The following is a 72,089-nucleotide window of genomic DNA, read 5'->3' on the forward strand; positions in this document are numbered from 1 at the left end:
TAATCATGCATTATTATTAATTAAAGTCTGTACTTTATTCAGTATTCCTTAGATTATACCCAATGTCCTTTCTCTGTTCCAGGGTCACACCTGGTATACTATATTAAATTTACTTGTCACATCTCCTTAGGCGTCTCTTGGCTGTGACCGTCTCTCAGACTTTCCCTATGTTTGATGACCTTGACAGTTTTGAGGAGTACTGGTCATGTATTTTATAGAATGTCCTCAATGGGGATTTGTCTAATATTTTCCTGATGATTAGCCTGGAGTTACCAGGTTTGAGGAGGAAGACCATTCAAGGTAGAGTATCATTTCCATTCCATCACATCAAAAGTCTGAACATGTACCTTATCACTGTTGATGTTTTACCTTGATCACCTGGCTAAGGTAGAATTTGTCAGGTTTCTCCACTATAAATTTACCCTGTTCCCCACTTTCACATACTCTAGTCTTTAGGAGGAATTCACTATGTGCAGCCCACACTTCAAGAGTGGGGACTTAGGCTTCACAAAGGCCAGTTTTTTTGTTGTTGTTGTTTGTTTTTTTGAATTTTATTAATTTATTTTTTTATACAGCAGGTTCTTATTAGTTATCTATTTTATACATATTCGTGTATATATGCCAATCCCAATCTCCCAATTCATCACACCACCACCACCCCACAAGGCCAGTTTTTACACGGGCAGATTATGGAAGAAGTTGATACTTATCTTCAAAGCTCGTTCTCCACAAGTGTGTGCTTGTACATTCTGTAGGTTAGTTATCCTATAACTACTCACATCCCCTGATTTGGTCCAGGTATTAGGTGGCCACGGGCAGAGACTATGTTGTACCCTTTCCTCCCAGGCACACAGCTAAGCTACATCTCCCAGGCATCCCTATTTCTGACCAACAGAACGTGAACAGAGGGGATGTGTACCCACAGAAGCCTCCCAATCAGCTCAGCTTCTCCCCCCACCGGGCTCTCCTCCAGGTAAACAATTCATGCTACTATTTTCTAATACTTCTAAGATGTATATTTTAAAAAATTCAACTTTGCTGACATCAGTGGCACCTTACATTTTTCGAGATGTAGTAGCCTAAGCCAAAGTGATGATTCTGTTTTTCCCATCAATGATTGTTTCCGGCCAATGGAGTGGAAGGGGAAGCTCTCTGTGGCCCCAATAGATGTTTTCTCCCTCTTAAAAAGGGGCTCAAGAAAGATATTTTCCCCCTTCTGGCTTAAGGACTTATGTGAATTGCTATCATTATATTGTGATAATAAGGAAATTACCCTGGGAACCAAAGTCAACATGCTGAACATGGCAGAGTGGAAATATGGGAAGAATCTGTGGTTTTAATGATGCTGTTGATCTCTGGACTCACCAACAGTGGAATCCACCTTTCTCTGGACTTCTTGATATGTGTACATTAAATCCCTTAATTTAAAAATCACTTGAGCTACTTGCAGCCAAAACCATCCTAATAGTTATAAAGATAACAGTGAAATAAACATACCTTCAGAAAGCTCATCAAGTGGTGTTAGGGAGAGGGCACTGGGACAGGAGTTAGGGGAGGTGGGTGTCAGCTTGCACAGCTGCCAGCAAGTGCTTGATATTGATCAAGTGACTAACTCTTTGGGCTATGGTTTTCTCATTTCTAAAATAAAGGATCTCCAAGGCCTCTACCCGTTCTAAAATACTTGTTTCTTTAGTGTATCTAGACCAAACTTTTCTGTTATATTTAAGTCAGAGGGGGAGTTCAGAGGTTTAAATACCTGGCCTAAGGTTTCTTCTCTAGTTAGTGAAGAAACCTTACCACTGACTTTGTGACGACCAGTCCAGTGTACTCTTTTATTTATGCCTTCCCAAGAAGGCGTTTATTAGAACATATATGATTCACACAAAGGTTCACAAACTCAACTCACAATAATTCAAGCCAATATATTGGTGTATATGACTGGTAGTCCTGGGATTAATTTGGCTTCATACATGGCTGGTTCTGAGAGTTCAAACAATGCTTCTCTCCCTCTCTCTTTCTCTCTCTCTCTTCCTTTCACTTTCTTTTTTCTTAAGCCCACTGCATTCTTAATTAAGATTCCTCCACATAGTGGGAGGGATGGACATGCAGTTGCAGGTGACACTGTCCTCACAGATCATGATCTTAGCGGAATCACCTTCCTTGTAGGGGACATATATTGATGGTTCGACAAACTTTCGGAAGAAGAATCACACTTCTTCTAATTCATATGATGGGAATGGGGGGCAACTCCCTCTCTCACCTAGGGAGGGTGAGATGCACTACCAAGCTGGCCAGTCAGGCTGTTACATTCCCCTGGTCATGAAGATTGTCTTCACAAGGAAGGTAGGGATTTGAAATGAAATGACTATCAATACTTTGAAAAGAGGCTGGTAGTAATAAAAATACCAATTCGCCTCCTTCTAGATAAACAATGTAAATCAATCCATTAGAAAGTACTTGTGAGATAGGCTTTGACATTTCTGCTTTGGTAATTTTGAAATTTCTCAGAATAATTTTCCATTCGATTGAGGTTTTTCTCTACTCCAGAACTCAAGTCACAGTTAATGACCCTAATGACTTTCAATAGTTCCAGAGGTGGTTTAAAAGCAGGGGCTCTCAAACTTAAGCCTGGGTCAGAATCACCAGGAGAGTTTGTTAAAACAGACTGCTAGGCCCCTCCTCCAGGGTTTCCAGGTCAGTAGGTCTGGGGTGTAGCCTGAGAATCTGCATTTCTAATAAGTTCTCAGGGACCTTGCTGCTGGTCCAGGGACCCCACTTTGAGAATCACTGCCCTAGAACATTCATGGAGGCTCTTACATGTACATTATTTAGACATACACATCATTATGACAGAAGAGGAATCTTATCAATACAAGGTATTATATTCATCATTACAAGGAAAGAATCTTATTTCTTCTTGTAGGCATAGCATAAAAGTTAAACTAGACGTAATTTTGGAACTGGGATTTTTGAGAGACTTTTCAGTTTGAACTTACCAAAGCACATACCTGCAAATCCTTCCAGGGACACAGAATCACCCGAGGATCTTTTTAAAACAGAGATTCTCAATCAGGGTCTCTGGGACGAGGCCTGAGAGTTTGTGTTTCTGGCAGGCTGCCTGTAGCAAAGCTAGCCCACGTAAACAAGGCTAGCCCGTATAAATTCTTGGGAAACAAAGGGTTTTCTGCGTCTCAGGTCCCAGCCCTGAAATGTATGCCTGTTGGTGAAAAGATGACTTTCTCAGAGTGAATTAATGGATGATTTGGAAGTGGCCCATCGCTTTCTTGCACTGTACTCTCCTTGAGGGCTGGCCTCAAGAAACACATTTCAGCCTCTTTTTTTTTTTTTTTTTTTGGCAGTTTAGTCCAGATTCCCCAACTTTTAGTTTAGGTAGAATCTTGCTGTGACACTTTTTTTTTTTGCGGCACGAGGGCCTCTCACTGTTGCGGCCTCTCCCGTTGCGGAGCACAGGCTCCGGACGCGCAGGCTCAGCGGCCATGGTTCACGGGCCCAGCTGCTCCGCGGCATGTGGGATCTTCCTGGACCGGGGCACGAACCCGTGTCCCCTGCATCGGCAGGCGGACTCTCAACCACTGCACCATCAGGGAAGCCCAACACTTTTATTATTTAGGTTGAAATTCTAACCTTCCAAACACTTTGTGATTAAAGGACCTAGATGCTGTGGATAATACATTCAAGTTCTCTGGTGACCGTTTGCCTTTTACACATGTCCAAATGGCCTTATTTTTCAATCAGCTCAGTTCAAGTTGTACACAAAGCCCTCTTTGCCCTCCAGTGGCCATGCCCACTACAGCTCTGGCAACTATTTCTTTCTCCCTCATTCCCAATCTGTTCTTTTAATTTCACTCTTGTATTTCAAGAACTTCTGTTTTTGGTTACTGTCTCCAATGGGTAAAGTAACCGGATTTCTTTAAGCAGTGTTTATACAATTTGTGAGAAGACCTGACTTTTCAATCAAATCCTTCCTTCCTCACTCAGTGACCCACTGTGACTTCCTAGGGCTGCCATATCAAATCTGTACTCCTCTGCCTGCATTTAAAAGCAGTAATTTCTGGTGACCTGACATCTAGCAGGCTATGGATTTTTACAAGCATCTTTTCTAATAGAGACCAGTACCTACAATATCAAACTAGTAATAATGTAGCCAGTGGCCAGCCTAGGTCAGTGTTCTTCTTGAGCTAAAAGCTGCATAGTTTAAAACAAGGGCTCAATGGGAGTTCTGTATCACAGAGCCATAGCTGGCCATCTTTTCTTGAAAATTTTTTGATTACATTATATTAATAAGAAACAGGCCAAATTCTTTAATCAGTCTCCTTGAGTGAGTGAAAATGTTCCACTTCAGTACGACAAGGCTGCATCTCTTAACTTATAATAAATGAGTGGGAGTTGCGCAAGGGCAAATGAAACTCTAGTACATCCGATCTTGTGATGGTTAACATCTATGGATATTCAGTTCAGTGCTGAATTCAATTTAATGTTGAATCACTTCAGGAAATCCAAAGGATTCTCATTACACATGGGTGAGTGTTTCCTCACAGAGGTACAGTACTTGGCATCTCCTAGATGAGTGTGAATCACCACTTCGTCTGGCTGCTATACAAGCACACATTGTTTTATTGAACAGAGGGTAAAAAGTCACATAAAACACTGCATACTACAAATGGCTGGGGAATAATTTGACTTGCCTTGGTGCAACTTAATTTACACATTGGACTTCTAGAAAAAAAAAAAGAACAACACTGCCATAAATATAGCTTAGTCTGGGCACATAAACCATGAATGGCTTTGATTATTATTTTTTTAGTTAAATTCCTCTTGCCCTTTTTTTGGATTGTAATATTTTTCAGATAAAAATACTTGAAGGTAGGGAGAAAATTAAATAGAATGAAAATAGGGTAAGAAAGCCTTGCTGTAGGCAAAATAGAAGAGGAAGACAAAGAACATAAAATTTTCTCAGATTTCTAAAACATAACCATTTATTCCCAACTCTATTGAATATAGCATATTTTCTTCTTTGCAGGGCTGAAATGTTTTTCCCCTGAACTTCTGATTTTTAGCCACATTTAAGGTTTGGCATATTGTCTCCAGAAAGAAACAATAATGAACTTGTATTTCAAGCTCAGACAACACCCAGGGGATATTTCTTTAAATAGGATGTTCTTGCTGACTTTGTAAATTATGCTTGTTCTATAGGATGTCACTATCTCTGGAATTTTGTATACATGAAGATATTTGGATAAATACTGTATGCAGAGATCCTGATTTGAGCATTTGTGTTAGTAAAGGGAAAAATTAGACTATAACTAGAATATTATCTTGACATTTCCAAACATCCCATGCATTTGTCCTGAAATATCCAGTTAAGTGATACTAGAATGTCTTCTGAGGGGAGATCTGAGTTACTTAGAACATTTACAAGTGAATAATGGGTATGGGTATACATGGATCCAGTCTGAATTAGTTTCCACACTGAATCAGAATTAAGGAAAAGGGAGAGATAAGCACAAAAATGTGTTCTAGAGCTGTTCTTGACTCCTTACCCCATGAGGCTATAGAAAGCCTTGCTGTCACCCAGCATTCCACTGTCGAGCAGAGTTGTAGGTAGGAATTTCAGTCCTTTCTTTTATTTCTCATACATTTTAAACTTTGTTTTCAGTATTGCAGTGCACATTTTTATTTCTACACATCAATTCATTAAAACCTCTAGCTCTCTTTCTGGAAGGTAATTTAATAGCAGACTGGGGTTTTGCTGTGGTTTCAGGTAGTGCTAATTTTTCTGAAATATCCTTTGGGTTGTTGATTATTCCAGCTCACATGGTCCCATCTGATGTGTCTGCCTGCGCCACACTGAGGGCAGAGCAATCTTTGGTGAACACCAGGCCTTGGATTCAGGCCTGTGTCACCTCATGGCCATTTTCCCCTCATCTCCTCCCATGATCTCCAGGTGGTGAGAACCCATCTTCCTCCCCCCGACTCTAAAATGCCTTCCTAGTCTAGCTGAAATCTCTCCCTCTTCAGACTCTCTCCTCTGGCATGGGCTGAGGCTTAGAAATGAAACCCAAGAAGTCCTGTTTCAGACTTCCTATAGGCAAAGAAGCCCAGCCCAGAGTCTTCTACCTGCTTGAATGCAGAAGAGAAAATGGAAAGTATCTCAAAATATTAAACTGCCACACATGTTTTCTTGTTTTTGGATCCTTCAGTTCCTGGATCTGGACCGTAATATCTGATTTTCACAACATGACTTGGATATGAAGGGCTTGTGGGAGGCCAGCTTGCCATAACTTTGGTTAAGAAAGAGGGATGTCATGTATGTGGACTTAGAGCCAAAGATTAGAGTTTGAATCCTCCCTCTTGCTACTACTCAACTGTCATGATGGATAACTTTCTTAACATTTCTCCTCCTCATTCTTTTTCCCCCATCGGACCTCCATTGTCTTTCACCTGGACCACTATAAAAATCTCCTAACTAGTCCCTTGTCTCCAATATTACCCTCTCCAGTCTATCATCTATCTTAATCATATACACACATATGGTCACCTCAGGTCCTTCATCCAAAACCCTCCAATGACTCCCTGTTGGCCAGAGGGCAAAGTTCAAAATTCATAGCAATTTGTGATGGGCTTTTTCATGCTACTCAGGGGCAGATACTCCCAGTTGTCTTCCAAATTCCATTCTCTCTTTTTTCTATACTAATATTATCACAAATTTTAAACTGAGCACATTGGTCACCATAGCAGAAGCTATTAGAAGTCTTTAGCAGTAGACATGGCCATGTGACTAGTTCTGATGAATGAATTATAAGCAGAAGTGTCCCATGGCAGCTTCTAAGAATCTCCCTTAAAAGAAAGCTGGTTTATGCCTTTGTTCCTTTTTTCTTTTCTTTTCCTTCTTTCTGCTGCTCAAAATGTGGTTGGGATGGCTGAATCAGGAGTAGCCATTTTGGACCACATGGAGGCCATGCGTGTTGAAAAGAGATCAAATGAATCTGATTTCCTGAAGACTTCTTTTCACCAGCCCACCATACCAACCCAGAAACTTCTTGTTTCTCACTGGAAACAAGTGAAAACACTTGCTCTCACTTGTTTAGCTCTAGTAAAGCTAGAAAACACTCTCCAATCTCATTTTCCTCCTTTCTGTACTCACAAGCATGCTGAACTGTTTGCTGTTCTTGAATTCATCATACAGTTCCTTGCTTCTGTGCCTTGCCACTTGCTGCTTCTCTGCTTTATGTTTTATCTTTTCTGGCAAATTTCTTGTTAAGACCCACTTCAAGAATCTCCTCCTTTGGAAAGACTATTCACTCACAGCCAGGAAAATATGGTAATTTTTTTTTCCATCGTTGTATCTTGTGCATCTGACTAACACAGACTCATCACATCCCATTATCAATGTTTTATTTACTTATTTGTTCTACATAATAGACAGTGAACTTCATCAGGTCATGACTAAGTTTTTTTCATCTTTGTATTTCCAGTGACTAGCACACATTTGGGTCGAAAATTAAAATTATTGTATGGATGAATGATTGAATGAAATTCTCTTAACTTCCATTCCATCATCTGTAAAATGACAGTAATATTATTTCCCATCCTATAGATTTTATTTTTTGAGAATTACATGAGATGAGAAATGAGAAGGTTCTTTGTAACTATAACGTGTTATCCAAAAAGTAAAGATATTGTGTGTTTATGCAGATTTCTACTATGTGGTCAGTCATCTTGCACAAATATAATGTGTATAGAATCCAGGGCTACTGACCTACATTAAACCTACAGGAAATGGAAACAAAGGATTAATCGGAAAGAGGGCATACTTCTGATACTAGCAATGTAAAAATTAGTAATATAACCAAGAGTTCTTATGGTCAATTTATTTATTTATTTATTTATTTTAAGATTTATTATTTATTTATTTGGCTGTGTTGGGTCTTAGCTGCGGCATGAGGGACCTTTGTTGAGGCATGCAGGATCTTTCATTGCAGCACGCAGGCTCTTTCATTGCAGCACGAGGACTCTTCATTGTGGTGATCAGACTTCTCTCTAGTTGTGGTCTGTGGGTTTTCTCTAGTTGTGGTGCACGGGCTCCAGGGCACGTGGGCTCTGTAGTTGTGGTGCACAGGTTGCAGAGTGCATGGGCTCTATAGTTTGTGGCATGTGGGCTCTTTCATTGAGGCACACAGGCTCAGTAGTTGTGGTGTGCAGGCTTAGTTGCCCCATGGCATGTGGGATCTTAGTTCCCTGACCAGGGATTGAACCCGCATCCCCTGCATTGTAAGGCAGATTCTCTACCACTGGACCACCGGGGAAGTCCCCTTATGGTCAATTTAATATCTATTGCTTGATAGTTAAGTATATTTGATCGCACCTATCCTACAAATGCTTAGCTTTAAGTAACCTCTTTAGTCATTGGGCAAACATAGCTCCATGCAAAATAATTCTGCTTAAAACAAAAATAAGATATGTCAAGCAGCTTCCACTTGCTGAGATCACCTCTAGAACATAGAATAGGCGTATGAGCCAAGAGCTCAGCTGCTCTAAGAGGACATGGGACAGTCAAAGCTGGAGCTGCAGCCCGAGATAGGATGCACTTTTGTTTCTGCCATATTAACCTAAGCAGCCAGGGAACGCCAGACATCCTTGGAAGAAAAGGGATCCTATGGGGCGATGGGTCTGCTCAACTCATGCTCACTTCTCTCTTGGGACTTGTATTCTAAGCTCAGCAGCCTCATGATGTCATTACCAGAGCCACTGTGTGATGTTGATTCCGCTATGGTTCTTCAACCATCTGCTGTCCCTGGATCCTTGCTTTGGTCCCTAAAACTTCCCAGCACCAAGATCTCATGTCTGAGATTCTAAAAGCCCCTTTTTATAGCAGTTAATTTGCTCTCACTACTTCCATGGCATCCAGTCTTGTTTTTGCCTGTAGGTTCCTGTCTGTGGGCGTGGGGGGCAGTGAGGGGGCATAGATTTAATGTCACCTCTTATATTATGAATCAATGACATAGGCTTTTAAAGCCAAAGTATTTGTAACATCTCCTTTTAAAAAATAGAAGATTTAACTACCTTCACTCTCCTATTTAAACTGATTTCAGAAGGAAACATAGGGTTCAAAGTGAAGTTCAGGCTCTTCTCTTCTGTATATTTGCAAATGCACAAAGCTGGGTCTGTTATGTCCTGTCTGAAAGGCTATCTATTTGTACAGCTTTATGCATCTCTTCAAAGAACACCCATGAAGTTACAGCTCATATTTCTACTTTAAATATTCGATCTTTTGGCTTTAAACACCCATAAGGGTTATTTGTCAAAACGGGTCTTAAACCTCGCCCCACAGCTCTGCAACAGATCTTTAAAGTAATGCTGTAGGGGTGGGAAGGAAAGGGTGGGGAGACGGGAAGAGTCAGCCATTCAGCAAGCATTTATTGAGTGCCAAGTACGTGCAGAGCATATGGTATCTAGTAATAGGTGCTGTGAGGGGGATAAAAAAGAAATGGAATACGCGTTCTTGCCCTCAAGATGAGGGGGACAGAAACATAAGCACTGTCAGTTCAATCCTAGATCGAGACATTTTAACCTTGTTTTCCAAAGATGTTTGAATGAAGAGCAGGGACCAGCAACCTGGGGCATGTCAGAACACTTTAGCAGCAGAAGTGTTCTTACAGAAGGGGAGGGGGGAGGGAGAGGAAGGAGAGGAGGGAGGGGGAGGGGGAGAGGAGAGGAGGGGGAGGGGGAGAGGCGAGAAGGGGGAGGGGGAGAGGAGGGAAGGGGAGAGGGAGAGGAGAGAAGGGGGAGGGGAGAGGAGGGAAGGGGAGAGGGAGAGGAGAGAAGGGGGAGGGGAGAGGAGAGAAGGGGGACGGGGAGAGGAGAGAAGGGGGAGAGGGAGAGGAGGGAAGGGGAGAGGGAGAGGAGAGAAGGGGGAGGGGAGAGGAGAGAAGGGGGAGAGGGAGAGGAGAGAAGGGGGAGGGGAGAGGAGAGAAGGGGGAGGGGGAGAGGAGGGAAGGGGAAGGGGGGAGGGAGGGAGAAAAAGGAGGCGGAGGAAGAAGAGAAAGGGTTTGTGGGTACAGGGATGGGATTGAGGGTGAAGAAAGAGTCATGCCTTGTATGGAAGGTCCTTTCTTGTTGTGTTTTCTCAGTCATCTTCTGAGCCAAGATGCCTTTTGCTAGTTTTCTGAGATACCAGCAGCAAGCTCCTATGTTCCCTTTTTACAGCAATGCGTGTGTTCCTGATCCTTGGGACCCAGGCTTTCTCTTTTTCCGAATTTGTGTTTGTTTTGGTCTTATATGAAGATCAGCTTGCCTTGTTCCTCCTGATCGTTCATTTCTACCATCAGCCTCTGTGGTTCTGAACTGTGTTGTGGCCAGACTCCTGGAGGGACACCTGTGTGAACCCAGGAGGGTGGTCTCCATGTGCTCAACCACGGGTGGCCTCCTTATCCTGCCCACAGGAGGCCTGACCACTCTAGTCCTTGTGCTGGGAGTGGAGACTTGGAAACCACTATGAGGTACTGCTGAGCCCTTAGAAAAGTGTGCAGGGTAGTGAAGAGTCAGGCAGGCTTGGACTGGAATCCTGCTTCTACTATTAACTACCTTATAAAACCACATTGAGCCTCAGTCGCTCCATCTGTCACATGGAAATTCTCTTCACGTTATAGTGAGTGATAAGCAAATGATTAATGCGTATAAAGTGCTTAGCATATAGTAAGCACTCAATAAAAATTTTGGCTAGTATGATAACATTAATATAGTTTTCATTACTATTTATGTGTTTGCCTTGAGAGTTTTCTTTGAGACCTAACATAACATTTGTTCTGTCCTACAGAGTACATGACTAAGAGGGAAACAGGAAATGTGACTTACTCTATTCATTAAACAAGCTTTTTTAAGGGCTGACTGTGTTGCCAAGTACTGTATCAGATCCCTCCCTCCTAGCTCCCTTCCTTCATCCTTCCACAAACATTTGTTGTGTGTCTATGAGGTGCCAGGCATTGCATTAGATTCTAGTAAAATAGCAATGAGACAGACAGATAGGTTTTCTTCCACCAGAGATCTTATGATTCAGGGAGGAAAGAAATATATTACACAAGTACACCCAGGTATAGAACCAGGTGTAATTTCTAGGTGCTACAATAGTTCTCGTGGAATGTGGGGGATGTAATAGGATCTGCAAGGTCAGCAAGACTGTCATGTTACAAGTTTCCATTTCTGAGGCCTGCTCTCAAAAGAGTAAGTGACTTGGCTTCCAATGGGTCAGTGATGTTTTCATTATGCTTCTCTAGACAAGGCTGGCATTTTCTAATGAGATATCTCTCAATCAAATCCATGAGTTTCCAACTCCATATTTTAAGTGACAAAATGGCTCTTCACTGGAAGATTTGAACATAGTACCTATTGAAAAAGGGTCATATAAAGAATCAAGATGTAAAATAAGAACTTCATAGGTACAACCTGGTGTGTGCTTTACTAATGCTTAGTGCAATGTGTTTTGCCTTAACAGTTCTACTCAGAACTTAGTCACCCAGTTCAGACTTTACTAGAATATTTCTTTGTACATCATCCTCCACTGATTAAGGCAAAAGCCAGATTATGAATACGGTTCTAAAACTTCTCAAATCATACCTGTATCTTTCTTCTGCAGCTAATAGCTTCCATGCCATTACAGCAAGGACAAAGGGATGGGGAACTGATGTCTACTGATTATCAGTTGTGTGAGTGCCAAATGTAGTCTCATGTAATTCTCACAGGAACCTTGTAAAAGAGGTCTTATTTCCATCTCTTTTCACATATTAGGAAATTGAGGTTCTCTCTCTTAACCTCTCTAGGTTAAGAAATTTGTCCAAATTTGCAGGGCCTTATTCAAAGCCAAGACTACCTGATTCTCAAGGGTAGTCTCAGTTTGGCCATGAATGAGCTGACCATTCACAGAAAGTCACACAAAGGGGCTTATTTCCCCCCGTGCACAGTATATTTTAATTTATATAACCACTGCAAGGCTGAACAATCATGCAATAATCACAGTTTAACTTACAAAAATCTAGTTATAATTTTTATATCACAAATTGTGTACAATTTATCCTAGGCCCTAGGAACTCCTTTCCCTTTTTGCCCTAAATCTGTATTTCTTTGAAATTCTTTTCATATATTATAGTTTAAATTCACAGGATGCTTAAGCCCTTTCAATATGACATAAATAGGAAGACAATACTATATATACCACTCTTTCTGAGATGATGATTTTACTTTCCCATATTCATGAAAAGTTCTCTTTTCAGCAGAGCAAACAAAATATTTGTCCTCATTCAGTGTGCCTAAAATGAAGCCCATCATCTTCCATCAGGACTGGATTGATCTTCCCTCTTTCCTGTTGCTTTCCAGGGAGCCGTCTGCTTTCCGGCACCTGGGGTCAGGTCCTTGCAGCCATCTTTGACTGCTCACACCTTCTCACTCTCCCACATCCAGATATTGTTTATAATAAGAACAGCTTCTGTATCAAATGGCAATAAACCTTCACTCTGTCGCTTGCCTTAGTCTTCATAGCAGCTCCCTAAGGCAACTGTTATCAATTCCATTTGACCCATAAGGCACCTGAGCTTCAGAGGACTCAGAAGTTGATAATTAGTGGAGATTTGAACCCAGGTCTTTATGGACAACAAAATACCGTCTATGCTTCCTTCATCATGGATCTTGTGCTCAGCTATTTCCTTTTATTTCCCATGAACTCACCTTGAGTCAGACTTGCATTTCTTTATGTTCAAATTAGTGCCACAGTTTCCTAACCATTCTCTTTCCTCAACTTAAGTCAAAATTCTATGCCCCAAACCAGGTATATCTTCCCAACCACTCATCTTTTTCCATTGTCTAATGCAGTAGTTCTGAAGCTACTAAAAATCAAATAATAATGGTGTTTCACTTGTTTACAGAAAAGGAAATGTTTACTTCTTAAAATCAGTATCTAAATTTTAATATCTTAAATTTCTCTCGCTGAAGTTTTTTTCTTAAACTTTTTTTTTTTTTTGGCTGCACCGCACAGTCTTCGGGATCTTAGTTACCTAACCAGGGATCGAACCCATGCCCCCTGCATTGGAAACTCAGAGTCTTATCTACTGGACCGCCAGGGAGGTCCCCTTTTCTAAAAAACTTTTATCTTGATCATCGGCTAATACATAGTTATTTCATATCGCCTGAAAATATTGTGGTTTCTAGGGACCCTGTCATTTGTCAAATTGAGATTCATAGCTTTAGATAGTAAGTGCTAAAAGGATGGTCAAGACCCTCTAAACTCTGCCCATAGGTCACATTTCGACTACTCTTTAATCCAGCATCCTTCCTTTGTATGCAGTGGGTTGAAGTTCCGAGCCTAATGCGGGTCACACGAGTGGATTCAGCCATGGGTCGCTGCCGCCAATCCACTCATTACTCAGAGAATGCGCTCTGCTGTGGGACATTCCTGGCTTTGCTCATGCGAGGCACTCCCTCCCAACTTCTTCCTTTCCTCTCCTTTTTATCATGTTTTAAAAGATAACGGTTAATATTTATTGAATGCTTCTGATGCTCCAGACACTTCCCAAGGGCATTACATATATTGACTCATTTAAGCTTCGCAGTACCCTCTATGGTGGGTATTAGTAAGACCTCTTTCTGGGCTTCAGTTTCTGATTTTGTAAAATAAAGATTAAAATATTACTTGCCTCATAGGATTGTTGTGAAGGTTAAGTGAGTTAGCACATGAATTGTCTAGGACATGGTACTTAGTAAATAGTATTATTTTTTAATGCCACCTTCCAATTGTGGAAATTAAAGCTTATGTTGATGAACGATTTGCTAGTCACCAGTAAAGTCAAGATTTGGACTCAGCCACGTCTCCGGAGTCTGAACTCTCAAACACTGGGCTTCTTCCTTGCGCTTTTTCCTACTTACTCAAATATCCCACCCCCTCCAGGAAGCCTTGGTCACTCATTTCTGTTCCTAATGTCTCCTTTGAACACATCATGATATGGAGCATAGTGCTCACTCATACAAGACCTTAAGTATATGAAATACTTTCCATCTTTGTTTCTGTTGTATTAGCAGTTAGAGACAGACCTATGCAAATGACATACTTTTTCCATTTCCTATTTGTGCTAGGGCCCCCCAGGACCTCTCTCAGGTTCAGTGATTTGCTAGGAAAACTCAGAGGACTCAGCATAGAGTCATAGTCATAAATAAGATTTATTATAGCAAAAGGGTACAAAGCAAAATCAGCAAAGGGAAAATGTACACAAGGCAAACTCTGGAGGAAACCAGGCACAAGCTTCCAAGAGTCTTCTCCCCGTGGAGTCACACAGGATGTGCATCATTCCTCCGGTGATGAGTTTTGACAACACACGAGAATTGTCTACCAGGGATGCTCGTTAGAGTCTCGGTGCCCAGGGTTTTACTGGTGGCCAGTCACGTAGGCACTCTTCCAAGCACATAATAAAATTCTAGACTGGGAATGCCTTTTTTTATTCTTCATGGGAATAATGAAAGCGGCTGTTCAGCATGAACCACGTTACTCATACAAACAGTTTAGTCACAGTGAGTCACTCTTATCAGTTCTGGGGATGATGGGAACCCTCCTGTGTTGGTTAATTTTATATGTCAACTTGGAGGGTGTGTTGGGATGAGATTAACATTTAAACGAGTAAAGTCTGAGTAAGCAGATTGCCTTCCATGATATGGGTGGGCCTCGTCCAATCAGTTGAAGGCCTAAATAGAACAAAAAGATTGGCCTCCCCAGCAAAAGGGAATTTTCAAGCAGACTTCCTTTGGACTTCAGGTCAGCTCTCCTGGATCGCCAGCCTGCTGGCACACATTGCAGATTTCAGACTTGCCAGCCTCCATAATCACATGAACCCATTTCTTATAAGAAATCTTTTTCTCTCTACTATACACACACATATCCTTTTGGTTGTGTATCTCTGAAGAAAGCCGACGAATCCAAGTTCCCAGATGCCAGTCAAGGGTCAACCTTGAAAGCAGGCCTTCCTAAGGAAAGCAGTCTCAGGCTGGCTATGTTAGCTTTATTCTGCACATTACTAACTTTTATACCAGCAGAAGCCACAGGTGGTAATACCATGGAGCAGCAGAGCCCATGGAAAATAAGAAACTATAGGGTGGAAAGAAAGGGAGTAGAGAGAAATTGGCTGGTAGTGGCAGAGACGCGGAAGCAGCAGACAGAGTGCTGGAGTGGAGGATTCATGTAATAATGCAACATTCAAATAGGAAATAGGAGGTGTCTGTAGCAGGGGCAGCAGAATGAGCAGGTAACAAGATACTCCTTTATTCCACAAGACCTGATTACATAATTGTGGTGGGTTGAAGATAGCCAGAGATTCTTTGCCACTCCTTACATGAAGGTGTAGAATCTGTTTCCCTTCTCCTTGAGTCTGGGCTGGAATGTGATTTGCTTTAACCAACAGAACACCACAGAGTTGGCACTGTGGCTGTTCTAGGCATGAACCTTAAGAAGGCCTTGCAGCTTCTGCTTTTGCGATTTGGGGAGCCATGAGTCAGCATGCCATAAAGTTCATCTACTGTGCTTGAAGAAACTTGGAGAGAAAGGAAGAGAGAGAAAGATGCCTAGCCAGCCCCCAGCTGTTCCAGCTATCCCAGCTGAGGTTCATGCATGTAAGTGATGTCATTCTGGATGTTCCAGCCCAGTTTGAGACTCCAGATGACAGCACCTGCCTACGTGACCCCAGGCCAGACCAGCAGAAGAATCACCCTGCTGAGCCCCACTCAAATGACAGAATCAAGAGCAACTAATAAAATGTTGTGACCCTAAACTACAAGCTGTTTATTTCATAGCAATAGATAAGTGATGTGGTGAAACAGCTGAAGCAGTCTGAGCACAGTGGCTTCATTGTAATGCTGGGGCACCGGAGGAGAAAGCAAGAGATGTCTGTGGATGGAGCAGCAGGATGACTCCGTGAGACTTGACGCAAGGCACTCTTTTCCAGTGTTCACTGTTTCACAACAGTGACATGTGTCACTTCACAAAGAAAACAGTCTGTACCCTTCTGAATTAAGCTTTACCCGAGAATCTCTTCCAGACTTCCCCAACCCTCAAACCAAAGTTTGTGAACAGTTGATTGAGATCCCATGCGTGATGAGTCATGTTTGTCTTCAGAATGCCTATTGCCTTAGTGGAGATCTTAGATCATCAAAAGTCCCATGCCCTGGAGCTCGTTTCTTCCTTTGGGAAGCCAACGTACAATGTATAACTTCATCTCTGGCAAAGATTCTCAACATGTGCCTGAGCATGTATGCGCAGGATGCCAAATCAGTGAGTCCAAAAATGTAATAGTTACCTGCCAAAACCAGTCTGACTGATTTTATTGACAGAATTAATGGGTCATTTAGTTGTAGCAGAAACTGGGCCTATGACCAATTGTTGCAAATATTTTCATCTCTCTTTTATGGATGAGGATACCAAGAGGGAGAGACAAAGAGAGAGAGAGAGATCCCATGAATTACCAGAGCCACTCAACAAGTCAAAATTGAAGGCAGGGACATAATCCAGAGCTCCCAAATCTCTCTTCAGGGCTTTCTCCACTATTGGCAGTGTTAGTTTTCATTGATATGTTTGTATATTTCTCTGCTGGAGAGGGCATAGGTGCAGCCCAGCGTTTTTTATTACCTTAAGCAAAACATATTTCTTGTTTGTGATATCACTGTTTTACCCTGAACACTTGATTAGTTTCTTATGGGCAGTCTCAGCTATCTCTTGGAAAAAAAAAAAAAAGATCCAGTAAGAAATAAACTCCCCAAGGACCATGTGTTGAGAAAGAATGTAACAGCCCAGCCAGCGGGGTGAGTGTGGAGAGGTTCTCCCTGCTGATAAACTTGGGAGAAAGAATTGCCTGACTTAGAAATATGACATTTTTCTAGGCCACCTCATTTCATCTGATAAAAAAATGACCACTTTCCAATATGTTCCTATTAAAGAAAATGAATGAAAACATAGCTAGGAGGTAACCTAGAATGGTAAATCAGAATGAGTAAAATCTACATGTCCATATCTAGTCAGTAGATACTCTGTTTTAATTTATAGCATACGGAGAATTCATTCACTCATCCATCCATCCCTCCATCCATCCCTCCATCCATCCATCCATCCATCCATCCATTCACCAAATGTTGATTCACCTACCACGAGCAAAGCCCTATGGAGACACAGTAGGTACAAAACCATACCTTCTGCTCTCCAGAGACTGCTTTTACAGTCTCATAAAGGAGATAAGACAAGACGTGAACACAAAGAACTATGATCAAGGTAATAAATGAGTAAGTACCACAGGAGAGAAAAATAAGGTGAGATGAAAGTTCAGAAAAGGGAGACATCACTTCTGGCCAAAGGAAATATAGAGTAGAATGATTTTTTAAAAGTATAATCTATCACCTTCCAACTCCTGGTTTAAAAGGCTCACACAGTTATTAGCTATATGACCTTGGGCAAATCATAAATTTTCTCTGTCTTAGTTTGCTTATCTTTTAAAAGGAAGGGTTGGAGTACATGATCTTGAGGGTCCTGTCCGCTCTAAAGTACTAGGGTATGTAATTTTTCATGAGATGGCCTAGCTAAATATGTGACAATCTATTACACAACCAGAGTAACTCTTTAAACCTAAATAAGATCATGTTACCCATGGCTTAAAACCCCTTCGTGGCTGCATTTCAAAGAAAACCCTAGCTCCTTTTGATGGCGTGCAAGGTCTTGCAACATCTGGCCCTGATCCTTCTCTAACCCCATCTCCCAGATCTCCTCCTCTCTCCCTTGCTCTCCCAACACAGGGACCTCTTCTCTGGTCCCTAATGCACCAACCAGGACCTTCACACATGCTGTTCCCTCTGCCAGGAATGTCCTTCCTCTCCTCTTAAAAAAATGTATATGTGCGTATGCCTATAATTTTTATGAAAAGAATAAATATACACAATTTAAAACAAATGATGCTATAGGGTTATAACCCAAAGCCAGAGACTTAGGAGGCTGGGAGGAGTAGAAATCATGTTCCGATATATAGATTTGTGCTTAAACCCTTGTTTCCATGCATCTCTCCCCTACTTCCTCTGGGCCTGGCATCCTGGGTATGAAGCCACTCAAAGTTTCCATGGAATAAAAATCCTCTGTCATCCTGGCAGAATGAGGGAGGGACAGTTGCCTAAATAGGTGGAATGGAGGAGAGAATTGGGGGCTTAAATGTTCTTTATACTGACTTTCAAGACATTTTTCTGATTTCCTCCCTACACTTTCTACCCCTACATGACCCGTGTCAGGTGCCTTCAATTCCTGAGACTTTTCTGGGGAGTTCAGTGCTGTGACTTGACGCCTTTAACAATGGCATCCCCTTTGCAAGCACTTGGTATTTTGCATTTTTAGTTTTGCTAACTCTTCCTTCCACTTTTTATCTTCCGAAACTGTGATCACTCTTTGCAACCATAATGCTCTCTCTCTTCACCCATTCTCTTTGTCCTTCTGAGTTTCTTTCTCATTAATTCTTTTAATACTCAATTTGAGTAGGGATTGTTGAAGGGGTCAGGATGAACGTCTTATACCTTCCATGTTTAACTGGAGTGCCTCTTCCCTCTTCTCAGTTTTAGACTTTACATCCTTTAGATATCAGGTTCAAAGTCAGAGTGAACTTCCCCGACGACATGTCTAAGTGCATCCTCTTGGGTTTTTCTATTAGAGCACCGTGTTTGCTTCTTTCATAACAATGAATGCCACTAAAAGCTGAATCCTTATTTACTGACTTACTAACTTAAAAAAATGTACGTTTATGACTTTCTTTAAGGTCTGTTTCTCCCACTAGAGTGCAGACTCAGGGAAGACAGGAACCATGTCTGTCTTCTTCAACCAATTTATACCGAGTGCTCAGTACAGTGCCTCACCCTAGCAGGTGCTCAAGAATTCTTATCTATGAATGTTGACAAACATGAGGATCAAATCTTAGACTCCACGGACAGCACTACCAACACAAGGACAGCCTAGAAAGAAGAAAGACAAAGATGTAGCACATTGCTTAAGAGGATGAACTCTGGAGCCAGACTTTCTGTGTTCAAATCTTAGAATGACCACTCGCTTATCTGTGCAGATAAATTACATTAACAAGGAGATAATAATAGTACACTTACCTCATGAGACTATTGTAAAGATTAAAGTGAGTCAGCATAGCTAGAACTCTTAGAACACTGTCTAGCATGTAGTCAGTGCTTTATTAGTGTTGACTGTTGTGTATCAGAGTACTTGGCTTGGGGAGACCTTGGCTGGGTGAGGACAAAAGTCTGAAGTTTCACTTTGAAAAAAAGTCTAAACTTCCATAGAATATAAAACACGTTGACCTTGTATGTCCAGAATGTTTAGAATCCAATTTTGAATCCTGGGTTCCACTTCTTAGGTTTTCATTATGTTCCCACTTATGTCAAGTAATTTATAAAGCAAGTCCCCTTAAGGTAGCCCCAAAGAGAAGACTCCTCCTTGGGGACAAGTTATGGTGGGGAGGATGGGGCAATGGATTAAAGGAAGGAGGTAACTTGATAGGCTTAAAAGAATAGAAGGACTAGAAGAGTGGCATGTGAGGGTGAAGAAAGGGGTTTGGGGCACTAGGAAGGCTTTGGTTGAAATGCCAGCTCTACCTTTACCAGATGTATGACCTTGAACAATTTTCTAGACCTCTTGGTGCCTCAGTTTCCTTGGTATATATATATATAATCTAGATGATGATGTACATATAAAACTTAGGCGAGTACCTGATATAGAGAAAAATGCTCCAGTATTTAAATTATTATCACTATGATTAAGATTAGTCAGGAGACCTGGGTTTTAATGTCATCTCTGAATCTGACTGGCCTTGTGGCCTTAGAGGATTCATTTTCCTTTTCTATGTCCACGAGATTCATCTATGAAACTAAGTCACACTATTTCTTTGCAGCTTATGAGTCAGAATCCTACTACTACCCAGTAGTAGTCAGCTACTTCTGGAGACCCCCCTATACACACACACACACACACACACACACACACACACACACACACGTACACTTACAAATTCCTGGGATCCTGGGCCTTTTCCAACTCTTGCCAGGACAGTGTTTCCAAATTCTGGGCTGCAGCTGGACAAAATTAACCTACATTACAGCGTGAAGAGTCAGGGGAAGCCAGCCTCCAAGAGAGTCCTCTTGAGCCCCACCTCCTGGTGGTCATACCCTGTGCAGTCCCCTCCCATAATGAATAGAGCTGACCAGTGTAACCAGGAGGGTTTTTTAGAAATGTCGGAGTGTGACTCTGAGACTAGGTCATGAAAGACATTGAGGCTTTCCCTTTTGTTCTTGGCTCCCTTACTCTGGAGGAAGCCAGCTGCCATGTCAGAAGGACACTCAAGAGGCCCTGTGGGGCTTCCCTGGCCACGCAGTGGTTGGGAGTCCACCTGCCGATGCAGGGGACACGGGTTCGTGCCCCGGTCCAGGAGGATCCCACATGCCGCAGAGCAGCTGGGCCTGTGGGCCATGGCTGCTGAGTCTGTGAGTCCGGAGCCTGTGCTCCGCAACGGCAGAGGCCACAACAGTGAGAGGCCCACATACCGCAAAAAAAAAAAAAAAGAGGCCCTGTGGAGAGGTGCATGTGGTCAGAACTGATGCCTCTTGTCAACAACTAGCACAAACTTGTCAAGCATGAGAATGACATGATCCTCCAACCTCAACGAAGCCTTCAAGTGACCAGTCCCATCCAATGTCATGACTGAAACCTCACGGGAGACCCTGAGTCAGAACCTCCCAGCTAAACGCTCCCAAATACCCAACACTTAGAAACTGTGTGATCACTTATGCTTATTTTTGTTTCAAGCCTCTACATATTGGAGTAATTTGTTATGCAGCAACAGATAGCTAATACAAGGTTTCCTGGGAACATGTTACGTACAGTTGAGTCAGAGAGTCTTACAAGTGCAGACTCTCCATCTAATCTTCACACTGGCTGAAACCCTATGAACCTTTCTAAAATCTCATTTATTTCTCCTCCCCTTTAGGTAGCAGGCCTGTTTCCCAGATCTTAACACTGGATTACAGTTCCTTTTTTTCTAGGGTTTTTTTTGTCCTTTGTTTGTTTTGCATATGGAGGCATTGTTCAGAGGTTTCTTGAATACCCAGGCCCTCTCCAGGGTCTGGCAAAGTTCAAAGTCCTTCACTTGCACAGTTATTTTTCAAGGCCCTGAGAGAGGCCTGTGCCACGTGTTCACATGGTCATATGGATAATAAAATTTGTGGAAGAACAATAGTCGATGACAATTGGTTAGCACCACTCTACTTCTATTTCTCCTTCCACTCTGTCATGCTTCCCCTCACGTTCAGTGGCATTTGAGTGGCCATGGGCATTTTGTCATTCAACTAAGCGAGAGTTGAGTTTAATTTGAATGTAGTGGGATATGTTTTGTGGTTCACAGGCACTTTTATGTGGAGTTAAGGAATTTCTGGCCTTTTCAGTGTTGGAATGGCTTCCAGCAATATTCCTGGAAATACTGCTGTACTTACACAAAGGGACATGACCAGAAGCCCTACCACGGTAATACACCCTATGCCATGTCCTATGGGCATCAGAAGCCTGTGGATTGGGGAGGAGAAATAAGGTTGGAAATATACAGAGCCAGAAGCTAGTTTGTGAAAACTTCTTCCCATCTTCAGATGTATAAGATTGTAAGCCAAAAATTGACCAGGTCAATGTCTAATTAAAAATACCAAAAATTTGAAAATTAATCATTCGATAGAAGAAAGACTGAATTATTTTTCTGTTCACTCTGTAGAGAATTACTCTACAAAGTCATTTTCATAGGAAGAAATGAATGACCCAAAAGAAAATACAGCCAAAAAATAAAAATTAGGAAAACCAATATAGATGTGTGTCCATGAGTACAACTATTATATTTTTCTGGATTTTGCAAAGTCTGAGGTAATTGTCACCTTTAAAGATGTGTAATGCATTGTGATTTCTCTTTCCAAATAAGTATTTGCTTTCAAACCTGAGTTGCTATTTACAATTTTGTGTTCTTCTTAAAGAGAGTCCTCGAAATTGAATGCTGCTTCAGGCTCCATAAAACCTGGCCCTCTGCCTGGTCCTTCCCACCTGGCTCCAGATTTTTGCAGAAAGAGCTCCTCCTTTTCTGCAGCCCAGCCTCCCACTTTGGCTTTGATCTGAGCTGCTCTCCATTCCCTCACTTGTTCTCAGTAGTTCTCATGAGAATCCTGTGGCTCTTCTTCCTTTTGGTTCAGATCCCTTCGTTTTCTGAGTGCCTTCTCATATCTCCACTGGCAAGTGTTGAATCCTTTCTCCATGAAACTCAGTTTCCTTTGGGAGCCCTCGTGTGCTTTTTCTTTGATGGGAGCCCATGGCAGCCTCAACTCTCCCCCACCCCCCAACAAGAAACGCTCTCCCAGGTCTCTGTTATTTCTACCTGCCTCACGGCCGCCATTACCTATCAGCTCTGTGAGGGCAGGAAACACATCAGAATCATTCGTGTGTGCTAAGTGCAAGTGCAGGCACAGTAAAGGTTTGTGGAAGAAATAAATGGGCACATAAATTATACTGTATATCTGTTGGCATAAACATGAATCCTCATTTATGTGTTCAGTCTTCACTTATGATCAAAAACTTTTAGCACCAAGTAGGCAAATTGCCCTAAAATCCATTAGCTTGGGGGGAAAGAATATGTTTTCACCACAGGGATTTCCTCTTTGCTTTTCCACTGTTGAGGCTTTATCCCTAAGTTTTCTTCTCCTTCCCTTTTTCTAGCCTTTTCCCCTCACCTGTCACTTTCACCTAACACATACATGTGCACGTGCACACACACGAATACTTATATACACTGGAGGAATTGATTGTGAATGACCTGAGGCTTGTGATCAGAGTTATTTATTTAACACTTAAATTTGTTGCCCAAGTTGCTTGAAATCTAGAGAGGGCAAGAACAGAGGAAATCCTGTGGTTAGGAATCAACAGTGCCCTGTTCCAGCTGACAGTTTGCAGAGGATGAGGGACACCTTTCTTAAAATGGGCCTCAGAAGAGAAAACACATGTCTAGGACTAAATCTCTGTTAGCTTCTCATAGTTAACAGGAAGGGTACCTTATTTTCCCAGCAATAATACATTTCCTTCATTGAGATAAGTGGCCTGTAGCTTTATTTCCTTGCAAACTAGATTATAACCCTCTAAAATGAAACACCTCACCCTATGATATTTTCATGGAATGGAGTGGACAGCTGTTGCATTTGCCTGTCCAGCCCAGTATCCATTACCTGTGATTCTGATAATAGTCCACTGGGTTTAGGATGATGGGGGTTCATTCCATGCCGGGATCCAGGAATAAGAATGTATCAGACAGTCTTACTCCAGAAATTAAAACTTGAATGAGCTGTCAAAAAATGAAAATCGTAGCAATTCTTTTATCTCAACCTCAGTGGCCTGAAGAAAGTGTCCATGTATTGCTGGCCCCAGATCCTCGAAGCTGTTTGAGTTAACACCTAGTTCTTTTTTTAAAAGTTGAAGTACAGTTGATTTACAATGTTTCAGGTGTACGGCAAAGTGATTCAGTTATATATCCATTCTTTTTCAGATTCTTTTCCATTATAGGTTATTACAAGACACTGAATATAGTTCCCTACGCTATACAGTAGGTCCTTGTTGTTTATCTGTTTTATATATAATAGTGTGTATCTGATAATCCCAAATTCCTAATTTATCCCTCCCCACTCCCTTTCCACTTTGGTAACCATAAATTTGTTTTCTATGTCTATTTCTGTTTTGTAAATAAGACCTAGTTCTTTTATTTTTACTTCCAAGCTACTTCTTAACCTTGATTCTTTTCATTCTTTTTTTTTTTTTAAGTGTTCCAGTGTGGGTTTCTGTAGTCTGCAATCAAAGAACCTAGCAGATACAGATAACTGAAGTGGATCTAAGCTGTCGAGAAGACCAAAATCTGGGACCAGACCCAGTTATAATTGTACAGCAGGAAAAAACTTACTTCTCTGATTCCCCATTTCCTTCCCATTTTCATCTTGCTGTGAAGCCACAAATTCCCATCCCCACACCATCACCAACTTAACACTCAGTTGAAAGGGCCATGGTGCCCTTTCCAATTCCTTCTTAGCAACACCTGGTCTCCAAAAAGGCACTGACATCAGCCATCGTTTATTTGATCAATACTTTTTGAGCATCTACTGTAAGCTGGATACTCTTCCAGGTGCTTGGGATACAGCAGCAAGATCTCTGTTACAATGAGGCTTTCATTCTAGTGGTAGAAAATAGACAACAATCAGGTAAACAGATAAATTAACAATATAATTGAGCAGAGTGGTAAGTATTATGAAGGGTGACATGATAGAGAATGACTGGGTGGTCAGGGAGGACTTCCCCAAAGAGCAGACATTGGAGCTGAAATGGTGATCATGTGTGGGAAACAGACACATGAAAACATGGGGGCGGGGAGCAAAGCTATCTGGGCAAATGAACAGCAAGTGCAGGGTCAAGCCTGGTGTGTTATGGTGGTATGTGTGAGGGAGAGAAGTACAAGAGGTCAGGGATGAATGCAGGGGCGCGATCATCTTGGGTTTTGTAGACTATGGTAAAAAGTTTGTATTTTATTCTCATTGCCATGTAAAGCATTAGAGAGAGATGACATGATATAATTTCTGATTTTTAAACTATCACTGACTGGGCTTCCCTGGTGGCGCAGTGGTTGAGAGTCCGCCTGCCGATGCAGGGGACACGGGTTCATGTCCCAGTCCGGGAGGATCCCACATGCCGCGGAGCAGCTGGGCCCGTGAGCCATGGCCGCTGAGCCTGTGCGTCCAGAGCCTGTGGTCCACAACGGAAGAGGCCACAGCAGTGGGAGGCCCGCATACAGCAAAAAAAAAAAAAAAATATATATATATATATATATATATCACTGACTGCAGTATGGTAATCAGTTGTAGAGCAGAGAATCCAGCTGGGAGGCCATCACAGTAATTATTGAAAGAGATAATAAGGCTGGGGCAAGAGTGGATATGGAGAGACGGGAGAGGATATTTTGGACATGGAGCTGCAGGTGCTGGAAAAACATGAGTGATGGTGCTGTTTGCTGAGACGACAAAAAGAGGTAGAGGTATTGATGGAGAGGTGGACTCAAGAGTGTTTCAGCTGTGTTAAATGTGCATCCTATGGCCAAATAGAACTGTCTGGAGTCCGGTGGAGGAGTCAGGGCTTATATAAAGCTGGGAATTGTTAGGATATGAATGGTATTTAAGGCTGTTGGATTAGATGAAATATCCAAGGGGAAAATCATGAGAGAAGAGAAGAGGGTCATGGACCAAACCCTGGGGTAGTTAACTACTACAATATTGAGCCATCATTACTAATTTAATTAATACATTTTCCAAGGTTCTTTTAATAAAGAAAAACAACAACAACAACTCATTTATTTATTTGTTTGTTTGTTTGTTTGGCTGTGGCATGGCTTGTGGGATCTTAGTTCCCCGACCAGGGATTGAACCTGAGCCTCGGCAGTGAAAGCACTGAGTCCTAACCACTGGACCGCCAGGGAATTCCCCCAAGGTTCTTAATCAAGATCTTAGTCCAGATCTTTGGCCTTGATAAGTTTACAATCTAACATAGTACTTTTAAAGCATTTATTATTATTATTATTTTGTTTATTTTTTTTTACAGCTCGCTAATTTTTGTTTTCTTTTATTATAGTTTTCATTTTTCTTTGCATAGGGAATCCATCCACACAGTAAAAAGGATATAGGGTGAAAACAAATGTCTTTTCATCCCTCCCCTGTCCAGGAGCCACTCTGCTCCAACACCCACTCAAGTTGCACTGAACAACATTTCCGAACCTAATCACAGGAGATACATGAGACAAAAACTGATAGAACTACAAACACAACAAATCCACAATGATAGTTGATGATTTTGACAGAATATGGATGCCATTAACCATATGTGGCTATTTAAATTTAAATTAATTAAAATTAAATATTCAATTTCTCATTTGCCTAGCCATATTTCAAGAACTCAATATATGGCTAGTGGTTACGATATTGGACAGCACAGATATAGAACAGTTTCATCATTGCAGAAAGTTCTATTGCACAGTACTACTGCAGAGGTAACTGCTGGTACCAATTCCTTGTGAACTTTCTACTTAGCCAGAATTTCTGCTATTCTCTTTTATTTTTATTTTTTGACTTCTTGAATTTTATTTATTTTTTATACAGCAGGCTCTTATTAGTTATCTATTTGATACATATTAGTGTATAGATGTCAATCCTAATCTCCCAGTTCATCCCGCCACCACCCCCCCTCCACTTTTCTCCCTTGGTGTCCATACGTTTGTTCTCTACATCTGTGTCTCTATTTCAGCCTTGCAAACCAATTCATCTGTACCATTTTTCTAGGTTCCACATATATGCATTAATATACGATATTTGTTTTTCTCTTTCTGACTTACTTCACTCTGTATGACAGTCTATAGATACATCCATGTCACTACAAATGACACAATTTCATTCCTCTTTATGGCTGAGTAATATTCCATTGTATATATGTACCACATCTTCTTTATCCATTCATCTGTCGATGGGCATTTAGGCTGCTTCCAGGACCTGGCTATTGTAAGTAGTGCTGCAATGAACATTGGGGTGCATGTGTCTTTTTGAATTATGGTTTTCTTTGGGTATATGCCCAGTAGTGGGATTGCTGGTTCATATGATAATTCTATTTTTAGTTTTTTAAGGAACCTCCATTATGTTCTCCATAATGGTTGTAACAATTTACATTCCCACCAACAGTGCAAGAGGGTTCCCTTTTCTCCACACCCTCTCCAGCATTTGTTGTTTGTAGATTTTCTAATGATGCCCATTCTAACTGGTGTGAGGTGATACCTCATTGTAGTTTAGATTTGCATTTCTCTAATAATTAGTGATGTTGAGCAGCTTTTCATGTGCTTCCTGGCCATCTGTACGTCTTCTTTAGAGAAATGTCTGTTTAGGTCTTCTGCTCATTTTGGATTGGGTTGTTTGTTTGTTTAATATTGAGCTGCATGAGCTGTTTATATATTTTGGAGATTAATCCTTTGTCCGTTGATTTGTTTGCACATATTTTCTCCCATTCTGAGGGTTGTATTTTCATCTTTTTTGTAGTTTCCTTTGCTTTGCAAAAGCTTTTAAATTTCATTAGGTCCCATTTGTTTATTTTTTATTTTATTTCTATTACTCTAGGAGGTGGGTCAAAAAAGATCTTGCTGTGATTTATGTCAAAGAGTGTTCTGCCTATGTTTTCCTCTAAGAGTTTTATAGTGTCCAGTCTTACATTTAGGTCTCTAATCCATTATGAGTTTATTTTTGTGTATGGTGTTAGGCAGTGTTCTAATTTCATTCTTTAACATGTAGCTGTCCAGTTTTTCCAGCACCTGTTATTGAAGAGACTGTCTTTTCTCCATTGTATATCCTTGCCTCCTTTGTCATAGATTAGTTGACCATAGGTGTGTGGGTTTACCTCTGAGTTTTCTATCCTGGTCCATTGATCTATATTTCTTCTGTTTTTGTGCCAGTACCATATTGTCTTGATTACTGTAGCTTTGTAGTATAGTCTGAAGTCAGGGAGTCTGATTTCTCCAGCTCTGTTTTCTCCCCACAAGACCGCTTTGGCTATTCGTGGTCTTTTGTGTCTCCATACAAATTTTAAGATTTTTTGTTCTAGTTCTGTAGAAAATGCCACTGGTAATTTGATAGGGATTGCATTGAATCTGTAGATTGCTTTGGGTAGTATAGTCATCTTCACAATATTGATTCTTCCAATCTAAGAACATGGCATATCTCTCCATCCATTTGTGTCATCTTTTTTTTTTTTTTTTTTTTTTTTTTTTTGCGGTACATGGGCCCCTCACTGCTGCGGTCTTTCCCGTTGCGGAGCACAGGCTCCAGACACGCAGGCTCAGCAGCCATGGCTCACGGGCCCAGCCGCTCCGCGGCATGTGGGATCTTCCCGGGCCGGGGCACGAACCCGTGTACCCTGCATCGGCAGGCGGACTCTCAACCACTGCGCCACCAGGGAAGCCCCATTTGTGTCATCTTTGATTTCTTTCATCAGTGTCTTATAGTTTTCTGAGTACAGGTCTTTTACCTCCTTAGGTAGGTTTATTCCTAAGTATTTTATTCTTTTTGTTGCAATGGTGAATAGGATTGTTTTCTTAATTTCTCTTTCTAATCTTTCGTTGTTAGTGTATAGGAATGTAAGAGATTTCTGTGCATTAATTTTGTATGCTGCAACTTAACCAAATTCAATGATTAGCTCTAGTAGTTTTCTGGTGACATCTTTAGGATTATCTGTGTATAGTATCATGTCATCTGCAAACAGTGACAGTTTTACTTCTTCTTTTCTGATTTGGATTCCTTTTATTTCTTTTTCTTCTCTGATTGCTGTGGCTAGGACTTCCAAAACTATGTTGAATTATAGTGGTGAGAGTGGACCTCTTTATTTTGTTCCTGATCTTAGAGGAAATGCTTTCAGTTTTTCACCATTCAGAATGATGTTTGCTGTGGGTTTGTCATATGTGGCCTTTATTATGTTGAGGTAGGTTCCCTCTATGCCCGCTTTCTGGAGAGTTTTTCATCATAAATGGGTGCTGAATTTTGTCAAAAACTTTATTTGCATCTATTGAGATGATCATATGGTTTTTATTCTTCAATTTGTTAATGTGGTATATCACATTGATTGATTTGTGTATATTGAAGAATCCTGGCATCCCTGGGATAAACCCCACTTGATCATGAGGTATGATCCTTTTAATGTGCTGTTGGATCCTGTTTGCTAGTATTTTGTTGAGGATTTTTGCATCTATATTCATCGGTGATATTGGTCTATAACTTTCTCTTTTTGTAGTATCTTTGTCTGGTTTGGGTATGAGGGTGGTGGTGGCCTCATAGAATGAGTTTGGGAGTGTTCCTTCTGTTGCAAATTTTTGGAAGAGTTTGAGAAGGATGGATATTAGCTCTTCTCTTAATCTCTTAATGTTTGATAGAATTCATCTGTGAAGACATCTGGTCCTGGACTTTTGTTTGTTGGAAGATTTTTAATAACAGTTTCAATTGCATTATTTGTGATTTTTCTGTTCATATTTTCTATTTCTTCCTGATTCAGTCTTGGAAGGTTATACCTTTCTAAGAATTTGTCTGTTTCTTCCAGGTGGTCCATTTTGTTGGCATAGAGTTGCTTGTAGTAGTCTCTTACGATACTTTGTATTTCTGCGGTGTCTGTCGTAACTTCTCCTCATTCCTTTCTAATTTTATTGATTTGAGTCCTCTCCCTCTTTTTCTTGATGAGTCTGTCAAATGGTTTATCAATTTTGTTTATCTTCTCAAAGAACCAGCTTTTAGTTTTATTGATCTTTGCTACTGTTTTCTTTGTTTCTATTTCATTTGTTTCTGCTCTGATCTTTATGATTTCTTTCCTTCTACTAACTTTAGGTTTTCTTTGTTCTTTCTCTAGTTCCTTTAGGTGTAAGGTTAGATTGCTTATTTGAGATTTTTCTTGTTTCTTGAGGTAGGATTGTATTGCTATAAACTTCCCCTTATAACTGTTTTTGCTGCATCCCATAGGGTTTGGATTGTTGTGTTTTTGTTGTCATTTTTCTCTAAGTACTTTTTGATTTCCTCTGTGATTTCTTCAGTGATCTCTTGGTTATTTAGTAATGTATTGTTTAGCCTCCACGTGTTTGTGCTTTTTACATTTTCTTCCCTGTAATTGATTTCTAATCTCATAGCGTTGTGGTCAGGAAAGAGGCTTGATATAATTTCAATTTTCTTAAATTTACTGAGGCTTGATTTGTGACCCAAGATGTAATCTATCCTGGAGAATGTTCCATGTGCACATTTGAGAGGAAAGTGTAACCTGATGTTTTTGGATGGAATGTCCTATAAATATCAATTAAATCTATCTGGTCTATTGTGTCATTTAAAGCTTGTGTTTCCTTATTAATTTTCTGTCTGGATGATCTGTCCATTGGTGTGAGGTGTTAAAGTCCCCCACTATTATTGTGTTACTGTCAACTTCCTCTTTATAGCTGTTAGCAGTTGCCTTATGTATTGAGGTGTTCCTATGTTGGGTGTGTATATATTTATAATTGTTGTATCTTCTTCTTGGATTGATCCCTTGATCATTATGTAGTGTCCTTTCTTGTCTCTTGTAACATTCTTTATTTTAAAGTCTATTTTATCTGATATGAGTCTTGCTACTCCAACTTTCTTTTGACTTCCATTTGCATGGAATATGTTTTTCCATCCCCTTACTTTCAGTGTGAATGTGTCCCTAGGTCTGAAGTGGGTCTCCTGTAGACAGCATATAGATGGGTCTTCTTTTTGTATCCATTCAACGAGCCTTTGTCTTTTGGTTGGAGCATTTAATCCATTCAAATTTAAGGTAATTATCGATATATATGCTCCTATTACCATTTTCTTAATTGTTATGGGTTTGTTTTTGTAGGTCCTTTTCTTCTCTTGTGTTTCCCACTTAGAGAAGTTCCTTGTGCATTTGTTGTAGAGCTGGTTTGGTGGTGCTGAATTCTCTTAGCTTTTGCTTGCCTGTAAAGCTTTTGATTTCTCTGCGAATCTGAATGAGATCCTTGCTGGGTATTGTAATCTTGGTTGTAGGTTCTTCCCTTTCATCACTTTAAATATATCATGCCACTCCCTTCTGGTTTGTAGAGTTTCTGCTGAGAAATCAGCTGTTAACCTTATGGGAGTTCCCTTGTATGTTATTTGTCATTTTTCTCCTGTTGCTTTTAATAATTTTTCTTTGTCTTTAATTTTTTGTCAATTTGATTACTATGTGTCTCAGTATGTTTCTCCTTGGGTTTATCCTGCCTGGGACTCTCTGTGCTTCCTGGACTTGGGTGGCTATTTCCTTTCCCATGTTAGGGAAGTTTTCGACTATAATCACTTCAAATATTTTCTCAGGGTCTTTCTCTCCCTCTTCTCCTTCTGGGACCCCTATAATGCAAATGTTGGTGCGTTTAATGTTGTCTCAGAGATCTCTTAGGCTGTCTTCATTTCTTTTCATTCTTTTTTCTTTATTCTGTTCCACAGCAGTGAATTCCACCATCCTGTCTTCCAGGTCACTTGTCCGTTCTTCTGCCTCGGTTATTCTGCTATTGATTCCTTCTAGTGTGTTTTTCATTTCATTTATTGTATTGTTCATCTCTGTTTGTTTGTTCTTTAATTCTTCTAGGTGTTTGTTCTTTAATTCTTCTAGATCTTTGTTAAACATTTCTTGCATCTTCTCATCTTGGCCCCCTTTCTTTTTCTGAGGTCCTGGATCACCTTCTCTATCATTATTCTGAATTCTTTTTCTGGAAGGTTACCTATCTCCACTTCATTTAGTTGGCGTTTTATCTTGTTCCTTCATCTGGTACATAGTCCTCTGCCTTTTCTTTTAGTCTATCTTTCTGTGAATGTGGTTTTCATTCCACAGGCTGCAGAATTGTAGTTCTTCTTGCTTCTGCTGTCTTCCCTCTGGTGGATGAGGCTATCTAAGAGGCTTGTGCAAGCTTCCTGATGGGAGGGACTGGTGGTGGGTAGAGCTGGATGTTGCTCTGGTAGGCAGAGCTCCGTAAAACTTTAATCCATTTGTCTGCTGATGGGTGGGGCTGGGTTCCCTCCGTGTTTGTTGTTTGGCCTTTGGAGACCCAGCACTGGAGCCTACCCAGCTCTTTTGTGGGGCTAATGGCAGACTCTGGGAGGGCTCACACCAAAGAGTACTTCCCAGAACTTCTGCTGCCAGTGTCCTTGTTCCCACGGTGAGCCACAGCCACCCCCCGCCTCTGCAGGAGACCCTCCAACACTAGCAGGTGGGTCTGGTTCAGTCTCCTATAGTGTCACTGCTCCTTTCCCTGGGTCCCAATGTGCACACTACTTTGTGTGTGCCCTCCAAGAGTGGAGTCTCTGTTGCCCCCAGTCCTGTTGAAGTTCTGCAATAAAATCCCACTAGACTTCAAAGTCTGATTCTCTGGGAATTCCTCCTCCCATTGCTGGACCCCCAGGTTGGGAAGCCTGACGTGTGGCTCAGAACCTTCCCTTCAGTGGGTGGACTTCTGTGGTATAAGTGTTCTCCAGTTTGTGAATCACCCACCCAGCATTTATGGGGTTTGATTTTGTTATGATTGTGCCCCTCCTACCGTCTCATTGCGGCTTCTCTTTTGTCTTTGGATGTGGGGCATCTTTTCTGGTGAGTTCCAGTGTCTTCCTGTCGATGACTGTTCAGCAGTTGGCTGTGATTCCAGTGCTTTTGCAAGAGGGAGTGAGCGCACATCCTTCTACTCTGCCATCTTGAACCAATCTCAGCATTCATTATTTTTTTAATGGCAGGATATTCCTCCAAAGCAATCTTATAGCTCAATCTAAATCTAAAATTGGAAGTGCTCTGGTTGTTTCTGGGTGGGGATGGGGGCTAGTCCACCCCCAAAGTCCTGCACTCTCAGTTTTCCCTCAGACACCCTCCCCTCAACACTTACACTGAAAATGATATCTGAGGGCTCACTATGGAACTCAATGGGTACATGGAGAACAGAATAAAAAATCACTGACCTCCTTCAAGTCTATGGTCAAATGTCACCTCTTTGATAAGAGACTATAGAAAAATTGCAGATTGCAATTGCAGATTGTCCCCATACCTGCCCTTAGTCCTCCTGATACTTTTAGCCTACTCTTTGTTTAAATCACATATAAAATACTAATATACTATATGCTTTACTTATTATTTTTGTTTTATTTTGAATTGTCTCTCCTTGCTAGAACATAAGCCCCACAAAGACAGTCATTTTTTTTTCTCTGTACTGATGTTTCCTACACACTTATAAATAATGCCTGGCACATGGTAATACTCAATCAATAATTCTGGAATGACTGAATGAATTGATGAACTAATGTTACAAAAGAAGCAATTCCTTAGTGATCACAACATTTTTTTAATTCCTCAAATATTTATTGAATATCCAGTTAATCTACTCTGTGCCAGATAATACAGGAAAATTAAAAGCATTTAGAAAATTAAATTTCAAATAAGGATTTGTCTTATTCTAGGCAGTTTGGAGAACTTGGTAGTGTAATTTCTGATTCTAGGGAAAAGTAATATTTCCTTTCTGTTTTAAGTGGTAGATTGGAATGCTGGTCTCAGTTTTCCACTCCCACCCTAGAAAAGCATTCTGATTCCATACCACTTGCCATATAACTTTGCAGTGCCTTTTAGTAGAGGAGGTGGGACAGTCATCTCTGACTTGGGCTTTGCGGTATTACTTGCTTTGGCCAATGGAAAGTGATCAGATGTGTTTTGAGCTGAAGCTTTCATTATGCTTTCATGGTCGGGCTTGTCCTGGGCTTTTGCCATCTGCCAGGAGATGAGCTAGTCCCAGTCAACCACAGTTCCCAGAATAGAGACCAGGAGAGCAAATCTGAATCCAATGCAAAGTCTAAAACCAAGCCACCTGCCTACCCACAGACCTATGAGCAAAAAGTCAATATTTGTTGCATTTATTATAAACCACTGAGATTTGGGGGTTGTTTGTTCCCCAGAATTAGCACATTAAAAATCTGACCAATATAGTCACAAATAAATATAATGAACTTAATAATAGTGGCTCTCCTTGTTGGAATTTAAATGAAAAAGAAATCCACCTTCTATTAAAATTGAAATTAGAAGGCACTTCCTGGTTTTTCTTAAAGCACTAGTAAACCAAAATCGAGGCATATTTCCTAAGGGAAACATGGTTTAAGGTGTGATTCTAATGAAGGCTAAATGATTTTGCAGTAAAAGAGCAGAAAGGTGAGTCTTAGCAGACTATGCCCCTCTTCCCCTGAGTGAGCCATGGGAAGTCTAGTAATTCCTGGATGGTCCTGCATGCAGAAAATGAGGGTAGCCAAATAGATGATTGCTAAGGTAGCTTTCTGCTCTAACATCAGATTAACCATCCTTATGTAGAAGCAGAAGAAAAGTTATTACGTAGCAATAGAAATAAAGTACTCTGATGAATGGAAAAAATTAAGAATTTTTGAAAGAATAAAAAAAATCCATGCAATTGATTTATTCTGCTATTGTAAATAGAATTTTTTTAAATTAATTCATTTATTTATTTTTATTTTTGGTGCGTTGGGTCACCAGGTAAGAAGCCACCAGGTAAGTCCTTGCTTCTGTTTTATGTCTTGGTTTTTTGGCCTCAAGGCATTTGGGATCTTAGCTCCCCGACCAGGGCTCGAACCCACACCCCCTGAACTGGAAGGTGAAGTCTTAACCACTGGACTGCCAGGGAAGTCCCGAGAGACTGAATTTATTTTAATATGCAATACAAATTACGAGGCTAATTGGTTTTCTACCTTAGCGTTTTTTGCATCACTTAAGGCATTTATAAGTGATCCAACAATTTTACGAATTCACTACATAAAAAGCATTTTGCTATAGAAAATAAAACAATAAGTAAGACATGCTTCGTGCTTCACTCATTTTCTACCCTCACACTTCATGGAATAATTTTAAGTGCCTACTGTGTGCAAAGCATTTTACTGGATGCTGCAAATAATGGAAAGAAGAAACAAAATTTATTTCTGTCCTCTAGGAGCTCAGAGTGACATGGGAAAGACATATGCATAAAATAATGTTAATATAAGATAGACTCAGGTAAGTAAGTGCTAAAATAATAAAGGTATAAAGTGATTGGGGGGTATAAGGAAGGGAGAGAGTAAGTCCGGTGGGGAGGGGATCAAGAAAGGCTTCTTGGAGGAGAAAGGATTTGAGCTTGGCCTTGAGAGATGGCTGGGCATTTAACAAGAGGCTGGGGGATGGGGAGTCAGAGGAGGAGAGAGGGGTTTTGTGTCGTCTGGGTTGCTGGGTTGTTCTATAGGGAGGTTTTCATTTCTCTGGACAATTTTCAACTGTCACATGGAAGAGTCATGTCACACGGAAAATACACAGACCAACTGAAAACCGGTCTGCAAATACAGCTATGTGACTTCAGAGAGGGAAACCATTTCAGGCTGGGGTGTGGGCTACAAAAGTGACAGGTATAATTAGACATTGAGCAGATCAGCATTTTTTGATTAATAAGCTCATTCTTCCTATACATTGACTCCCGGGCCTAAAAGGAAGCTCAGGAAGTTTTTTAGGTCACCCTTGACTGGGATGTTTTTCTATGTTGTTCCCTTAGCCTTGGCCCTATAACATGAGCTCTTCCAATGCTGAGATGTTTAGGTTCCACTAAACATGACCAGTACAATAAAATATAGAGGTGGCATCAGTAGAAACAGTCTTGTAATACCCCTGTTTTGTAGCTATGTTAGTAACATTGGGTGGGCATTGAGGCAAGGATCTGTGGGTCTCTTGGGGCTGTCTCTTCAGTCTGTTCCCATCACGGGGGCACCTCCTGCTTGAGATGAAAGCTGATCATTGAAGTGATTCATGCTGGTTTCCCACGGCCTTGCCTTAAGAAAGTTCATCCCTAGCAAGCTACCGATTAGAAGTCTAAAATGATAGAATGTTAGAGCTGAAGGAGCTATTAGGAATAATACAGCCCAGCCCCTTCAGTCTCCACTTTACAGTAGTGGAAAGAGAATATTGGGGAGAAATTATTCTAAAGTCACACAATGGCTTACCTGAACTAGAACTAGAATGCAAGACTCTAGGATTCCCTTCTTTCAGATCAGTTTCTTTCCCCTGCACCATACTGGCTTCTTTATTTGCGTCACTGAATGAGTGAGTGTGTGTGTGTGTGTGTGTGTGTGTGTGTGTGTGTGTGTGTGTGAATATTTCCAAGATTTCAGCTTAAAGCCTTCAGCAGAATCACAAAGAATAATGTATGCTAAGTAAAAGAGGTAAAATGCATTGGCTCCTAACCCTCCCCCTTGGAAAAACATTAGAATCCTGGGAATTTCTTGAGACGCAAGAAAGCTCGGCCCCCAGGACTTGCAGTGTAAACACTGTGGCTAATTTGTTGAAGTGAGATGCCATTGATGATTCTCTCTGCCTTGAGAGATGACAGGGCTCCTGATGGAACAAAGCGGATTGCTGTAGCAGATTGCTGGGTGCAGGCAGACTGCAAAAAGTGATCAGGAAAAGACAAGACATTTTACTGAGACAGATCATCTTTCTTAAAGAATAGTTGTGGGGGCAGGGAGACAACTAAAAAGGAATTCCTCCCATAAAGTTTGCCTAGAGGAAAACCTGCTTCTGCCCCAGAACGTTGGACAATAACGTGGAGTGAGGCTCATCAAGCTAGTACATTTGTTCTACAAAAGCAGTTTTAAGAACACTGAATTTGCTTCTCTACTTATTTTCTTATCAAAGAAAAATGTCCACACGCTTTTCTGTAGAATAACCTTTCTTACCGACAGGAGTTGTATCCTTTTGATGTGATTCGATTTGGGGTGGTCCGGGAAGATCCCACATGCCGCGGAGCAACTAAGCCCGTGTGCTGCAACTACTGAACCTGCGCTCTAGAGCCACGAGCCACAACTACTGAGCCCGAGTGCCACAACTACTGAAGCCCCCCCGCCTAGAGCCCGTGCTCTGCAACAAGAGAAGCCACCTCAATGAGAAGCCCGCTCACCGCAACGAAGAGTAGCCCCCCCACTCGCCGCAACTAGAGAAAGCCCACGCACAGCAACGAGGACCCAACACAGCCAAAAATAGATAAATAAATAAATAGATAAATATATTTTTAAAAAAACAGAAGCAATATTGTAACAAATTCAATAACGACTTTAAAAATGGTCCACATAAAAAAAATCTTAAAAAAATATACAGTCTGTTTAATCGATGTCAAGAATGAAATTTGCCAGTAATATTCATTTAGAAGTAAATGCTCCTTTCATTCACCCAATGAATTTATTTATAACGAGTCTCTACACACTTTAATTTGGAAGGAATGCATACTTTTAATGAAACACTCAGTGTATTTAATTAATCATTTACAACAAGCCGTAAAAGACATGAAAAACCATCTTTCCATTTAAATGACTATTTCCTAATATAACAAACTTTTCCACTTCTACTCAAGGCAAGTACAGTAATTTCTGTTACAGCATTTTACATTTGTCAATTTTGCCATCTCCTCATTCTTTTTCTCCTCTTTTTTTTTGTTGCACTCAATCAATTAAACTAAATCAAAGGCTGTTAAAGTGATCTTGGTCTATCTCAGCCTCTTTCTGCTCCTCCCTCCACTTCACCTAATGTCATAACATCCTTCACATACACTTCTTAAAATTCTCAGAAATATTCTCTGAATTTTGAGCTTTATAGACTTGTAAAAAGAAATGTAGTATCTTGCCTAATTGCCATTTTCCACATCTCTTTTCCATACAGAGTTCTGTGCAGTTCACTAAAATCCAACTGTCTTTGGATAACCTGTGTTCCTTGGCCAAAGTTAAGCAAGAAATGTACTCATTGTCTGTGACAATTGTGCTTTGTCCCTCCCCACAATAATGCTATTATAAAATGGTGAAGTTAGTTTGATATAACCAATGCTTAATCTGCTAGTATAGAACAGTTCCATTGGAGGGGGGGTTCCATTTTGTTTTAAACAAAAGACAGAAAAATATACTTCACATTTTTCACAATAACCATTCATTCAACAAGCAGTTGTTCACTATTTACTGAGCATCTGTTATGAGGTAGGTGTTGTTCTAAAAAGGTTTTAGTCTTGTCAGAGAGATAGATTATCATTAAACTTTCCAACTCAGTGCAGTCGGTGCTACAATAAAGTACATGCTAGAGTTTCCCACAGGGAAACAGAGACAAAAGTTAAGATGATCAATGGAATGTGAGCAAGGAACTGTACAAGGTTTCACGGAGAATCAATACAAAGATAAATTGGACCTTAAAAAGTGTAGCATACAATATGAGAATTAGAGCTTGTGCTTACATAGCAAGGACATGGTAGAGAACCTATTAGTATCAGAGGAAAGATACAGTCGTGCTATAGAGAGGTTGCTTTCAGATTGAGCCATGAAAGCAGTCTTCAGGGAGGAGATGGCACTTGAGATTAGCCTGGAAAGGTGAGTAGAATATAGATGCATAAGGATGGGGAAGGGAAAGGAGAAAATGGGAATATGAGTCTTGGTAAGACCAGGACAGCACATGACATAGTTCTGCTCTTCACCTTTCTAAGCAGACACCAAATAGGGTAATGTTGCCTTTTGCTTTTAAAATGTTGCTGTGGGGCTTCCCTGGTGGTGCAGTGCTTGAGAGTCTGCCTGCCGATGCAGGGGACACGGGTTCGTTCCCCAGTCCGGGAAGATCCCACATGCCACGGAGCGGCTGGGCCCGTGAGTCATGGCTGCTGAGCCTGCGCGTCTGGAGCCTGTGCTCTGCAGCGGGAGAGGCCACAACAGTGAGAGGCCCGCGTACTGCAAAGTAAATAAATAAATAAATAAATAATAAAATAAAATAAAATAAAATGTTGCTGTGCTACCAACTACCCATGGTCTAACCAGTCCTTGGTCTCTCCCCTTTGACCTTCTCATCTGCTACTAACTGTGAGAAAACTTTCATTGGAGATAGTTTTATTGTAATCCTCCTTAATAGCCAGGGGATAAATGGGGAATGGCACCACCTGAGTGATTTGCTTATTTTCTCCCATAAAGGTACATCTCACATTGTTCATCATAATTTAAAAGCAAATGCAAGTGAAAGCAAAGAATCTCTATGTTCTTGGCTTTCACTCTTTGAAAAAAGAAAAGAAAACCATAGCACAGTGGTACAGAGCTTGGACTTTAGCTGCTATGCCAATGATGGTAGCCACTAGCCCCATGTGGCTACTTAAATGTCAACTAGGTTAAAATGAAATAAAATTAAAAGTGCAGTTTCTCAGTCACCCTAGCCACATTTCAAGTGTTCAATAGCCACATGGGGCCAGTGGCTATCCTGTTGGGCAATGAAAATATAGAATGCTTCTGGCATCACAGAAAGTTCTATTGGACAGTGTTGCTCTAGAGCCTTATGACTTGGTGACCTTGGGCAAATTCCTCTATGCCTCGGTTTCCTCATCTGTAAATGGGATAATAAATAGTGCCCATTTCACAAGATTCCTATGAGGATTAAATGAGTTAATATTTGTAAAGAGCTTAGAACAATGCACGGCACATGGTAAGCCCTATGTAAGTGTATCTTAAACCAATAAAAACACACAATTTACAAATCTGAAATATGGCGGCCACTTCCGAATAATATCCAGCGTGAATAAAAGTTGGTGGGTGAAGAATCAATTCCTATTGTTTCCCACCAGCTGAGGTTCTCTTCCCACCTCTTCCCTTGGCCTCCACTCATGTTTGTTTTGTTCAGCTGGGAAGACCACCAAGCAGGAGCTCTTTTCTATTACACAGTGAGTGCTTCATAAATATTTATACTAGAAATAATAATGATGTATATGGAAAAGAATCATTCCATCATCTTGGAATTGTAGCCACTGCCAAAAATTAGATGACTTCAAGCCCCTCGGCTGTGCTCCATAGCAGATTAGGAGAGGAAGTGAAAAACTCAACTTGTTTGGGGATTTATGATGAGAAATAGTTCTGTTAACCGAAGTCTCTTGGATCCAACCCAGGCTGGTAATCCCACTTGGATATATATTTGGGTGTTTTATCATAAATACAAAAAAAAAAAAAGTCTCTTTGCCTGAGACACTCAAAGTGTGTGTTGTTGAATGAAATTCTTCCTCACTCCCCACTTTATGGGGATGATGGACAGATTGTAAAGAGAGAAACTGATGTCATTAGGATATGTACCCAAACTACAGACATCAATTTCTCCTGGCCTGGAAAATTTTTGTACCTGTGCACGATATAATACGTGCCAATGACAAGCACAGCCTTCATTATCAAACAACAATTTGCCTTCTCTTGTGCCATCCTTGTACCAGCTTTGCCCTCTGTCCCGCCTCTTACCATCCAAATTCTCTTCAGCCTCTAGGTCCTTATAAAATATCCTCCCTCTAGATGGCCTTCTATGATCACCCCAGCTGGGCATGCTCATGTCCTCTTCTGAAATTTTTGTGTCATTAACAAATTGCTGCCATATGTGACATCTATGTGCTTACATGTTTATTTCCCCTGTTGATCTAATGTCTTTGCATCCTCTGCATCTAGCTGTATTTTCAACATAGCAACTGTTGCTCAGTGTCTCAGACTGCTAGCTGCCTTCTCCAACATCCTGTCCCCCCTTTTTATGTAGAAAAAGAGCCCTGATTTTTAGCCAAGCCTCTCTCTCTATTTTTTTTAATTCAATATAAATTAAATAGCTAAAATTTTGCCAGACTCCTTGACGGGTAAGTGTGGCCATTTGTCTACGTGCCTGACCAATGAGATTGAAGCAGAAGTATAATATAAAACTTCCAGCAACTCTCCATTAAAGGGAGGAAGCAGGGCTTATTCTCTGGTTTCTCACTCTTTGCTTCTTGGAAGGCAGATGTAATGGCTGGAGATCTGGCAACCATATCAGGCCATGGGATAGTAGTTACGTGCTGGTGTGAGAGCCTCAGCAAAGCCAGAAGCCTTGGTCTACAAAGTCTTTATGATGTCACCACTCTGGCCCAGGACTGCCAACTTCTTATTTTATATGAGAGAAAAATATTCTTTTTTCTAAGATTTTGTTGTTTTTTTCTGTCAGGTATAATCCTAAAGCATGCATTCAACAATGATTTTCATTCATTTATAAATGATTAGTATGTAATTAGTCCCACTTTCTACTGTATAATAATTTATTTAGGTTTTCAAATTCATTTATTTTTAATTAATAGACTTTATTTATTTATTTATTTATTTATTTATTTATTTATTTTGCAGTACGCGGGCCTCTCACTGCTGTGGCCTCTCCCGCTGTGGAGCACAGGTTCCGGACGCGCAGGCTCAGTGGCCACGGCTCACGGGTCCAGCCGCTCCGCAGCATGTGGGATCTTCCTGGACCGGGGCACGAACCCGCATCCCCTGCATCGGCAGGCGGACTCTCAACAACTGCGCCACCAGGGAAGCCCTAGACTTTATTTTTGAAACAATTTTTGTGCACAGCAAAATTGAGCAGAAGGTACAGATTTCCCACAGAACCCCTCATCCCACACTCAGCCTCCCTGACCATTAACATCCCACACTTTGTCTCGTTACAGTCCTTGAAGCAACATTTACACATCATTATCAACCAAAGTTCACGTTTATTGTGGATGACTCTTTGGTTATACGTTGGTTACGTTCTGTGGATTTTGACAAATATATAATGACATGTATTCATCCTTACAGTATCATACAGAGTAGTTTCACTACCTTAAAAATCCCCTGTGCTCCACCTATTAATCTCTCCTTCCCTCCTCCCAAGCCCCTGACAACCACTGATCTTTTTACTCCCTCCATAATATTGCCTTTTCCAGAATGTCATATAGTTGGAATCACACAGTATGTAGCCTTTTCAGATTAGCTTCTTTCACTCAATACTATGCCCTTAAGTTCCCTCCATGTCTTCTCATGGCTTGATAGCTCCTTTCTTTAGCATTGAATAATATCCCATTGTATGGATAATACCACAGTTTATTTATTCATTCACCTACTGAGGGATATCTTGATTGGTTACAAGTTTTGACAATTATGAATAAAGCTGCTATAAACATCCATGAGCAGGTTTTGTGTGCACATAAGTTTTTAACTCCTTTGGGTAAATATCAGGGAGCACAATGGCTGGATGGTATGGTAAGAATATGTTTAACTTTGTAAGAAATGATCAAACAGTCTTCCAAAGTGGTGGTACCATTTCCACCAGAAGTGAATGAGAGTTCCTGGTATTTTGTTGTTTTCATTTGCAATTCCCTAACGACAATTGATGTTGAGTATATTTTTATAATTATTTTAAATAACCATTCCTTCCCACAACATTGTGAGGAAAGGTTACATTGTTACCACCCCTACCTAGCAGCAGAGGAGACAGACCCAGAAAACTTCCTGATTGTCTGTGTAATCTTTATAGGTAAGGAATGGGAAATTATAGTGAGAGTTCTGAGCCATCCAGCTAATGGAGGCTTCATTGTTGAATCTCCAAGGATTGCTCCCTCTGCTTAATGGGAACCAAGAAGCTGTCTCAACACTTTGAGAAGTGGCTATGTCTGGCCATGCCTGAGTAATACAGAAGAAGGGTAATGTTTGGTAAATCAACACCCGTAAAGAAACAGCAGTCATTGACCAGAACACAGTTGGCTGCCAAGAGCATATCATGCTGGGCAAAACCGTGCTTGCTTATTTTCAGGCAAACCCCTCTTTCTTTCATCTGAGAAACAAAAGCAAAAAAGCCTTCAGACAAAACAAAACAAAAAAAACAACCAAGAAAACCAAAAACACATAACACAAATCATACCGAGTCCCTCACACATGAAGCACCTTTTAGATACCCAGTAGACCCTCATAGTATTTGCAAACAACACTTTTCTGACAGGCTTTGATTTTTCTTTTTTTTTTTTTCTTTTTGCGGTATGCGGGCCTCTCACTGTTGTGGCTTCTCCCGTTGCGGAGCACAGGCTCCGGATGCGCAGGCCCAGCGGCCATGGCTCACGGGCCCAGCCGCTCCGCGGCATGTGGGATCTTCCCAGACCGGGGCACGAACCCGTATCCCCTGCATCGGCAGGCGGACTCTCAACCACTGCGCCACCAGGGAGGCCCTGATTTTTCTCTTAAACATTTCAGATGTGAATGCTAAATTTTTGAACGCTACAAAAACTGAATTTTCTATGCATTACTTTCAGCACTGAAATTTGAATACCTAATCAGCTCTGTCTGTACTTTGAGCTCAGGATGGTATTCGTATTAATCAAAAATCCAATAGATGTAAAAGAAAAAAGTGTAGATCTTCAAGTTAACTAAAAATATGGACACAGCATAATTCCCTGTTCATGTATAATGAAATTCAGACTCTTCAAGAATAGAAATAAGGACAGGAACTTCTGAAACAAACAAATTTTTTAAATGGATATGTTCCCTAGAGCAGAATATCCCCTAGGCCATTGGGTTGTACCATTTTCAGTAACAGTAGTTTAGATTTTAGTTTATGATACGCAGAGTGAAAGACATGCTAATGTGGCAAGTTACTAGGACTAGAGAATGTAAAAGTTGGGCAGTGGTGGCGGTGAGGAGGGGGAGAAGAGTTGGATTACTTTGGAGATTAACTAAATTTCTGCTTATTCAGTAGAGCATATTCTAACATTCCATATATACATTTTTGGCACTGCTCCAAATCAATCATCCAGCTTTCTTTTTATTGCTTTACCATGTTGAAAAAGTAAGTAACCTCAGAGTTGACAAAATAAGAAAGGAAAAGAAGTTCTCTGAAGTCAAAGTAAGAAACAAAGGAAAGGTAAGATTGTGGAAAATGAGAAAGGAGGTAAAGAAACATTGTGTGACATATGGAGTAAAATCCTCCTTTCCTTTCTCATATTGAATTGTAACATCAATAATTCCTGTTTCCTAGAAATAAACAGTGTTCATGGCCTTAGGCTCTGCCAAGATTAGCCAACGAATTCTCAGATCACAGTCAAGCAAGTACTGGTTTTCTACTTTTTCCAAGAGGAATATGCCAGACTACATCCATGAATACCAGAGATTTGAGATGACCAGAGGCTACAGGCCACATGATATTTTTCAGGGTTATGTGCTCTACTGGAACATACAGCCACTTTTTCACTGGATGTGTTTAATTAGAAGGCTTTGGATTGTAATGGAATATCCGTCTGAAAGTGGCTTCAACAAGAAATCAAGAGGTACCTGGTCCCAGGATTATAACAGTGGCTCAATGATATAATCACAACATCAGGAAGTTTCTGCCCTTTCATCTTGTCCATCCTACTGAGATATCTTTGATCCTCAGGCTTGTCATCTCAGGATCACAAAACAGCAACCACAATTCCAAGCATCATATTCTTTCACAATTACATCAGAGAGAAGAAGAAGAGGTGGCAGGAAAAACACACACACACACAAAACACACAAAAAAACCTCTCCTCCCATACCTCTCTCCTTTTATCAAAAAGGAAAACATTTCCTAGAATCCCCCAAGCCAGAAATGGCCAGAACTTAGTCACATGACCAACCTTAGGTACAAGATATAGCTGGAACACTGGATGCCTATCTGGAATTTCAAGTTTTTATTATGGGAAGTGGGCTTTGCTAAGAAAGAAGGCATAGGAGAGTGGAGTTGTATGGACAACAGTGTCTGCCATTGCCGTAAGTTCAGAAAGATTGATGGGTATCCAGAGGAAAAATCCCTCCTAACACAAAAGATAGATAGAGTTCTTACTGGGACACAGGACTGTCACACAACCAAATAATTCAGACTTAGAGAAAAGGTCCTACAGTGAAAATCTACCATTCCTGATCTGATCAGATTGATTATGTATTCTAGCTTTAACAGAGAAAATCATAACACTGAGGGATTGACTGGTTATAAGCTGAAAGATGAACCTTTTGTACCATGAGGCTGGTTTTGCTATTCTTGTTTCTTAATTCTTAATTCTTCTGGTCCCAGATGGGATTCACTCTTTAAAACTTAGCTTTCATTGATTCCCTGGGGCCCAAGTGTTTTTCATTGAACCACTGGAGTTGAATATTTTCACAAAATTTCCCATAGAGAGATGGTGGGTGAAAACCCACCCAGCCCAATAAAATCTGCCATCTCCTCCTCCAGGACCTTTAATCATGACCAAGCTTCAAATACTTCAGCTCAAAAACATATTTTATTTTTCTGCTTAAGACCAAGGGAGTATTTTTTTTTTTTTTTTTTTTTTTTTTTTTTGCGGTATGTGGGCCTCTCACTGTTGTGGCCTCTCCCGTTGTGGAGCACAGGCTCCCGACGCACAGGCTCAGCGGCCATGGCTCACGGGCCATGGCTCACATGCCGCTCTGTGGCATCTGGGATCTTCCTGGACCAGGGCACAAACCCGTGTCCCCTGCGGCAGGCAGACTCTCAACCACTGCACCACCAGGGAAGCCTGAAGGGAGTATTTTGAAATAGCCAGTACTTCAAGAATGTGTTCACCCCTGCTCAGGAGTCTCAACTAATTAAGATGATCTTACCTTACCTTTCAGAAACTTTGCCATTCTTTTTTTTTTTTTTTACATTTAAAAATTCTGTGATTATTTTTTTTTAATTGGGGTATAGTTGTTTTACACTGTTGTGTTAGTTTCTACTGTACAGTGAGGTGAGGCAGAGTTCCCTGTGCTCTACAGCAGGTTCTCATTATTTATCTATTTTATACATATTAGTGTATATATGTTAGTCCCAGTCTCCCAATTCATCCCACCTCCCCTTTCCCCACTTGGTGTCCATACGATGGTTCTCTGCATCTGTGTCTCTATTTCTGCTTTGCAAACCGGTTCATCTGTACCATTTTTCTGGATCCCACAAGTATGTGTTAATATATGATATTTCTTTTTCTCTTTGTGACTTACTTCACTCTGTATGACTGTCTCTAGGTTGCCATTCTTTTTATTTGCTTGAACAAAATGCTGGTTGGGAATTTTAAATTCTTCCCATGGTAGGAATGCAAATATTTTTAGCTCTCATAAAATGATCTTCTCTTAATAAAAGAACAGAGAGATCACCCATAAAACAAAATACTTAGTCTGGGTTCAACTTGAAGAATTGAAAATATTTGTGTTATCTTGGTTTTCAATAGGAGTTGCCCTGTGGGATCAAATCGCTATTTGTCAGGGTTAATATCCCCACCTCCTGTTTAGCCAGAATCAGTTGTACTAGAGAAAAGGAAAAGGAAAATAAAGACGGAAAGTCAAGCTTATTGCACCTGGCCCATTGTGTAATATCCCACACTGGACTGCGAGGTGGGAATTCCTTCCCACCCTCCACATGTGATCAGTTTACATCCTGGAACTTGAGACTTCATTTCTTTGTATCTTTTTTGTTCTAGTTCACATAGCTTTAAATGCTAGTCACACTCATAAAATTATCTAATCCTTCCTCAGAGCCTACTCTCCCCTGCCTCAGCAGCCCCCAGTGGTAGTAAATGCCACAGGTTGACTATGCTGGTGGGGTTGAAAAGAAGTTGGTTGATTTGCGTCTCTTTCTCCTGTTTGTTTGTATTTTCTGTCTTCCAGTTGCAATGAATGTGCCCTGTTCTTATTTGAAATAAGCTTTAAAAATGCATATTCACTTTGTTATACAGCAGAAACTAACACAACATCATAAAGCAATTATACTCCAATAAAGTTGTTAAAATAAATAAATAAAAAATTTTAAAAATGCATTAAAAAATCCCCTGGGAGCTTCCTTTGATCTTGGTTAAATGGGCTTATTTGAGATTTTGTTGTCCCGACACTAGCTAAGAAATATACTCTGGGAAAAAGTGAACAAATGAAAGTGGAAGCAGGTGCAATGGAGAACTGAGGAAATTATCTACAACAGCTTTTCTCAGGGGATATTTGGGCACACTCTACTCCTGGTGACTGCCCCACCGTGAGTGTTCCATAGCCAGACATAAGGAACACATGGCATACAACCTCCATGCAAGCTTCCAAGGCATAAGTTAAAAGCTCTGAGAGCTTGGCAGCAAATAGAAGACTCTTGGTCACATTTATTTAACCCAGTGTTTCCCAAACTCATTTGTCCTTGGTACTCTATTCTTTGGGATACATATTAATTTCTTATAGAATCAATGTTTGAGAAATACTGCCTAAGCAATTTAGGCAAAACATCTTTTGTACAAGTAACAATCATTAGTCACTGCTCTGAACTCTAGTAGTATTTGCCCAGAGGCAAAGAGCAGTATGCAATAGAGGAAAGGGCACAACATTTGGAGTCAGAAAATCTTGGTTTTAATTTACGTCAAAGGATGAAGTTCAGCTTCTTAGATCATGACATAAGGATAGATATATTACCACTCACCAATATTTCTAAAAGGACTGGGTAAAGCAATGAAGTAAAGGGTCTTGTGGAAAAGTAAAGCATTCATTCGTTAAAAAATTATATTCTATTTGTTTGACACCTAGAATATATTATCTTGAGTTATTTACTATTTATATAATTTTCTGTTGTAAGTTGGTATAGAGTTGTTGCCAGAACAAATCATCTTCAAATCTCAATGCCATTATATAATAAAAATCTTACCTCTCTCCCTGATACTGTTCATTTCAGATGTTACTGTTCTGGTAATTCTCTTCGGTATTTCACTTCTAAGCAGAAACTCAGGGCGTTTCCATCTTGTGGTTCTGCCATATTGTGGCTTCAAGGTCACCCTGGCACTATCTAGCCAGCAGACAGCAGGGGAAGTAGGATTTCATAAAAAATACACAACATTATTTAGGGCCCAGAAGTATCATATACCACTTCTCCTCCATTCTATTGGTCAGAACTAGTCATATCACCCCCTCTTCAATGCAAGTGGCCTTGGGAATGTGATATTTCTGTGCTTTGGGAGGAAATGAGATATCTGCATAAATATATAGCATTGTCTCAGACACAAGGCCTGGTTCCCAATTGTCTCTTAAGTCCCTCCATTCTTTTTTTTTTTTTTTTTTTGCGGTACGCGGGCCTCTCACTGTTGTGGCCTCTCCCGTTGCGGAGCACAGGCTCCGGACGCGCAGGCTCAGCGGCCATGGCTCACGGGCCCAGCTGCTCCGCGGCATGTGGGATCTTCCCGGACCAGGGCACGAACCCGTGTCCCCCGCATCGGCAGGCAGACTCTCAACCACTGCGCCACCAGGGAAGCCCAAGTCCCTCCATTCTTAACACTTGAGCCTGAGCTCCCAATAAGTGTTAGTGCTATTAATGAAGCAAATTAAACAGTTTGTTTTTCTCCTTGAATTATTTACAACAACCTCAATTACTTGACATTTGGGACAAAGAGGTTCCAAATCACTGTGCACAATTACAGGGAAAACATAGGAAAAACACTGGTGGAAATGCCATCTGATGAGGGAGAGAGAACCCACGTAAATATATCCAAACACCAACTACAGACCCTGCCAAATATTCAAAACCAACTGCATCTGTGCAGAGGACACATAAATCTGTAGACAGTGAGAAAGGCAGTAAAGGAAGAGGGTGAGCTGGATGTCTGAATGACTTAGAATGAGGAGGAGAGCATTGGAGAAGGCTATGGTCAAAAATTATACAGTACTTTTCAATAGCATATAATTTTCCTAATTTAAAAGGGACACAATTTAGAAAACACAGAAAAGTACAAAACATTTTAAAAAATCACCCATAATCCCAATACCCATGCACCCTCCATACACATCATCTCTGGGGAGAATATTATAATTTACTTGTCCATATAGGTTCTTCCAATCTTTTTTCTAAGCATACAGTCCCCACCCCAATATCATATTCTACAGGTTTTGTGATTAATTTTTTAAAAACTCACTAATATAGTCTGAATAGGTCTCAATATTCAGAACATGACTTTTAAATGTCTGCATATTCAACTACGGTTGGGCAAAAATTGTTTTAAATTTTTCACTCATAAAAAATGGTGGGTTGAACGCCTCTTAGTATCCATCTTTGTACACATCTCCAATTATTTTGCCCTCCAGAAGAATTGTCATAAATGGGAAGTTACATTCCTTGAATTTTATGATGTGCTTACCCAGAATTAAGTTCCTTATAGGCAATATCTCATTTAATCCTCAGAACAACTGTTATGCCAGTACGAGAAGTATCCTATTCATTTTACAGGTGAGAAAACAGTGAATTAGAGAGGCTAAGTCACTTGCCCAACATGGCACAGCTAGTATATGGCAGAACTGGGATTTGAACATGGATTGGCTGATTCAGAGCCCAGGCTCCATCCACTGTGAGCATACTCTGCCCCAGAAGTCCACTTAAAGTCTCACTAGCAGATTAACCTCCATAGAAAGTTGACAGAGTAATGGATATGGCTTGAGAAGAGGCCTGTATAATCAGGAGGAATGGTTTATGTGATGGCTTAGAGAAGAGAGAGAGGGTAAAGTTTTATGAGGGATAATAACTTTTGCCAGGTTGAAGTAAAAAAATATGAGCTAGTATGGCTAGGGAGGTAAATTCATTTCAAAGGAGGGTTTCCATGCCAAAGTTCAGGAGTGTTGAAAAATTATTTAAAGAGACAATGGGAGTGCCTGTCAGGGGAGTCCCTGACAGGGGAGTGATGTCAAAGGAGAGTGATGTCAAAGCAATACTTGATAAAGATGTCCTTGGTTTCATTCTTTGATTTAGGAAACTAACTTTCAGCTTGTGGAATGAGATAAAATCCAAGATTGAGAAGTCCTTTTGGAGACCTTTTGTCATAATTTTCTTCAAGTCTGACATGTTCTCTGTGGGAATGAAACTTTCTTCACAGTAGCTGTAGAATTTTAAGGGAGCCTGAAAGTCATGACCTTGGATGCTTCTTCCATTTCCAGCCTTTATACACAGCCACTTCTCTGAGTGCATTCCAAATTCTAGATGGAATCAGGGCAGGAGCGATTGCCGCTGAGAGACAAGAATGTTGACCAGAGAAACATCAGGGCAGAGGATAGCATGATTGTCATGAGTATTAGCTCCATCTTCAGACTACCTGGATTCAAACATTACTTACTAACCATATGACCTTGGGCTATTTACTTATCTTCTCTGCGTCTGTTTCTTTAACTGTTAAATAGGGTGATAACAATACCTACTCTTTAGGGTCATTGCGAAGATTGCATGAGTAAAAACAAATCATAAATGTTAGCTACTATTAGCTCCACAAGACAAAAGATATAATAATTTCTGCAGTTGGCTCTCTGTCCCCAGTTCTTGGAACACTCAGGTCCGCGGTAGATGTGTATGGATTCGACCTGGGAGGCCAATTCTTCCTATGTCAGATAATTCTTGCCCCTGAGGAACAACATCTGTTTGCCAAATATCCTAAGCATCAGTGTGTACAATCACAAACAGACTACCCCTAACACTTTCCTTTTCCCTCCTGAACGCTCTGGACAGTCACACAGAGGCCCCGGGCCAGCACTACCACTTTATGAACAACACAGAGAGCTCTCAGACCAATATTCCCTTTCCCTCCCCTCTCTTGTGTGTGTCTTACTTCCCAACGTCTCTCGTCTCTCCTTGTTCACTGCTCAGGTACTCTCTGTGCACATAATTCTAACTTTTGTACTCCTTTCCTTCTTTCCCATTTCTTGTCCTGTTACCTTTCTGGTGGTGGAAGTTGAATGGGGACCAGGGACCTTTCTGTTTCCCCTTTTCATCATAAGCGATCAGATGGGATTAGACAACTAGAGGTCTAATAGCGTCATCTGTCTTTAGAGTTTTGAAAGTATCCCAAAGCCTTCTACAGAAATGACTCAAAAGTCTCCATCTCTTATCTCAAAAATCTAGAATTGAAACTAATCTTCCTAGATATTAGCATTTAAAATTATGTGTAAATCAATCAATTACTGTTGTGCCAAGTAATTAAGAATATTAAACTTAAAATGTTCATTTACAAATCTACAATAGTCTGCTACACTATGGGTTAAAAAGCACTTAGAGGGTAGTCTGGGAACTAACTCCTATGGGTGACATTGTTTCTATGGGAAAATGCACTCTGAATTCCAGACAACCCATTTACCCACTAACTTTTGGGATACAACCCTTGAGTAAGTTGGAGACTGACTAAAAATACCAAATATTTTAATGTATTTTTTATCAATGTATTAAAAACACATTCTTTGGCTTTATCTTAATAGATTGAAGCAAATTCTAGACTCTTCCCTAAGAGTTGCTTTCTTGACCTCTGAAGTACAATGAAAAGAGGGCTTATGGATTTTCTGCAAAGAAAGGACCTGGCTGTTTTAATTAGCTAATTAAAATGTATGTAAGATCAATTACTTTGAGACAGTAGACAAACAAAATCATTCATGTCGTTGGCAGATTTGCACAAATGATTTCACAAGGGTAAATCACTTTCAGGTTACAAAGGACAGATGCACTCAGTCTACATGAGAATGTTTGGAACATATTTTTCGACTCCTTTTTTTCAAAGGCACACGCTATGTGTGGAATTAACTGGAATCTGCTTCTTTAATTATTTCTTTATGACCCACACAATAATGATGGTTCCTACTCACAGGGTGATGTGACATGTCTATGCTATCGAGTGTCCTGTCCTTTTGACCATTTTCTAAAGGAGACAATGTTTTTCCTTTGCCAGTGGAAGGTGGGTCCCCTGTGAGGTTTCACACAGGAGAATGAGTTGAGGAAATACATGTATATATGGTGGATGGTCTGTTTGAAACTTATTTTAACTGAAACAAAAACTGCAGCCTGTGGAGTGCCCAGAACTGTCAGAAGCCCTGAGATTTGGCCCTGACTCCTGAACTGAGTGGCTTTGAGCAAGTCCCTCACCTCAGAGCCTCATTGTCTTGACCTGCACAGTGAGGGGTTTGCATCTAGGGCTTGAAGTTCCTCTCTAGCCCTATGTTCTGTTTCCATGGTGGGTACTGATGTTAAGGGTGCGGGGCACAAATTCTTCCAAAAGCTTGTCTCTCCACTCGCATCACTTCAGTGGGGAGCAGAGAGGAACAACTGATATCACAATAACTTTTTTCCAGTTTACATTAACTTTAAAGTGTGTTTTAACAAATAGCAAGTTAGGTGTCTGTGAATAACAACCAATAGTCTCCAAAATTTGACTTCTTTCTTTCCTTCTTTTTCTGCCTTTCTCCCACCCTCCCTCTCCCTTCCTTCCTCCATTCCTTCCTTCCTTCCTTCTTTCCCTCCTTCTTTCTTTCCTTCTTTCTCTTTGCCTTTAAGAGGCAGACACAACAGTCTTGGCTTGGGAACACAGCTCTGCAGGTCAAGATCTAACAAAGGGAAATCCCCATGTGCTGGAGCCTTGCAACTCCAGAAATGGGCCATTTATGAAAGCTGAAGTACCGCTGGGGTGAGCCAAGAAGCCACTTATGATTCCAGCCAATTGTCCCCAGTCCAGACCATTCAGAGGGAAGGGCTGTGCCGATCTCCTGTCAGCAGCTGTCCAAATCCAGGAGGTGCAGCATCTGCTCAGGAAAGCCACCACTCCAGGGGAAATGACTGCTGGGGAGGGCACACTTTCTCTTCTGCGTTGGCAAGGCTGCCTTTTTGCTTAACTTTAAATATTCTTTCCCTGAAAGGTCTCACTATTTGAAGATAGCTTTCAATATATTTAGTTTAATGCTTGTTAACTTTTAAAACTCATGATGAATGGGAGGGAAGGAGGGTGGGGTCTGGCAAGGGGCCGGGTAGAAGATTTGGAGTGGTGGAATCGGGGTGGGGGTGGGGGTATAGAAGATAAGGGCAGGCTGGTGTGGGAAGGGGAAGGGTGGAGATAAAGGAATGAATAAATAAAAGACCTAATGAAAGAACAAGCAAAAAGCAGCAGGCAAATATGCCAACAAAATGAAATCTATTTTGAGTGTTTGTAATCTGCTAGGTGTTGAGGTGGGTACAAAGCATACAGCAGTGAACAATGCAGCCAGGTCCTCCTGCTAAATGGAATTTATAGTCCAAGGAGGGAAGATATTAAACAAATAAACAAATAGTTGAACAGTTACAACTGTGATACAATTGCAATGAAGATATAGGAACCTCCACCTAATCCAGGAGGTAAGGAGGGTGGTGTTGAACAAAAGTTGGATATTTTCATACCATCTTCCAAATAGAAATCTAGAAGTAAATTTTTTTTTTTAAGCAAGAAGGTCAATTTTATTTTTATTTAATTTCTTAAACTTTTTGGGGCATACAGCATGTGGGATCTTAGCTCCCCTACCAGGGATCAAACCTGTGCCCCCTGTATTGGAAATGCAGAGTCTTAACCACTGGACCACCAGGGAAGTCCCTAGAAGTAAATTATATTGCAGGACGGTGTATGTTTTTTCCCAAACGAAACCCTAGCACAGGTCCTGCTCTGCCCTACTCTATAGCCCCACACAGGAAGCTCCCTCCCGTGTCTCAGGATCAGCCTGGATGTTCTGTGGTTCTTTTTCCAGTCTGAGAGCTCCTTCCTTCCCCTCCCAGGCTCACTATGGGGCGCCTCCTAGAGTCTGACTGAGGCATTCCCATAGCCATAGAGTACAATGATGTTTAAAAACCTAGGATATTTGTTATTAAAAAAAAAATTGAGGGCTTCCCTGGTGGCACAGTGGTTGAGAGTCCGCCTGCCGATGCAGGGGACACGGGTTCGTGCCCTGGTCCGGGAAAATCCCACATGCTGCGGAGCGGCTGGGCGCGTGAGCCATGGCCGCTGAGCCTGCGTGTCCGGAGCCTGTGCTCCGCAACGGGAGAGGCCACAATGGTGAGAGGCCCGCGTACCGCAAAAAAAAAAAAAAAAAAAAAAAAAAAAAAAGAATAAATAAATAAATAATCAAATAAAAAATTAAAGAATGAGCGAATGAGAAAAGCAGCAGGAAAATACACAAACAAGACAAAAACTTTCATTCACTGTCCTTGGCATCCAGACTGAATTAAAAGGACTTCCAAGTTTTCTAGGAAGAATGGCTTTCTCTAGGCGCTTTCCAACATTTGTTTTGCAAAGCTGCCAGGGAGAATTATAGACAATCAATTGTAAGTAGCAAGTCTCATGGTGACATCCAAAGTGTTTTAAATCCAAACCTCAGAGCTAAAAGGTTCCAAGAAGATGCCTACAGTTAAATCAAATTTGCCTTGTTCTTACTAATAACTACCCGATAATGTACTGAACAGTCTATATTACAGAAATACCTATGGCATTAAGACAGAACCAACTGTTGTGATTTATGGGGTGGGTTAATATTACAGCCATTAAGGAAAAGAAAAAATGCATGAGGTTTGTCATTTTTAAATCACCTTAAGGCAAGATATCCAGTTCTGTTACCACATTCCAATTAGCCTGATAAGAACAACCAAACACATTTCAAAAGTGTTATCTCATATATAAAGATAAAGGTGGACCTTATCTTTCTGCCTTGCACTAGGCATATCCTTTCTCCCTCAAAAACTTGACCCAAAGGGAAAAAAAATCCAGATAAGGAAAACTCACTTTCATGCCTCCATTTACTCATTTTATTTAAACATTTATTGAGCACCTCCAGTGGTAATGTAGAGATGAAGGAAGATTCTGTCCCGGGGTACTTACAATCTAGTTGGAGTAAGTCGACAGCAGATGCCAAGAAAGTAGCTATGACCAGAGTGGGCTATTTCTAAATACTATCTAGAAATAAGGAGAAGCACAGGGTGTCGAGAGCACTGCTAAGGGGCTCCTGACCAGTTTGGAGAGGGCAGAGAAGGTTTCTCCTCAGTAAGAGTGCTATGTCTTTAAAGTACCAGCTTCTTGGAAGGCTAAGTTAAACACAAACATGTTTACAAATGCAGGAAGGTGAAGGTCTTATATTCACTGAAAAATTTCCATCTGAGATATCAGGTCAAAAGAGAAAAATGAAAATGAACATTACTAGAATATAAATTCCAGGACTAGAAAGACCATTTTGCTATTCATTTTGATCTTGTCCATTCCCATAGCTCTATCACTTTCCAAAATGTCTAGTACATAATAAGCATTCAATAAATTTTGTTGAAAGCTGGGTGAATGTTTAACAGAATCCCTGCTATACAGAGTAAAAAAAAAAGTTCAGTAATTGTATATTTCAGTCACCCACAGTTTATTGCAAGTTGGTTTATTGGCATGCTTTCTTAAAAGATTTCATTGGCTTTCTGTTTTCTACTTTACCAAATTTCAATGCGTCTACCTATCTTTTTCTACTTCACTAAATTTCAGTGCTTCTACCTATCTGTAACATGCCCATCTCACCTCAGTTCCTCCTGTGTCTCCAAATTTCTTTCCCCTACTCTCTCATGTGGACTGCCTTTGCCAAACAGGTTGGTTTATTTACAGTTCCAGTACCACAAACTGCATTCTCACTAGCAAACCTTCACTGTTTTGGGTTCTCTCTTCTGGATTCACTCTTCTCTCCTCTTCCTCTCCAATCCACGCCTCCCCCAGATCTATGGAAATTCTCACTATTCTTCAAGAACCATTTTGCCATCACCATGCTTTCCCTGACTAATCCACTCCCTTTCTCTCTCTGTCTTTCTCTTGCATGTGCACTCGCAATTTCAAGCTCATATAAACTCTACAGTCTATGTCACATCAATGACTCAATTATATAACCGCCTGACACCTTTCACTTTTATGGATATTAGCCTTATCTTCTCAACTAGACTCTAAACTCTAAACAGTTATGGTTCATGCCTCATTCTTCATCTACATAAAATACCCACTTGGCTGGGACAGAGATTCTGAATAAGGCAGTGGTGGAAAATAAGAGTGTAAGGAAAACTATGTCCAAATCATGGAAAACCTTGAAAGCCAGGTTAAAAGATTGACTTTAGGGCTTCCCTGGTGGCGCAGTGGTTGAGAGTCTGCCTGCCGATGCAGGGGACATGGGTTCGTGCCCCGGTCCGGGAAGATCCCACATGCCACGGAGCAGCTGGGCCCGTGAGCCAAAAAAAAAAAAAAGATTGACTTTAGCCTTTAGGCAGTAGTAACAAAATGTTCCACCATGTCAGTCAAAGGAAAGGCAAGCATCCTCTTCTCCACAGATACTTCACCATTATTAGCCAAGTGCTTACCAATCATTCATTATAAAGAAAAATCCCAGAAAAGGAAAAACATAGAAAATACCTTCTCTGATTTTCAGCATCTTGATTTCTGTGTTCCACAGAGTTTCCTGAAAGTTAGGTGAGTGGTTAACTAAATATGCTGCACTTAATTCCTCCTCTCTCTTTTATTGGAAAAGATTGAGTCTGGTGGTCTCCATGAGATTTCTGAGCAGCTGTGTTCCACCCAAGATTTGGACAGGGCTGAAACGGCTGATGATACTACTCTTGACTGAACTGAAAAAGCAGCTATCCAGAAGCATTTGGAAGAAATTGACAAAAGAATAAAAAATCAAGTATTGCATTTATAGTATCTTTTGTTTAATGAGCTCTTCTCTTGATAGGCAAAAATTTCATTAAGAACTTAATTAAAAAGAAATTTTAGCAACTTTGAAAGTAAATGTCTTTGGAAAACTCCTCTTCTACATGGAACAATGCAATAAACCAAGAGTTGCATCTTTGGACTCAGAGAACTTAAATAAGCAAAAACTAAAAGAATGTATTTAGTTCTTTTCATTCAAACATTTAGACTGAAAGAGCAATGTTTCATTTTTCTGCTGAAATGTAGGATTTCTTTGCCTGGACTAGCTTAATAACTACATCAGGAAAGAGTCAATCCACATTATTCATGGATTTTGTAATTACAGATTTGCCAACTTGCTACAATTTATTTGTAACCCTAAAACCAATATTCAGAGCACTTTTGCAGTTATTCACCAACATGGACGGCGAAAAATTTGAGTTGCTCCATACACACATTCCCAACTTAGGTTAAACAAGATGATACACTGCACCTTCTGTTTCAGCTCCAATACAATAAAAAATTGTCCTTTTTGTGGTATAGTTAGTGTCATGTTTTTGCATATTTGTGCTTTTTGTTGGAAATTTTGCCTTTTAAAATGCCCCTCCTCCAAATGTAATGCTGTCTAACGTTCCTAAGTACAAGAAGGCTGTGCAGTGTCTTACGGAGAAAACATGTATGTTAGATAAGCTTTGTTCAGGAATAAGTTATAGTGCTTCTAGGCCTGGAGTTCAATGTTAATGAATCAATAACATATAATAAATAAGGTATCTTTAAACAGAAACACATAGAAAAACAAGAATATTTATTGATTGGTTGACCAAAAGGTTGTGATCAGAGACTCACAGGAACCTAACCCTAAATTTCCTCTGGAAGCAGTGATTCAGGATTTGCTAATTCAGTGTTTGTGGTGGCTTTATAACATATGACTATGGTGAATAACAGGAATTAACTGCACATGGATTAAAAAACTCCATAATTCTTGATTCCTCACAATCAGGACTAAGCGTTTGACAAACCATTAGTCCACACAAGAGATAATGTAGCAGCTGCTTTGATGTCCGATGGATTTGGGCTTGAAACTCTGTCTACCCATTAACTGTGTGATGATGCAAATCGCTTTACCTTTTTAAGGCTACATTTCAAGGTTGTTAAGAGAATCCAATGGGATGTTTTGCACAGAGCCCAGCACAGTTAGCATATGGTAAGCCCCTCATACATTGTTACTGTCAATTGTTCCACTTTCTCTTGCAAGTAATTCAATCACCATTTTAATGGCTTATGAAATTATAAAGATGAAAATGACTTTCTGTGGACAGTATTCTTCACTTTGCAGAGGGGCTCATAACCTCCTACTTACATAGAATTGCAAGTTAAGAGCCAGACAGGAGGCTGGAAAACCAAGTTCCAAATGATCTGCTTATGGTTTTGACCTATTTCTGGGCAATTTTCTGTCCAAAATGTGGCCTTATAGTTACCATGTGCCAGGCACTGTCCTAAACTCTAGATACCTTCAGCTCATTTAAATATAGGCAGCAACAAAATGGTCCCCCAGTCAACACACAATCACAAGCTGAGAGTCCTGAAAATTGTTCAATCTGTCCTTCAGTTCAAATTTAAACGTTATCTCCCCAATCCATCCAGAGTTCACAGTGTTGGAGACGTAGGAGGGATTCTTCCTGATTATTCAGTCTACCTGTGTGCTCACCTTTAAGCGGGGAGCATTAGTCCTGGGCTCTAGGGAAACACCATCTAGCTGTGTGTTTGAATATTAGAAAGGAGTCCTCTCTGAGACCTGTTTTCTCGGATGGCCTCAGGCATGACCACGGACAGTCACGCCCAGACAAGTCCAAATCCACTGTTGGGTGGAGAGGTAGAAATGGACTTCAGTTCTGCTGAGGAAGGGGAGAAGAGGCAGAAACACTTCTGTATTTTGGCCTGAAAGGGAAGCAGCTACAAATTAATCACACGTTTGTCACTGAGAAAATTAGTCTCCAGTTAGCATTTCTCCTTTCCCTCTCTACTCTAAAAGAGTGGATGAGTCCTTCTCAGCCTTGAGTGATATTTCCGAAGTGCTTCCTCTCTCATCTTACCTTCAGTGTGGGGAGTTGCCAGGAAAGGGGAGGAAAACCCATTCCACCTTACTTGCTTTTCAGAAAGTTGCCATATCTTCATTTTTTAAAACCTTGCTTTCTTCTCCCTTGCCTGGTATTACAATGAAGTCTTGCAACTTATTTGAAGAGAAAAGAGAGAGATTAAGTAGACCCTGAAAATAAGGAGAAATAGCACTTACAATCCCAGAATCTCTACTGATTGAACACTGCTGGGGCTATTAATCATGAGGGCTTATTTTCCAAAAAAACATCAGAGCACATCTGGAAATTAAATAAAAATAATAAGAGGGTTCAAATCAACTGACATTTTCCAGAGATTTCCTCAAGACAATAAGATGCTGCCCACAGAGGCACACAGAAACTTTGATTCTGCTCTGCCTGAACAAGGCTTTAAAAAAAAAGTATCAAAATTCACCCCCAATAGTTTGGTTTTCATTAACTGCCCTCTCTTGAGGGGCTCCACGTAGAGAACTGGAATCTGCCGTCTTTGTATTTATTTCATTTGATTTGTTTTTGTCCAAACTGAGTGAATGGGTGGCTGTTTCTAAGTGGTCTTTTTGACGCTGCATAATTCAGACAGCACGAGTTACTCTGAGCCCTGAAGAAGGAGGCTATTTGCTGTGGGAGGCAAGGCTGTGGGGAACACATCTCTCCTGAGAAATACTCTGATTAGGTGACTCTCTCCAAAGAGCCAAGGTCAAAATTAACTCTGGATTAGGCTTCCCCATGACAAGAGGGAGGCATTCATTTGGAGAAGGTCTTCTTTGTTAGCAAGATGGTCCATTAGACAGTGCAAAGGAAGAGAAGGGAAGTGACTTCAACCTTCTCCTTATCTATGAAATTCAATGATTACTCCCTGTGGTTTGGTACAGCCAGCTTGTCAGGAATCATGGAGTTGGGCCAATTGGAGGCAAGTGTAGGGAAAGAGCCAAATCTGGTCCTTGCAGCGCCCCCCTCCCCTCCTCTTCCTTGCTGTCTCTCTCCATTCTCCTGTCCCTTCAGGTACCCTGGAACCTCTCGCAAGTTGCCAAATGCTCCGGGTCCCCCAACTCGCTTTGAGTACTCTAATCTGAGTGTTATGAATTGAATGGTGTCCCCTCCCCCAAATTCATGAGATGAAATCCTAACACCCAGTACCTCAGAATATGACCAAATTTTGGAGACACGGTCTTTATAGAGGTAATCAAGTTAAAATGAGGTCATTGGGGTGACCAAATCCAATATGACTAGTGTCCTTATAAAAAGGGGAAATTTGGGCTTCCCTGGTGGCGCAGTGGTTGAGAGTCCGCCTGCCGATGCAGGGGACACGGGTTCGTGCCCCTATCCCGGAAGATCCCACATGCCGCGGAGCGGCTGGGCCCGCGAGCCATGGCCGCGGAGCCTGTGTGTCCGGAGCCTGTGCTCCGCAACGGGAGAGGCCACAGCAGTGAGAGGCCCGCGTACAGCAAAAAAAATAAAAAATAAAAAAATAAAAAGGGGAAATTTGAAGACAGATCTGTATAGAGAGAGAGCATCATGTAAACATGAAGACAGTTGTCAACAAGCCAAGGAGAGAAGCCTAGAACACATCTCTGCCTCACATCCCTCAGAAGGAATCAACCCTGCTGACACCTTGGTTCAAACTTCCAGCCTCTGGAACTGTAAGACAATGCATTTCTGTTGTTTAAGCCACTCAATTTGTAGTACTTTGTTATGGCAGCCTTGGCAAGCTAATATACTGGACTGCACAGTTCCACTTGCTGTAGTACATTTGGTTCCCAAAGTGTGAGCCTTGTCAGAAGCTCTAAGATTTATACAGTTATTTTGTTCTTAATTTAAAGCCAAGTAAATATGCTGTGTGAATAACACATGTAGATTGCCCAGTGATTGTCCTTTGCATTCCTTTCTAGACTTAACTCTTATCACTTTCTCTCTCTCCTCACTCTATTCTAGCTGGACTGATCTGCTCATTTCCTGGAGAGAAACCTGTTCTCTCACCTCAGAACCTTTGCACGTGCTGTTCTCTTTTCCTTAAAAATACCCCACGTATGCCAAGTTCTGGCCACCTGCCACTACTACATTAGTCTTGGCTGAGTTGCCACCTCTTTGGGGAAGTCTTCCCTGACCTTTGCCAAAACTGGGTTAGATACCTTCCTATGTGACCCTGTAGCACCACGTGCTCACACCTCTTCTATCAGTAAATAGAGTCTTCGGTGATCACCTCTTGACTTGGTCACCTAGCCCATGAGACTGTGGGAGGGGCTACTTCATGTTCAATTTCATATTCACAGCCTCAGACTCAGTGGGTATCACAAAACTCATTTTTATATATTATAATCATGCATCAAAATGTTTTGTTTCTGTGAATTTTCTTAATAGATATGAAACTATGATATTGGGAAAACTCACTTTTTTTTTACATTGAAAAGTGCTCCTCATCCTCAGTTTGGAAACTATTGCTCTAATCCAGACATCCCACAACAGCAGCCCTAGGGCCTAATCCAGCCAGCAGATGGGATGGTTTGGCCAGCCCAGTGCTCCAAATGTCTCTGGATGTGGACACCCTTCCTTGGTGCTGTGCTTTCTGCAGGCACCACAAACACCCCGTTTCCACTGTCTGGCATTCACTGCTTTCCTCGTTAGTGTTACTTCTCTGCCCCCTGAGGCACTGGTTCCTAGAAAACATTGCCCCCAGATTCTTCATCAAAATTTACTCTTCTGATATCCCCCTTCCTCAAATGTATTATGTAAGCCAAAACAAAGACCTAATAGGTTGTCTCCCTCTGGGAAAACATGTTTATCCAGAACCAGGGAGGGAGATTATTTGGGGCAAATGTGGGCAGGGGATTTTTTTCTTTTTGGAGCAGAGAAAGGTTTATTGCAGGGCAAGGCAAGGAGAACAGGTGGCTCACGTTCCAACCCTGAACTCCCCAAAGGGTTTCAGCAAAGTATTTAAAAATTTTTAAATCTTAAATTGGAGTATAATTGATTAACAATGTTATTTTCAGGTGTACAGCAAAGTGATTCAGTTATACATATACATGTATCTATTCTGTTTCAAATTCTTTTCCCATTTAGGTGATTACAGAATACTGAGCAGAGTTCCCTGTGCTATACAGTAGGTCCTTGTTGGTTATCTATTTTAAATAATAGTGTGTACATGTCAATCCCAAACTCCCAATCTATCCCCCCCCACCCCAGCAAAGCATTTCCTTTTTTAACATCTTTATTGGAGTATAATTGCTTTACAATGGTGTGTTAGTTTCTGCTTTATAACAAAGTGAATCAGCTGTACATGTACATATATCCCCTTATCTCTTCCCTCTTGCGTCTCCCTCCCACCATCCCTATCCCACCCCTCTAGGTGGTCACAAAGCACGGAGCTGATCTCCCTGTGCTATGCGGCTGCTTCCCACTAGCTGTCTATTTTACATTTGGTAGTGTATATATGTCCATGTCACTCTCTCACTTCATCCCAGCTTACCCTTCCACCTCCCCGTGTCCTCAAGTCCATTCTCTATGTGGGCAGGGGATTTTTTTCCCCATAATCCTGCAAAACAAAACACTCAAAGGAAGGTTAACGACTATTCTCCGAGAGTTTCACCTTGTCTTGTCGAAAGTATACAAGGCCTAGAAACAAATTAATTTTGATCAACCTTGGTTTTCCTTTCTGGACTCTGCCAAAGACACTAACGAGCAGAGAAACAGCCAAGTCAGGGGAAAGTTTGGAGTTGGATGGAGTGGAAAGGGCCACGTAATCCCTAGTCAGAATTGTGGCTCTGTAGGAAAACAGAATATTAAATCACTGAAAGTGAGGTATAAAATGTTGTTTTATGAATTCTCATATCTCTTTAAACAACTTCAGAAAGGGGAAAAGGTAGTTTCATCTTAGAATATATCTAGATTGCTCTGGGTTCATGCTATGGTAGGTTTTAAATCAAAGAGAATTGCTTAGTATATTTGTTTTGGAGACTCTCCAAAAAAAAAGAAAGAAAGAAAAAGAAGAAGAAGAAGAAGAAAGAAAGAAATGTGCTATGTAGCTCAGGCTGACAACCAGGACATGATAATGCAGAGTCCTTCCAACTGGAGGTAAAGTCCCCACAAAAAGGAGTCTGTCTGCTTGTGGCCCAGTTCTTCCAAGAGTTCCCACCCACCACCCCAACTCCCTTTTATATAAACTTCCCAGAGGGACACCTTTGGTGTCCTGGGAAAGCCCCGTTCGTCTGCCAAATGCAGCTTCTCTTCTGATCCCTTTTATGATACTGTGTTCAAGGCTGACACATTTCTGTTCATAGTTACCATTTCTTTCCTCCCCTTTTGCCAGTTTTTAGTGCAATATGCCAATTGTCCTGCACTTGCATGACTTCAGACCTTAAACATTTTCACCAACAGTGGAGAATTCTGTAGAGCACTTTCTGAAAAGCTCAGTCTATAATCTCCTCCCTTCCCCCAGCCAGCTCACTGGGGCAGTGATTTCCTCAAAGAATTCCAACAAATTAGTTCAGCACGACTCCCCTTCCTGAAATGATGTTAGCTGTCTTTAATCAAGCTTGCTATTCCAACTGTTCCTGATTTGATACCTTCAAGTAGTTACAGAGTCCTTCTCTCTAACTGAAGTTAAACTGACAGGCTTATCTTCTTATTCCCAGCATACCCACAAATACTGATAATATTTCAGGGAGCGGGTGTGGGTGATGAAGAGGAAAGGGATTCATTAAATCTTTTAGCTTATCCTACTTTTTTCATAGACAGGCATTTTTTTTTTTTTTTTGGTAAGTCCCAAAATAAGTGTTTAAAATCAGAATCCCAGAGAGAGGCATCTCAAAATCAGTCCTGGTGATTTAAAAATGTTAGTACTCCCTTTACACGTTTGAACAAATGTTTAAAGTAAGGCCACCTTAATTATCTGGTGCCAATGGAATGAATTTCCTACACTAATCACGGCTGGTATTTACTTGGTGTTTGTAGTGCCAAATCTCAACTTCTGAAGTCAAGAGGTTAAGTTATAAATACCCGTTATTAGATAGCTGTAAAATATTTGCCTGAAGGCTTTGATAGCTTAAAGCTTTCCATTATAGGTATATACAGACATGTATATTCTTGTAGCTATGTATATTTTAAGATACATATGTATCTCCACAACACCTCATGTGTGGTCATGAAATCCATCACATAAACTTCTGCATTTTCCAAACCCTGGGATACAATTTCAAGCCATATATAAACTGACTTTAGACTGCCCATATGCACTGCACTGGGCCCTACCACGCAGATGGCATCATCATTTCCACAGTCTGATTCACAGTCCAAACCCAGGAGACGGTCTCAAGGAAAAGACGTTTTAGGACCAGGTTCCCAACTTGAAACTCTCCATGGGAATTTCCAGAATAACTCTGATACATTAAGGGGGGGAAAAAAGTGAAGAAGGACTGAAAACCAGAACCAAAACCAAACAAAAGAAGCAGCATTAAAAAGTTATGTGATGAAGTGGGATGCTATAAAGTTTTTATTATGACTTGTTTGGAAAGAGCTTGCTTAACAAATGCAGTCATCCTCTATTCAAATGCAAAGCAATAAAACATTTTATAGTCCACTATTATACGCCATAATGCGTATGGAATGGTTAAGCCCAATCAGATCTTAGAAAAGAACATTTTGTTTGCTCTTCTAGGAAAGTTTGCCCTTTAAAAGAGAGGGGAAAAAAAGCTAAGGAAGAAAGAAACCTCTACAGTGTTATGGGGATGGAGAATTATCTGGAAATTATACAACTGAGGAATGGATGCAGAAAGGGGAGCTATCTCTTTACCTGGAAAAGAGAAAATTAGTGGAGAAAATGAGAGCTGTCTTCACATATTTCCAGGGCAATTTTGTAGAAGAGTTATTAATTTTAGAGTTATGATGTGAAGTTATACAGGACAAAACTAGATCCAATTGGTAAACATTGGGGTGAAGGGAGGGAGGTAGATTTGACTTAAAACAGAATCTTCTGACATGATAGCTTCTCACAAAGGGATGATCTGCCTTGGGAACCATTGAGTTCCCCATGTATAGAAGCAGAGGCTCATTTAGCATCTAATAGGGATGTTATACAGGTAGGAGGCTGTCCTGCGGCAGGTGGACTCTGGATGAGTTGACTTATATGGTACCTCCCATATCTAGATGTCTATGATTCTAAGATTTGCATAAAATTCCAAATTGGCATTTGGAGACATTTCATATCCCCCGTAAATCTGAGCATGCATCTGAATAGGGTTTTCATGAGAAAAATTTAGAAAGTGTAAACTTGTTCTCATTGTTTAGTGTTCCCTATGAAAAAAAGGGGTTTCTTTTTTAAAGTAGGAAATGTCAGAAATAAAGTCTTTTTTGATCTCAGGTTTGGAGCACGGAGTTTTTCTATTGTTCATTCATAACCCTTTTGTCAAATGTCTTCAAGTTGGGAACCACAATATGTTGAAAGGCTGTAGGGAAATTCCAAAAGGTTTAAAGAAATCAGAGCTGTCAAATTCTGAACAGAAATTTGTGGTAAAGTATATTAGTTCTTTTCCTTCCACATTATCACCCGATTCCTGTTTTTTTTTTCCAAATCACACATCTGCCAAAGGCCCCCTTTCCTTTTGACTCCCCCTCCTTCATTTTCACCTCCTGTGTCCTCTTAGGTCCTGTTCTTGCCTCTCATAGCATATTTTCTTTCTGAGGTAAAACAAAGGAAACCTATTCCTATAGCTCTCTCCTTAACAGGAGAAACCAGACGGGCTCTCTGAAAGGGTAGGAAATAAGAAAGTTGGAGAACTGCTGAGCTAGTCTCATTACCTCACTGCTTGTTTATCCTCAAACTTGCCAAAAATTGCCCAGGAACAGACTTCCTGCTCCATCATTTAAAATGACTCTCTCTCTCTCCTACTTTCTTGCCAAACTTACTTCATGATACAAGAGACTCTGAGACGGAAGAGGGCAAGGTAATAATAAGCCCAGGATGAATTCTATCCTTGTTAAGTACCTTTCATTCCTCAGAATCCCCAGAGGCCTGACAATCTATATTTCATGCCCTTCTACCTCACCACAGAAAGTTGGACTCTATGCTGTGAAGGGAATACACAATAAAAGCAGAGGTAAACTCTCTTCAAGTCCGATCATTACTTCCATTATGCATTAGCATTTCTATGACACCCTATATTGGTCAATGTTATATTACTCAGTCTAGACAGGAGGGTAAGGGGTCTTCCTGTAAATGGTATTTCCACACATTTTCCTTCTCTTTACTTGCCTTCCTTCTCGGGTTCCCTTTCTGGGTACTATATTTTCCCTCTCACATGGAATTCTTCTATTTAAATCCATCAGAATTCATTTCAGGAAGTTTATGAGGAAAGCATCTACCTCACAAAGCACAAAGCAAGAGGCACAGAGTGAAAGTTTTCTTTTTAAGTTTTTCATGAAATAGAAACATGTTATGAAAGAAAATATTAAATGTGAATAGCACATGACCCTGCCTTAAAGGAAAAGATATCTATCTCATTCACCAAGCAAGGGAAAGAGGGGTGTCTTAACCACACTAGTCTACCACTAGCCATGAAAACATTAAAATAGCTGATCCATAAAGTGTGTGCTTTGTAGGTATCACCTGTTTTATATTTACTATCTCATTTATTTCCCACAACAACCTTATGAGATGACACAATATTATTTTCATCGTGAGAGAGAAAAATGAAGCTTAGAGAGATTAAGCAAGACTCTTGCAAGGTCATGCCGATTCTTTAAGGAATTTGGACCCACGTATTTCTGACTTCAAAATCTTTCCTCTGAACCACCATTTTCCATCCTGCCTTGGGCATTTCTTCCTGGACAAACATGAAGATAGAGACCATTTTCATTTTGACTGGATCTTCCTAACTGCTTCCATCTTGACTTAGGGTTAATGCAGTCTTTACTTCGTTGTGACTTTGGGGTGAACCCTCAAGCACTTGGAGTTCTCCATTATTGAGTAACTCCTGGCCGGCGGAATCTTCATTCAGATTTTCTTCCATTTTCACTGTTCTTTCCCGTTCATCCCTCTCTCAAGAATCTATGCTTGAACTTGGGGGGCGGGGTGGGCAGAGTGCAGTGCAAGCCTTTGCTTCTCACTGAAAAGGCAGCTGTCCACTGAGTTCACACAGTAACTTGAGTAGGTGTGTTACTTAATACGCCACAAGAAAATGCCCACCCCGAGAGTCTACAATTGTGGATTTAACAGGCCTCCTGCTGCTGCTCGGCTGCCTTCCAGAGGCCGGCCGAATTGCTTCCTCTGCAAGCAGGACCTTCTGCCAGAGACTCTGGGGGACTGCGGTTGTTGATCTGTGGTGAGAGGTGACAGGTGGTCACTCTGCAGTCGTGGGATGTTAAAATTGATATTAAAATATTTTTTCCAAAGGGTGAATGGAGACTGGGTAAAGAAAGAAAGGCTGTTTGATACTGTGCCCTAATGTTTCTGTGCCCTTGGAGAAGGTGTGCTGGCTCCCAACAAGCTTTCCACACTCAGAGACCTAAATCCTCAGAAGACTCCTTCTGGGAAGATCTTGGCATGAGGATACAGTGGGTATGCCTGAGCCGGGCCTTCACAGAGGTTTGTTTAACTGAGACCCCTCACCCAAACATACCTTCTCACCAGCGTCAAGGAGGGGGCTCCATGTGGAGCATAACTACTACTTTATACAGGCTGTTGTCCCCCCCTCCTTTTTTTTCCTCAAGAATACTGAGGAACTACTACAGATGGTCTAAGACATGACAATTCCAGAGGCGACAGGCCTTCTTGTTTGACCTATGGCATAGCAAACTTCATGGAAGGACCAGGAGCTTTCTATAACTCACCGAATGAATTTGTCACCGTAGTGGAACAGTGGAAGGCAGGAAGTGCTCGTTTCGTGAACTTGAAGAAACCGAATTGCCTTTGATAAAAGTCATCTCCTTCTGGAGACAGTAGATGGGTCACTTCTGAAACATTGTTTTTTGGAAAAAAAGTGAGAGATGTTTTGATAGTTCAGCTGAAACGTATCATATGTTTTATATCAATGGTTCTGTTTTTGTTCTTTATTCGGGTTTCTGTTGTTTAAACCTTCATGGAAATAGCTGCTTCTTAAGCATGTGCTGTATTGCTTTCTTCCTGTTGTGATATATCAGGGTATTCCTGGGAGGCTGCAACTGTTCCTGAGACCAGGAATTCAGTGCGTAGATTCCTTTCTCAAAGAGTTTCTTCGGGAAGGAAGCCAGGCTCGACCCTCTGAATTTGGAGTTGGCAGTTGTTAGCACTACTCTGTCACAGTGGACATTTGTCATTCTTTTTTTGTTGCCCAGAAAGTATCTGAACTCCTTATCCATATTTGCAAACTTCTCTGCCTTGGGCTTCTTGGTGGAAGGCCAGGTTATTAAGCAGCAGAGAAGCTGTAAATGCTGTATATTCATTGTTTTTCAAATTTCTCTACAGTGAGGGCCCAAACATATGACCCAGGCTCCCGCAATCAGATGCATCCATCGCAGACTTAGAATCCGGAATTTGTGATACAAGGAGCTTGGATGGTGAGGAAGACTCTGGCTGTGGTGGTAGCTACAGGGTAATCAAGGTCCTGGGCCAGCGGAGCTGGTAATGCTAGAGGCAGTGTCCAGTTCTCAGAGCTGGCAGCCTAAGACGTGCCAGCTGCAGGGCCTCGGGGTCACTGTGACATCCTCCCCAGAGCAGTTCCACAGTTGGATTCTGGGCACTGTTCCTCGTAGTAGAGCTGAGAATCAGGCTAAGTTCTCTGGCAAATCCATGAGCTACTCAAAAGCCTTTTAATAAATTCTTCTCCTAGAATGGCTTTCTGTCTGCTGCTTACAACTAAAACTCCTGACTTAAAACAGTAGAAATAAATTTAGAATAGCTAAAAGTTCCAATTTCTTAAAATAACAGAAAAATCATCTCAAAGCATAAAACTGTACACCAGTGCAGTTCAGAACCCACTGAACTCTATAAGGGGTGTGTTATGAATATAAATACACATGTTTACATATCTGTACAGAGACATAAGCATGTATATGTGTGTATGCACATGTGTGCGTGCGTGTGTGTGTGTGTCTGTGTGTAAACATCCAAGACACACAATTCAGTATGTCACATTTAGGACTGGAAGCCAGTGGCATCCAATGCCAAACTTTAAATTCCCTTCTGAAGTTGTAAGACCACCCTCCTGCTCCCCAGTCGATTGCTTGCTTTCTGTTCACTTCCTCTATTGAAAGAATGTATTTTATTTTTATCAAGCAGAACAGCATTCTCCTTTTCCAACCAATTTCAGCTGTGTTAATCACTAACACAAAATGAACTAAGACCAGCCAACACCAGCTGCAGGGTGGCATTCATTTTGAAGCAGAAACGCCGAGCTTAAGTGAAATGCGAAGTTGTTAAAAGGGGAGTGTGTACAGTATACCCTCGGGGACGTATGCTGTGCTTCTTAAGGAAGTCTGGGGCTCCGAAATCCTGGTTCACAAAGCACACACTTTTTTTTTTTTTTTTTTTTTGCAACAAGAAATCCAATAATGCAGAGGAAACTGAAGCAAACTTCCCTGGAATCTCCACTGAACTAGCATTTTCCAAAGCTCCTAGCCAGAACATGGGAATGTTTACAAAGCTTGTTCCCCTCTGTAGGTTATATCATTGAATCCTGGCGATGCCTGTGGGGACTAAACCAAGGTGGGTACATCTCTGTCTTACAGACATGAAACCAAGGGCCAGGGTCACCCAGATTGTTAATTGCGGAGCCAGTACTAGAATCATGAACTTCTGGCTCCTAGTTCATTTTTCTCTACCATGACACTTCTTAACGTTTCAGGGTTGGTTTTCTGGTCTCCTGGTTTTGGATAGAGATACACACATGCACACACACATACACACGCATGCATGTGTGTATGCACATATATCTCTATTCATCTATATATTTGTATATACATTTATTTTAGTATGTATTTTTATATATTTGTTAAACTATTTAAATATACAAAATATATAAAATACTATATAATAAAATGACTTCCAGTCAAGGGAAAATATCAGGAAATTGCTTACGTGTTCTTCTTCCAAAAATAGTGAGTGACTAGCCTTTTATGAGCTGGGGGCTCATCTTGGACATCTGTTTTCCTCCATAATGACTGTTCTTGCTCCTTTTCCCCAAGGTAACTCCTATCCACCCTCCACTGTCCAGCATAAGTAGCCCTTCTTCTGGGAAGCCTCATCGATTAGGTCGAGGTCCTTTTATTATATGCGCTCCTAGTCTTGTATTCCTTTCTCACATCATTGTTATTCATTACATATGAGTTAATGTGTCTACTTCTTTAATACCTATTTTTGTGTACTATTCTATCCCCAGAACCTAGCCCAGTGCCTGGCACGGAGTGGACACTCAATCATCTTTCCAGAAGGATGACACGAGAGCAGAGCGAGAGGCATTAATCAACAGCAGGTGGGTCTCCTCATTCCGGACAGTGTGGTAGATAAGACGGGATCTGCAGTCACAACACTTGCGTTCGAAGCCTGGCTCTGCAACCTCCCAGCTGTGTGACTAAGCAAGTTGCTGGGACTCTGCCCTTGAGTGGCCTTACCAACATTTTGTTGACCATGCAGTTGCCTATCTCACAGAGCTGCTTGAGAATTAACTGAGTTTATATCAGGAAAGTATTCAAGACACTGCCTGGTACATAATTGCTTAATAAATATTGGCAGTGCTTATTTTTTATAACAAGGTGAAAAGAATGAGTGTGAATAAAAACAGGTTTACAGGTTCAGTGGTGGGACATTGAAGAAGGTCCTGTATGAAGACTTCTATTTTCTGGGCAAGTGAGAAAATGAGAAAAAGAGAAAGTTTGAGTGTCAGAGATCAGAGGAAAGCGCTATAAACTAAACTGCTGCACAGAAACCCTGCCTGCATCCGTCCCACCATGGAGCCTGCCTCTCCCCACTCTCCCAGGTCTTCTATGTGGGCAGGCAAAGCCAGCTTGCCTCCCCACAGGGCGAGCAATCAGAGTCATTTTGCTAATTCTACTTCAGGAATGGAAAACTCAAAAGTCCAACACATCAAGGACCCCAGAGCGCCCACCCAGTCAGCAATACCAAGGCCTGAGAGTTTCATGTGAACGTGGAATGCACCAAATATACAATTAGGAAATAGCTCTTGTGTTCTGGAAGAATCTGGCCCCTTTGCAGTAGTCCTTAGTTCCTTCAAGTTCTGAGATTTTATTGTATCCTTAGGGTGATCAACTCTGTTTCCTTAATGTGTGCAATTGCAGACATCCGTTCATTGGGGCAGACGAGCTCACCTGTCACCGCGTGATGGATGTTTTCCTATTGCTCTGCTGAAGAGCATTAAGTTAAGCCTTCACTCCAGCTCCACAGATAGTTGAGACAACAGATGGCCTTTTTTTTTTTTGCAATTCTAAGGAACTGCTGCCATAGGAGGTTCAGAAGAGTGGCTTCTATATGCTGATGGCTTAAAATAGACTTGGCAAATAAAGAACTGTTATCATTATGTATGCCAGTGAGTACAGTGGCCGATGAAGGTAGGGTTGGCGGTAAGGAGGGAAAACTTGGTCTACTTGTCTTCCTGACCTTGCAGGATGCAGTAAGTTTAGGCTACAGGGTGGATGGAGGGAGCCAGAGGAGTTTTGAAGAAGTCAAGTTCTACCTGTAATACTTGCAGATGTTGAATATCTTTTCTGAGGACACAAATGTCATCTTAAGCACAACTAGAAGACCGACAATGCAAATCCATTTTCAAGAATGATTGGTAATGCTTCAGTGAATATTAATTCCATTCATTAAAAATACTTATAATCAAACGCTGGAACTGGTGAATTTTTTTTTAATGACAGTTTGGAGGCATATGAACAAGCTTGATATCACTTCTCCTGTTTTCTGGGATTTCTATGACAAAGGGAGGCATTTAAACTCTCTTGAAGCAAACAAAATTACTGCCCCTTCAATATATGTGTACTGCATTTCTGACCATTTATGGGACTCCAGCAATTTATCACAGTAAGAAGTATTCTGCTTCACATAAGACTAGACTATTTGATGAGCTTATGGGATTATTAGCAGTGTACTGACTACCTGAAAATCATCATTGTTCAGAGCTATCAACCTCACAAAAAAGGAATCAAAAGCCTGGTTGGCAGGTTGCTATTTATATTCATGGTAGAAAGCTTGTTGCCATCTGAACATTGCAATTTAGGGGCTTCTTGGATGGAATGCCACATTTGGCCTGAAGCAAAATGCACCAAATGATTGAATGGGATTTCATATTTGTAATGGTCTCACAAAAGACAGTGAAACTACATTGTTACATGCATTAGACATTAAAGAGACCGCTTCTACTAGAAATGCTCTCTTTCACATACAGGTAGAGCATTTGCTAATTCTAAGGGCAAGAAATGCAGATTCTATAATACCTGCAGATGGTCCAGACGCACCACCCCTACTCAGGTGGCAGAGGATTATTCTACAGTCTGCTCGCAGATCAAGGAGGCAAAGTGTAAATGCTTTCAGCAGATGCTTTGAAACTTGAAGGCATATGTTGTTCATGCTTCTTTAAAAGAATTTGCCAAAACTGCTGTACTAGTTCAAATCATCTGGCATTTGGGAACCTCGGTTATTATTTTCATATGAAAGTAAAACCAAGAGTTGGGTCATAAAACGACAGTCCAGTGCAAGGTCGTTGGCAGTCCATGCAGTAGAACTTTAATTTACTTAACAAGAATGCCAGGTGAGGATAACGATTTGTGGGTGATACGGAGGAACAAAAACTCCCTGTAATTGGCAAAATAACACTTCCGAGTATTTTCCAATGAAGAATTTAGCCTTCAAATTGCGGCACCCTCACAGCAGTGATGCTGCTGGAAGGATATGGTGAGTGTGCTCTTTGACTTTACGCCTAGAATGTGGTAGGCACACTGATAGGCACTGGGGATACACAAAACCTCATAGAGTCAGAACTCCCTCCCTCCAAATTATTCCCATTAA

The sequence above is a fragment of the Mesoplodon bidens genome (genome assembly GCF_964165515.1).
Source record: "Mesoplodon bidens genome assembly, chromosome: 11".
Lineage (NCBI taxonomy): Eukaryota > Metazoa > Chordata > Mammalia > Artiodactyla > Ziphiidae > Mesoplodon > Mesoplodon bidens.